The sequence below is a fragment of the Nicotiana tabacum genome, chromosome 11 (genome assembly GCF_000715075.1).
Source record: "Nicotiana tabacum cultivar K326 chromosome 11, ASM71507v2, whole genome shotgun sequence".
In the NCBI taxonomy this organism is placed as follows: Eukaryota; Viridiplantae; Streptophyta; class Magnoliopsida; order Solanales; family Solanaceae; genus Nicotiana; species Nicotiana tabacum.
The window spans coordinates 151,069,634-151,141,722 of NC_134090.1; the positions used below are offsets into that span (position 1 = coordinate 151,069,634).

General features: G+C 39.4%; 1 protein-coding gene and 1 pseudogene across 4 annotated transcripts; one reads left to right on the forward strand and one right to left on the reverse strand.

The window, feature by feature from the left end:
• The first annotated feature begins 23,043 nt into the window (after window positions 1-23,043).
• Window positions 23,044-27,024, forward strand: LOC107804608 (uncharacterized; annotated as a pseudogene).
• Window positions 27,025-29,189: 2,165 nt separating this feature from the next.
• LOC107804607 (uncharacterized) lies at window positions 29,190-33,707 on the reverse strand. 4 transcript variants are annotated; one of them, XM_075225572.1, is made up of 8 exons: window positions 33,568-33,685; window positions 33,364-33,437; window positions 32,716-32,763; window positions 32,448-32,581; window positions 32,125-32,242; window positions 31,526-31,977; window positions 31,081-31,378; window positions 29,190-30,586 (listed from the first exon to the last, which is right to left on the reverse strand). In XM_075225572.1, the coding sequence occupies exons 5-8, from the start codon at window positions 32,227-32,229 to the stop codon at window positions 29,420-29,422; spliced, it is 2,022 nt and encodes a 673-aa protein (XP_075081673.1). In that variant the 5' UTR covers window positions 32,230-32,242; window positions 32,448-32,581; window positions 32,716-32,763; window positions 33,364-33,437; window positions 33,568-33,685; the 3' UTR covers window positions 29,190-29,419. The 4 variants fall into 4 exon arrangements, with proteins under 4 accessions (XP_075081673.1, XP_016484015.2, XP_016484014.2 ...); XM_016628529.2 differs by lacking the exon at window positions 32,716-32,763 and having other exon boundaries at window positions 33,568-33,676; XM_016628528.2 differs by lacking the exons at window positions 32,448-32,581; window positions 32,716-32,763 and having other exon boundaries at window positions 33,568-33,707.
• Window positions 33,708-72,089: the final 38,382 nt, after the last annotated feature.

A 72,089-nucleotide genomic window follows, 5' to 3' on the forward strand; every position in this document is an offset into this window, starting at 1 on the left:
TCGAAGTTGAATCAGATTTGGGTCTGTTTGATTTAAACATTTTCGGTAAGTTTTCCTTTCTTTTGTGTTAGTTTTGATTAAGTGGTCAGCATGTTTCGTTGTGTTTGTTTGTTATTTTTTTGTTATTTTTCATTCGGATTTCTTCCATCTCTGTTAAAGGCCTTTTTATTTGGCCAATTGTCTTCTGTTTGTGTTCTGAATATACCCTGTGATATACGTGCTCATCAATTAGATTAGTCGTCAAACGAGTTTAATTCACATAAGTTCCCAGTGTTTGAACAAATTTGTCTGAGGTCATTCGGGACTCTATACGTGTTGTTTATATGAACGATTGATTGTTATGTGTTACGATTAATATAGTCGAGTCGATATATGTCGTCAATTAGTTTCAATCGTTAATGGTAACAACTTGATTCGTATTGCTTATTTCTGCTGTGATCGTATTTGAGTCCCATTAGGAACTGAATTGTATTGCTTGTTGATTTTGTTCAAATTGAATTAAAAGAACATCTAGGGAAAAGGTTATAATGGCAGATTCAGATTTTGGTTTTAAAACACAATGCCATTTGGTTTGGACCGTGGGCAACATGTGTATGGTTAGCTTTAAAGAATTAAAATAATTGGACAGCATGTGCTGTCAGATTATATTCCCACTGCCCATATTTTGGTTAAATAAACAAGTGATCAGTACACTTTAACAACCAAAAAGATAGAGGGGTTGTCAGGGATTTCATGGGAGTTTGGTTATTTAAAACAAGTGAGTGGAAAAACAACAGGGGGGGGGGCAATTGTGAGTTGTAAAACAGACTGTAAAGTGTTAATGTTAGGCTATAAAAGAGGGAGACCTTCGATTAGAAAAGGGAGTTCATTTTTTTGGATTCTTGAGAGATTCTGTGAGTAAGAAAACTGAAAAAGGAAAAACAGAAATAAATTTCAGAACATTATGGATGAGTATTGTCTAGAAGAAACTGTGTAAGAGTCCAGTTTGATCAGGTTGTCTTTGTGGTTTTGCTTTCCTGTCGTTTGCCAAGCTTTCTTGTGGTCATTGGATTTCTGTTGCTGTTACATTCAACATTCTGGGCTGTTATTTCCTACTCTGTTTTTCTGGGATTGTTTATATTTTTGCTCGACTCCTTGTTGAGCTTCATCATTGTTGGCTGGTTGTTGTTGCTGTGTTGTTGCTGTGAATCTGCTGTTGCTGTGTTTACTGCATACTGCCCAGCTGATCATCCCTTTCTTCTTTGTCCTCTATACCAGGTACACAACCAATGCACTGTCAAGAAATGTAATTGAAAAATGAGTATGAATGCAAAAATGAAGAATCTTGAAGGATGACTCTTGCACATAGATTGTTATATTAAATATTCATGTAATGTGTAATAGTTTTTACATTTTGTTCTGGGTACTAGAGACAGTCTTCATGCCTATAAATGTCAATGTATGGTAGTTGAATGCTAGAATGTGCATATAGGTTGATGATGAGAGTATGCCCAAGGCAGTAGGTGGTATCTCCTACTTAGTTCAATGGTATAGTATGAGCCTGTGATATAGTCCAAGCATGAAATCCGTATACTATAAATAGGTTCTTTCCTTTCTAATAAATTACCATGTATAAACCTTAAGATCATGTTTTAAGATAAAGAGCACAAATTCAGGGCCTCAACCTCATAAAGGTCGAGCCCAGGTCAAAACAGACCGGGCAGGTCCGCATCGGACAAGCAGTGGCCCAGGTCTGGCCTTTCACGCATGGGCTGGATTTGGGCCCATGATTATTTGTTCGGCTGATTGCACAGGCAGCCTCATTTCTGATTTTCAAGCTTTTCTGAATGTTGCTACGAACAATTCGCAAACATGTAATTAATTAGGACTATCTACTGCTTTCAATTGATAGAGACGAACACGACAAGAAACGTAGTTGCCATAGGATATCCTTTTAAAAATAAGAATGAGATGAGCCTCGCCGAATAAAAAATACAAATTGCGGGGCCCTCAGTAAATATTCGTTTTAAATTACTTAGAATTCAGGAGGGCCGCTTAGTGAATTTCGTGGCCTTCCCAAAATAATAACACGATAGTCTCTTTAGGCGCGTGTTTAATAATCTATTTTCTTAAACTTGGGCGTGCATTTCATGTGACCCAAATCCAAATCCCAAAACGTCAAATAAGATATGTTCCGGATTGTGGGTGCATTTCATGTGACGCAGTCCAAAGACATGTTTTAAGCGACGTTCACATTCCTAATAATAATAATCAATAAAGTGGTTAAAAGATAAAATTTGCACATGGTTCATAATTGTATTAAAAATCAGATAAACAAGCCGAATATAACAGTTGAGCGACCGTGCTAGAACCACGGAACTCGGGAATGCCTAACACCTTCTCCCGGGTTAACAGAATTCCTTATCCGGATTTCTGGTATGCAGACTGTAATATAGAGTCATTATTTTTCCTCGATTCGGGATTAAAATTGGTGACTTGGGACACCCTAAATCTCCCAAGTGGCGACTCTGAAATAAATAAACAAATCCCGTTTCGATTGTCCTTTAATTGGAAAAACTCCCCCTGCGCCTCACGGGCGCGGAAAAAGGAGGTGTGACAGCTCTGGCGACTCTGCTGGGGATTACGTAACCCAGAACCACTGGTTCAGGGTTAGAAATTCGAGCTTAGATAAATTGTTATATTTGGCTTTATCTGATTTTTACATGTTTTGAGCCTAATGTGCTAAATGTTGCTTTTACTGCTTTGATATTATGTGAACTGTATATAAATTGTGCCGAAACCTATACTTTCTGAGTCTTCTAAATCATGAAGAAGGGCATACTTCGTATGACTTCTTTTCTGTATAGTGTCAAATCCCAATTTAGAACGAGGTTCGGATAAGTTGCTAAGCCGGTGAAGCTTCTGTATTCCCGGTACGCTGCCCCCCTCGGCTCGAGCTGTCCGCTCGGGTAAGCCAGGTCTAGAACAAACACCCAGGTTCTGAACCTAGTATAACAAAGCCACATGCCGGATCCCTAGTAGGAACGTTTATTTGCATCATGTGCATTTGACTTAGGGGACTCAACACAGGGGTTGGGTCCGTCTAGGAATAGCAACCTGAAATAGAAAAGGCCATCCTGATGCATCCTACTCACTGCTTGTGCATTTATTTGCTTCAAACATGCATGATGACCGGTTTTGAATGTTGAGAAATTTTTACATAAAAAAAAAATAAAATAAAAATATATATATAGAAATAAATAAACCAGTTAGTTTATCGCCCTATATATATATATATATATATATAGAAATAAATAAACCAGTTAGTTTATCACCCGAACTACGTCGGTTTGATTCTCACCGGATGTGAGATACGTAGGCAACCCTCATCGGGTCCAACTCTTTTTCCATTTTTACCAAAAATGATATACCATAAAGCATATATGTATATATGTATACACATGTATATAAATAATTTTTTTTTGTTTTTGTCCAAAGATTTTTGGTTAGAGTCAAAATAAAGGGTTTTGTTTTCACCTAAAAGGTCACCCTAATAAATGTGCAGGATGAACACAGAGCAAAATGAACCATTCTCAGCCCTCAGCGAGGTCCCTCTACAACTCCACATGTGGTGGAATGACTTGGAAGCCGATAGCAAAGGGGTAATAGGAAGAATATTGGGAGGTTTTGTAAATTTGTTGGGTGTTGAGTCGAGGACAGATATTCTTGAAGCTCTAATACCATTTTGGGACCCCACCTGCAATGTATTCCGTTTTGTTGACTTTGAACTTTCACCGACACTTGAGGAAGTTGCCGGATATGCGGGACTGAATGAGAAGTTAAGAGGGCAATATTTGCTTTCGCCAAGGCCAGTGTCCCCGCATGCGTTTCTGGATCTACTAAGCATTAGTCGGAAGGTACAACATGACGATTTATCGAGAGGGTGTTGTGATCTCCATTTCTTGTATCAGCGGTACGGGACCCCGCAGGGTTTCGAGGAACCGAACCTTGGGCTAACTCACGGCGGGAACAGAAACAAATGGGAAGCAAGACGTACTTTGGCTTTTATCACCGCATTCTTGGGAGTCATGGTCTGCCCAAGGAAGGACAAAAAGATAGAGATAGGATCTGGTAGGGATGGCCGACGTGGCAATCAAAAGAACCAATAGTACTGTGGTTCCTTTGATTTTGTCCGAAATCTACCGGGCTCTAACTATATGCCGAGAAGGAGGTACGTTCTTCCAAGGTTGCAACCTGTTACTTCAGCTATGGATGCAGGAACACCTCCATCACCGAGTAGGATACATGAACCACGGGTTGACCGAGAGGAATTGTATCAGCGGATTCAAGAAGCGCATGACAGGCGCCAGATTTCCTGAAGGTGTCGAAGAATGGGTTACACGGTTAAGGTCAACAACATCTGACCAAATTGAATGGGCATTTGGTTGGTTGACTGATACTGAGGTTATCTACATGTCGGCTGAAGAATGTCATGTTCTCTTAATGGGGCTTCGCAGCATCCAGCCATATGCCCCTCATCGGGTATTACGACAACTGGGCAGGTTTCAAGTAGTCCCTAATGATGAAAATCTGAGCAAGCATGCCTTGGAATTAAGCCCGGGAGTCATATTCCCCGAGGGGAAGATTAGAAAACTGTGGCATGAATGTAGATTCTTGGAGCCCAAAACCATGGTACGAGAGCTAGCTAAAGGTGAGGTAGACCCAAAGTACGATGCTTGGTTCGAAAGAAGGTTTCAGACTCGGCAAAGACCTGCTAAAAGGGCCCACGTCCAACACTTCACCAATGATTCACAAGAGCAATGGGGATGGTTGAAAAGGGAGAAAGGTTACCGGGTCGAAATCGGGAAGCTAAAGCAACAAGTTGAAAGGCTTGTATTTGAGAACAATGTGCAAGTCGCCTCGGAGCAGGCTGAAAGAAACAAGTTAGCCCAAGAAAACCAAACCTTGAAGGCCCGCCTTCGCCAAGCCAGTAAGAGTAACGTTGACCAACAGAAGCGTCGCTCTGATGAAAGATTGATAGCAAGATTGAGAAATCAGGTCGGCCAAAGCCAAGAGGAATTAGAACAATCAAAAGCTTGCATAACAAGGATGAAGGTCAGATGGGCAAAGTACGCAATGGCCCGGAAGCAACGTTTGCAATAGGTCATAAGTGATTATGAAATGAGCGTCAGAATATTAAGGGAGACGAGCTCCACTCTACATGATCGGATCGTCAAACAAGCACGAGATGCCCAGGCCGACAGAAGACAGTGCTACGATGCAATGGCCTGTATGGAAAGACAAATGGAGTTGTTTCAGGATCGACTTGCCGATGATGCTCAGGCACTAGGGTTAAAGAACCAACAAATCAGGCAGTTGCTCAGTGAAAGAGATGACATCCGAGCAAGGATTGATGAAATAGGGCATTACATCTACATGAAATGCTTGGCATGTGAGCGAACACCTCAGAAGACCCTCCTTGTTTCCATCATGGGCTGCGTCCGCCGGATTATGAACGAGTTGAAGAGCCTGCAAAGAGACCTTACACCTAGAGCCGCGAAAAGGCCGAATGATGCCTCGCGGGCCCTTAAATTGGAGAATTAGTTTTGGTCAAGTCCTGTTTATTTGGCTTTGGTTGTTTTTCCATATGTTGTTTTCTTTTCATTAAACCAAGTTTAAAACCGTGGAGTCTGTACTTCTGCTATTTTTATTTTAAGTACTGTGTAATAGCAAATTTTGATAATAAAATTAAGTGACTCCAGAAGAATTACTGTGTGTCTTTGCTTTGAGGCAGAACTACGCCTGGTCTGATTCACGCGGGGACGTGATACGTAGGCAATCCCCATAAGATTCGACCGCTTTTAATAAATAAAGAAAAGAAAAATGTAAATAAAATAAAACGCGGGGTTTCGCAAAATACTTTAAAAAGAGACGAATGAACAAACCGGGATGACGCATGTGGTTTGAAGCAAAGCATGTAGAAATGGTTAACTGCCTAGGTGCATTGCATCCTCTATGTGTTATGATCAAATCTGTTAAGCTCTAACACTAACAAAGTTTGTTGTTGTCTGATATCAGACAGTTAGTTGTTAAAGAATTCTGGCAACACATTCATACCAAACCAGATCCAAAGGACCGGTAGCAACAAGCATGACTACTTCAGAGAATAGTAATGAGGAAGAGAGGCCGATGAGCCAGTTGCTAAAAGAGGCAATGGAAAAGATTGAAAGGATGGGACTAGAGATGCATGCAATGCAGCTAGCCTTGGCCAAAACACAAAAGAGCCCTGAGACACTGGGACACATGCCGAAATACCCTCACTCTGGCCCTTCCACAAGCCGCCCAAATCCCCTCTATCATCAGGAAAGAAGCCCTCATGATTCCCAAGCTCCACCACCCCATCAACCTCTCCCAACACCCAATATTCCCATTTTTGTGGGACCTACATCAGCCCCTTTGCAGAGAACGACCAGTGAGCCATTGTTTCAGGCTCATGATACGCAATACTATCCCCCTGAGCCTACATTCCATGCACCCGAGCCGCAAGCTTACAATCCCCATCTGGAAGTACCGACAGAGGTTGAGAAGCCGGTTAAGGCCCCTGAACAGGATGAAGTGTTAAGAAAGTTCAAAAGCCTGGAGCAATCCTTCAGGAACTTGCACGGGCTGGGCAATCAAGTCAGCGTGGCATACAAAGATCTGTGCCCTTTCCCAGATGTCCAACTCCCGGCTGGGTTCAAGATGCCCAAATTTGATTTATATGAAGGGCACGGTGATCCCATGGCACATTTGCGGGGATTCTGTAGCAAAATGAGAGGGGCAGGAGGCAAGGATGAGCTTTTGATAGCTTATTTCGGCCAAAGTCTGAGCGGATCTGCACTGGAATGGTATACCAGGCAGGATTTCAACAGGTGGTACACGTGGGATGACCTGGCGCAGGCTTTTGCAGGTCATTTCCAGTACAATCTAGAGATAGTCCCTGACCGTCTCACGTTATTGAGAACTGGGAAGAAACCCGGGGAAAGTTTTCGCGAGTTCGGGTTCCGCTGGAGAGAACAAGCAGCTAGGGTCGATCCTCCCATGAGAGAGGGAGAGATGGTAGACTACTTTTTGCAGACATTGGATCCAACCTACTTTGGTCACTTGGTGACAACGGTTGGAAAATCTTTCAACGAGGTGGTCAAAATAGGGGTCATGATAGAAGAAGGTTTGAGGTCGGACAAGATCTTGAACTATTCGGCGCTTAAGGCCACAACCCAGGCTATTCAAAGCGGCACGGGAGGTGCGCTGAGAAGAAAGAAAGAAGAGGTTGCCACGATCGAGGCAGGCAGTTGGTCCAGGGCTGGCAGGCCGCACTACAACCAACCCAGGCCTCACAGGTCAAATTACCCATACAACCCACCACAAAATTTCTATCCACCTCGAGAACCACATTGTTCCGTACACCAAGCCCAGGTATACACTCAGCCTCCGGTTCGTCCACAATGGCGCGCACTGGCTCCCCAGAACATATATGCGCCACCACAAACACCTACCCTCCGCCAAGGGCATATAGAAACCCTTCAGGGGCAGGCTTCTGGGGAAATCCAGATGCTAGGAATGACAGGTTGCGGAAGCAAAGAACCTTCACAGAGCTGGGAGAAACCTACACCGCCTTGTTCCACAAGCTGCGACAATTGGGTTTGGTTAGTCATGTCCAGACTCGGGAACCAAATCCCCCACCTTAGAATGTAGATCGATCAATCAGTTGTGAATACTGTTCAGGGATGCTCGGGCACGATACCGAGAAGTGCTGGAAGTTAAGGCATGCCATACAGGATCTTATTGACACCAATAAGATCGAGGTCCAGACACCGGAGGCCCCTAACATCAACCAAAACCCACTGCCAGCGCACCACGAAGCTCACATGATTGAGTTAGTGTGTGAGGGAGGAGAATTAAGAAAACCCTCACAAACAGTGATGATGATCCAAGCCGCCCCGAAAGAAGTCTTAACCAGTGGAGGAACAAATGTACAGTCGTAGGGAGAAGGCGTCAAGCCGGTAGTGATATTAGGGAAGAGCCCGTCCGTCATAGCAAGCAAACCCGAGCCAAGCAAGTTGGTAATACCAGGGATCCTGCCCACACCGGCAGTCATGTTGAAAGGGGTATGTAGAGAACGGGTGACCATAAAGCCGGTGGTCCAACTGCCGATGATTGACAGCAGGGCTGTGCCCTGGAAGTATGAAAAGGCAGTGGTGACGTACCAAGGAAAACCGGTGGAAGAAGTCAGTTGTGAAGCGCAAGGGCTGACTCGATCAGGTCGATGTTTTGCTCCGGTGGAGCTAAGAAAAACCAACCCAATGGCAACCAAGAAGCCAGTGTCCGAAGAAGAGGCTGAAGAATTCCTGAGGAAGATGAAAGTACATGACTATTCTGTAGTCGAACAGCTGAGAAAAACACCAGCCCAGATCTCACTGTTGTCGTTGCTGATCCATTCTGAGGAGCATCGTCGGGCCCTGTTAAAGATATTGAACGAGGCTCATGTACCCAGTGAGATTTCTGTAAACCACCTGGAAACCATTGCCAGCAAGATTTTCGAGGTGAACAGGGTAACATTCTCAGATGATGACCTGCCGGTGGAAGGTACGGAGCACAATAAAGCTCTATACCTGGCTGTCAAATGTGAAGACTCGGTGGTAACCCGAGTATTGGTGGATAACGGCTCAAGCGCCAATATTTGTCCATTATCCACCCTGGACCAGTTAAAGATTGACCGTGGAAGAATCCGGGAGAATAGCATCTGTGTCCGGGGGTTTGACGGAAACGGAACAGCCACTGTGGGTGACGTTGTACTTGAACTGACCATTGGCCCGGTCCTGTTTACCATGGAATTCCAGGTATTGGACGCCAAGGTATCTTACAACTTGCTGTTAGGACGACCCTGGATTCATGCAGCTAAAGCGGTGCCTTCCACCCTACATCAGACAGTGAAGTTCGAGTGGGAAAGACAAGAGGTCGTGTTACACGGCGAGGATACAACATGCACCATGAGCGGAACCATTGTGCCTTTCATAGAGACCACTGATGACAAGGGTCCCTGGGTCTACCAGATTCTCGATACAGGGTCAGCTAACAAAATTTCTGAAGGAGAAATCATCCCGCACCCTAGGGTAGCTGCCGCAACGGTCATGATGGTTTCAGAGATGCTGGGTAACGGATTTGTACCGGGAAAAGGCCTGGGAGTTGAACTTCAAGGGATAGTCCAACCTGTCTCCCTTCCTAAGAATCTGGAAACCTTCGGGTTGGGGTTCAAACCGACCGCAGCAGACAGGAAGGAGGCGCGAAGAATGAAGAAGAAGGTCTGGTTTCTGCCTAAACCAGTGCCACGCCTCTCAAGGTCTTTTGTTAAAGCAAGTGCCAAGGGGTCAGCGATCCCAAAGATTCGAGGACCTTTGATCGGTATAAATGAAGACCTGAATCAGAGTTTTGAGAGGCTATTTGCGGATGTCAGTATGGTGGAAGCTGGAGAAGGTTCCAGCAGAGCAGAGATACAATTTGTGGGGCCTAAGGCCAAGACCAACAATTGGACGGTTACTCCTCTTCCTGTCCGAGGGGAGTCTTGGTAGTAGGCTTTGATTAATGTTTTGTTTGTTTGTTTGTTTGATCGGATTATTCAAGGGTGTAATCCCAATTTTACTTTCGTTTTGTAAAAGTGTGAACCCTTTTTATCCTGCAAATTTAATAAAGTTCTTTTCTTTTGTCCCATTTTAATTTCTTGTTTTGTTCTTTTTTCTTTCTGAACAGTTCTCTTTTTACCGGTCCTAATGACATGGCATGCACAGCGGATCTTCGACCTAGTCTAATAAATCAATCTGAATCTGACTCAATGATGCAAGAGGTCGTTTGTGATAATGAATCCGAATGTGACGAAGGGGAAGCCTTCGAAGAAATAAACCGAGAACTGTGCCAATTTGAAGAGAAACCCAAGCCTAACTTGAATGACACTGAGGTTGTGAACCTAGGAGACGCTGATAACATCCAAGAGACCAAAATTAGCATCCACATTGAGCCGAATGTCAAAGCAGAATTGATCGAAACTCTCAGGGAATTCAAAGACGTTTTTGCATGGTCATATGATGATATGCCTGGATTAAGCACCAATTTAGTGGTTCACAAATTACCCACTGACCCGGCATACCCTCCGGTCAAGCAAAAACTAAGGAAACTTAAAACAGAAATGAGTGTAAAGATCAAAGAAGAAGTGATCAAGCAGTTGCAATCGAAGGTCATTCGGGTCACTCGGTATCCCGAGTGGTTGGCCAATGTGGTACCAGTCCCAAAAAAGGATGGAAAAATCAGGGTGTGCGTGGATTAACGCAACCTCAACAAAGCAAGTCCCAAGGACAATTTTCCGCTACCCAACATTCATATCTTAATCGACAATTGCGCAGGGCGCGAGATTGGATCCTTTGTGGATTGCTATGCAGGTTATCATCAGATCCTAATGGACGAAGAGGATGCTGAGAAGACAGCATTTATTACGCCATGGGGAACCTACTGCTATCGGGTAATGCCGTTCGGGTTAAAGAACGCCGGGGCAACGTACATGCGAGCAATGACTGCTGTGTTTCATGACATGATACACAAAGAAATAGAGGTATACGTCGATGATGTGATCATCAAATCTTGGCGTCAGGAGGACCATGTAGCAGACCTAAGGAGATTTTTCCAAAGACTCCGGAGGTATGATATCAAGCTTAACCCGGCCAAATGCGCATTCGGGGTTCCATCAGGAAAGTTGCTAGGATTCATCGTCAGTCGACGGGGGATTGAATTAGACCCATCCAAAATTGAATCCATCCGCGATTTGCCACCGCCAAGGAACAAAACAGAGGTAATGAGTTTGCTGGGTAGACTCAATTACATCAGCAGGTTCATCGCTCAACTCACAGCAACTTGTGAGCCCATATTTCGGCTGCTGAGAAAGGATGCTGCGGTAGGTTGGACAGCAGAGTGTCAGGAAGCTTTCGACCAAATCAAAGGGTATCTGTCTAATCCACCCATATTGGTCCCACCTAAGCCCGGGAAACCCCTAATTCTTTACCTGACGGTCTTGGAAAATTCATTTGGTTGTGTATTGGGGCAACATGACGACACAGGAAGGAAGGAGCAGGCCATCTACTATCTTAGCAAGAAATTCACAGTGCATGAGGTCAAGTACACTCAACTCGAGAAAACATGCTGCGCCCTGACTTGGGTAGCTCAGAAGTTGAAGCACTACCTGTCTTCATATACTACTTATCTCATATCCCGCTTGGACCCATTGAAGTACATCTTTCAGAAACCTATGCCCACGGGAAGGTTGGCAAAATGGCAAATTCTGCTCACAGAATTTGATATCATCTACGTAACGAGGACGGCCATGAAAGCCCAGGCACTGGCAGACCACTTGGCAGAGAATCCCGTTGATGAAAAATACGAGCCCTTAAGAACGTATTTTCCTGACGAAGAGGTGTTGCATACGAATGATTTGGAATTACCTGAGGATCCGGGTTGGAAGCTTTTCTTCGATGGAGCTACAAACGCAAAAGGGGTTGGAATAGGAGCAGTACTCATTTCTGAAACAGGACGGCATTATCTTGTTACGGCTCAACTACGCTTCTATTGCACCAACAATATGGCCGAGTATGAGGCTTGCATTCTGGGTCTGCGCCTGGCTGCCGACATGGATGTCCAGGACGTCTTGGTCTTGGGAGACTCGGACCTCTTGGTACATCAAATTCAGGGTGAATGGGAAACACGAGATCTAAAGCTCATACCATACCGACAATGCTTGCATGATCTGAGCAAGCAATTTCGATCGGTAAAGTTCAAACACATCCCAAGAGTTCACAATGAGGTTGCGGATGCCTTGGCCACCTTAGCCTCAATGCTGCACCACCCTGACAAAATGTATGTGGATCCTCTACACATCCAGGTCCGTGATCAGCACGCCTACTGCAATGCCATAGAAGAAGAAGCAGATGGCGAACCCTGGTTTCATGATATCAAGGAATACCTCAGAATGGGGATATATCCAGAACATGCCTCTAGAGACCAAAAAAGAGCCCTTCGGCGTTTGTCGAATGGTTTCTTCCTCAGTGGAGGAGTATTGTACAAAAGAACCCCGGATTTGGGATTGTTGAGATGCATAGATGCCAGTCAAGCAACGTCGGTTATGGCAGAGGTACATGCTGGAGTTTGTGGGCCACACATGAGCGGATATGTATTGGCAAGAAAGATCCTTCGAACATGGTGTTATTGGCTCACCATGGAACACGACTATATCACTTTTGTGAAGAAATGCCATCAGTGCCAGATACATGGAGATTTGATTCATTCTCCACCCACAGAGTTACATGCGATGTCAGCACCTTGGCCGTTTGTGGCATGGGGCATGGATGTCATTGGGCCCATCGAGCCAGCAGCGTCCAACGGTCATAGGTTCATCCTAGTGACCATTGATTACTTCACCAAATGGGTTGAGGTTAAAACCTTCAAATCGGTAACCAAGAAGGCAGTGGTGGACTTTCACAGATAACGGGGTGAATCTTAATAGCAGCCTGATGAAAGAGGTATGCCAACAATTCAAGATTACACACCGCAATTCCACCCCATATCGTCCCAAGGCGAATGGAGCAGTCGAAGCAGCCAATAAGAATATCAAGAAAATACTGCGAAAAATGGTGGAAGGGTCCAGACAATGGCACGAGAAATTACCCTTTGCCTTGTTAGGGTACCGCACTACCGTCCGGACTTCCATAGGCACAACTCCTTATTTGTTGGTGTATGGAACTGAGGCCGTGATACCAGCGGAGGTCGAGATTCCGTCCCTCCGAATTGTCGCTGAAGCCGGGATTGATGATGATGAATGGGTCAAAGCTCGATTGGAACAGTTGAGCCTGATAGATGAGAAAAGATTGGCAGCAGTGTGCCATGGTCAGCTGTACCAAAAGAGAATGGCAAGAGCGTATAATAAGAAGGTGCGCCCCAGGAAGTTTGAGGTAGGGCAGCAGGTGTTAAAGAAGATCCTCCCACATCAGGTCGAGGCAAAAGGCAAATTCGCCCCAAATTGGCAAGGGCCTTATATCGTGACCAGAGTATTGTCCAACGGTGCTTTGTGTTTGACAGATGTCGAAGGTAGATGTGTCGACATGGCTATCAATTCAGATGCAGTCAAGAGATATTATGCGTAATTTTTTTTAATTATGGCAATTTTTGGTTTATTTGTTTGTATTTGGCATTTGTTGAATAATGAGATGACGGAGGCAATTCTTTCTTCTATCCAAACACTTTTAACCTTTGCTTCCCCCTTTGAGCCTTAAGCAATTTTTTTCAATACCCCTCTTTTGGAATCACTAATGGGAAAGATATGAAAAAAGAAAAGAAAAGAAAAGAAAAAGACATGAAAAAATGAAAAGAAGGAAAAGAAAAAGGAAGAAGATAAAATCACAAATAACAAAATTGTGGGAACTACGTTTGACCTGATTCCTCAAAGAGGATACGTAGGCGCCTCACGGCTCGGTCATAGTATGCATCATAGCAAATATAGGATGCATAATGTACATAGTGTGCATAATAGGCACAACGTGCGTAACGCACATAGCGCAACATAAGTATAAATAATAAATTCCCCAAGCAAGAAAACTGGGGCAGAGGTTGTGTTTTTAAGTTCCAACAAAGGTTTGATTCCAAAAGTTGTAGCACATCACCCATCAAATTATCTTCAATTTTATAGCCTTTCTTTAACCCCACACCAAAACCAACATCAACGTCCAAAAGACCTCCCGATCAATGTTCAAAAGATGTTGAGTCAGGTAAATAAAGACCGAGAATAATACACCAATCCCCAGCAAAGAAGAGGATCGTAAGACTGGGAGTGAATTGATAGTCAAAGGAGTCTCCAGAAGAGAGGGTCGTATCTACAACGCCCCGATTCCTCGAAAGAAATAAAATGAGAGAGTCTCATCGGTGAAAACCTTCGCAGGCACCGAGAGGCGATGTAAGATGAGGGATATGAAATGAGAGAGTCTTATTGGTGAAAACCCTCACAGGCACCATAAGGCGCCGGGAGATGAGAGAAAAGAGAGAGTCTCATCAGTGAAAACCCCTCGAAGGGCACTATGAGGCGACAAGACAGATCAGCAAAAGCTACCACATTCGAAACGGAAGGAACACTCCTTTATCATCCCCAGCAAGTCAAACCATCGGGCAAATCAATTGATACAAATAGACTGGGTCGGGAATCTATGGTGCACGCCATGATCACAGGGACCAGTTGTGTCCTCCAGATAAGTTCTTTTGATTGTCTCGTCCCACAAAAAAGTATTGGTTCAGAAAGATTTTCTCCTTTCCATATCTTTTATTTCTTTTCCTAAAAGTGTCTTGAAAGGATTTTTCAAAGCTTTCTACCAGGAACCAAAGGGGAATTCATCCAATGCAGGATAATACAAACAGTCTTAAAGACCGGTCCCAGGCAATGCAGGGATTCGTGCTCGGAAATTTTGGAAGAAGTAAGCTCCAAAGGGAGTGGTTTCGGGAGTTAGAAGCAGACTCCCACATCATGTGTTTAAAAAGAAAGCAGAAAGGGGGATAAATTGAAAACCAATCCCCAGCAGGCTAGAGACCCCCAACAGGCAACTTTGCCCGCCAACCAATTATGGGGACAAAGAGCAAGAAAAGGGGAAGAGAGAAAAATCGTTCGACGGAGAGGCACCCTCTACCACCACGATTAAAACTGACTAAATCCTTTTGTTTGCTGCAGGAGAACAAAGGATTGGTAATGGCGGCAAGACGCAACGCCAGGGAAACCACCAAAAACCGGGGCAGAAAATTTTCTGCCGATTGTCGAAAGTTTTCTCGGAAGAACGGGGAAGCAATTTTAATACTTTTAAGTTCTAGGTCGCCCACCAGTATAATGCGGGAATACATTTAAGTTCTAGGTCGCCCACCAATATAATGCGGGAATACTTTTAAGTTCTAGGTCGCCCACCAGTATAATGCGGGAATACATTTAAGTTCTAGGTCGCCCACCAGTATAATGCGGGAATACTTTTTAAGTTCTAGGTCGCCCACCAGTATAATGCGGGAATACATTTAAGTTCTAGGTCGCCCACCAGTATAATGCGGGAATACTTTTAAGTTCTAGGTCGCCCACCAGTATAATGCGGGAATACTTTTAAGTTCTAGGTCGCCCACCAGTATAATGCGGGAATACTTTTAAGTTCTAGGTCGCCCACCAGTATAATGCGGGAATACTTTTAAGTTCTAGGTCGCCCACCAGTATAATGCGGGAATACATTTAAGTTCTAGGACGCCCACCAGTATAATGCGGGAATACATTTAAGTTCTAGGTCGCCCACCAGTATAATGCGGGAATACATTTAAGTTCTAGGTCGCCCACCAGTATAATGCAGGAATACTTTTAAGTTCTAGGTCGCCCACCAGTATAATGCGGGAATACTTTAAGTTCTAGGTCGCCCACCAGTATAATGCGGGAATACATTTAAGTTCTAGGTCGCCCACCAGTATAATGCGGGAATACATTTAAGTTCTAGGTCGCCCACCAGTATAATGCGGGAATACATTTAAGTTCTAGGTCGCCCACCAGTATAATGCGGGAATACATTTAAGTTCTAGGTCGCCCACCAGTATAATGCGGGAATACATTTAAGTTCTAGGTCGCCCACCAGTATAATGCGGGAATACTTTTAAGTTCTAGGTCGCCCACCAGTATAATGCGGGAATACATTTAAGTTCTAGGTCGCCCACCAGTATAATGCGGGAATACTTTTTAAGTTCTAGGTCGCCCACCAGTATAATGCGGGAATACATTTAAGTTCTAGGTCGCCCACCAGTATAATGCGGGAATACTTTTAAGTTCTAGGTCGCCCACCAGTATAATGCGAGAATACTTTTAAGTTCTAGGTCGCCCACCAGTATAATGCGGGAATACTTTTAAGTTCTAGGTCGCCCACCAGTATAATGCGGGAATACTTTTAAGTTCTAGGACGCCCACCAGTATAATGCGGGAATACTTTTTAAGTTCTAGGTCGCCCACCAGTATAATGCGGGAATACATTTAAGTTCTAGGTCGCCCACCAGTATAATGCGGGAATACTTTTAAGTTCTAGGTCGCCCACCAGTATAATGCGGGAATACTTTTAAGTTCTAGGTCGCCCACCAGTATAATGCGGGAATACTTTTAAGTTCTAGGTCGCCCACCAGTATAATGCGGGAATACATTTAAGTTCTAGGACACCCACCAGCATAATGCGTGAATACCCTTTAGCGCTAGATTGTGGAATCAGTCACCCCACCTGAAGACGGAAGGGTACAACAGAGATCCCCAAACGGGAAACAATGAAATCCCAGCACCAAGAAGCAGACAACTGCAGAGGCAAGCGCGCAATTCAAAAGGAAAAGGGAATGCGTCTCAAAAGAAGCAGTTTGAGAACGCTATGGCATGCCCAACATGACAATTCTGATGAAAAGCCATACCGCTGAAGAAACCATTGAAAGATTTAAGGAGGAAAGCCATGTTCCCAGCAAATCAAGCAAAGTGATGAGAACTGACATTCAGAAAAGGTGAAGGGTCAGCATCATCTCCAAGTTCACAAAATAAAGGCGTCAGAGGAAAGCGTTAGCCGACAAGAAAGCAAGACAACAAGAACAAGTGGGAAATAGATGAGATCTCATACTCTAGCTTAACTTCTTGTTTTTCCTTTTAGAGCAATGTAACAGGGAGATCGGTTGAGCAGTAGCATCCTACAGCAGCATGCAACAGCGCACAATAGCAGCAAGCAATACAGTCACACGGTAGTCCCAGCTACCAAAACTTCCCAAACTACATTGACCTGATTCCTGTTTCAGCCCAGGATATGTAGGAAACCTCTGAAGCAAAGGTTCGGTCAAATCTTTTTCAAAAAATGCTTCACACGGAGTATTCGGACGGGCAAAAATCGCTCGCTTATCTTTGCGCGAAAAACCTTCGTGTCTTCGTGCAAAGAGGGGCAGCTGTAAGCACGTGATTTTTGCCTCACGGACGATCGCTCCAAAAGAAAATAAAAATAGTGACAGATGGTTTCGCTGTACAATTTTTCGATCTTTCCGTAACATGTGTTGTTGGTCATTTGTGGGTCTGTCCATTTTGCATCTAGTCATTATCAAACAAAAATACAAAAATATGTGTCAGTAAAAGAAAATTCAAAAAAATAATATATATATGTGTGCGTCCTTCGTTCTAGGCTTTTAGTTAACTTACTTGAATATTTGGTGTTAATTGTGTTAAAATGTTCCATTGTTGTTTAGTTTTAATTTCATTATTTTATTGTCTATTATTTTATTTTTGAAAAATGAAACTAGAGAAAAAAAAAACAAAAAAAAAAGGGAAGATAATCGGTTGGGCCCAAGGAAATAAACCAAAAAATAGGCCCAAACCAATTCGATCAGGTCTAGTCCAAAACCGGCTGCCCAGGCACCTCCTGAAACGACGTCGTTTCAGGCAAATCAATCTGAGCCGTCCGTCCCAGCCGATCCAACGTTTCAGGACCTCTTTCAGCGACCCATGTTCAAACCCGACCCAAATAACCAATCCGATCCGACCCCTCACTTAAACCAAACGACCCCGTTTAACTACCAAACGACCCCGTCTCATGTCTCATCCTCAGATCCAAGCCGTTGAGATCATCTGATCCAACGGCTCAGATCCAATCAACCCCCCCATATATAAACTCAGCCCTGCACCCCACGCCCCCTATACCAACCCCACCCTTCATCGTCCCCAAACCCAAATCTAAAACCCCCCGAACCCTAGCAGCCGCCCCAGTATCCCTCGCCATTAAAGCCGGCGGCATGAACGCCGCTGACCGCCTCCTGAACACCCTAGGACCACCTCACTGTCCTGAACACGAATCCACTAACCACGAGCCTCGAATCACTTTCGTTCATCTCGAATCTTCATTTTGAAGATTTGAGTCGAACCCGGATCTATGCCAAACCATCCCATCTTCATACCAGACACTCCCCTGACCTTCTCGTGACCAAACCAAGCTTGGTTTGGTCCGAATCTACCCACAACTCCCTAAAAATCAGATCTGGAAATCCAGACTTTAGAACACATGCACCTGGGGAATCCGGCCGGTTTGGACATGGGTTTGAGGTCTAATAGACCTTAATCAAGGTGTTCTCATGTGAGAACACCCTGATTAAAGTTTGTTCGGCCTCAAAAGTTCGAAGTTGAATCAGATTTGGGTCTGTTTGATTTAAACATTTTCGGTAAGTTTTCCTTTCTTTTGTGTTAGTTTTGATTAAGTGGTCAGCATGTTTCGTTGTGTTTGTTTGTTATTTTTTTGTTATTTTTCATTCGGATTTCTTCCATCTCTGTTAAAGGCCTTTTTATTTGGCCAATTGTCTTCTGTTTGTGTTCTGAATATACCCTGTGATATACGTTCTCATCAATTAGATTAGTCGTCAAACGAGTTTAATTCACATAAGTTCCCAGTGTTTGAACAAATTTGTCTGAGGTCATTCGGGACTCTATACGTGTTGTTTATATGAACGATTGATTGTTATGTGTTACGATTAATATAGTCGAGTCGATATATGTCGTCAATTAGTTTCAATCGTTAATGGTAACAACTTGATTCGTATTGCTTATTTCTGCTGTGATCGTATTTGAGTCCCATTAGGAACTGAATTGTATTGCCTATTGATTTTGTTCAAATTGAATTAAAGAACATCTAGGGGAAAGGTTATAATGGCAGATTCAGATTTTGGTTTTAAAACACAATGCCATTTGGTTTGGACCGTGGGCAGCATGTGTATGGTTAGCTTTAAGGAATTAAAATAATTGGACAGCATGTGCTGTCAGATTATATTCCCACTGCCCATATTTTGGTTAAATAAACAAGTGATCAGTACACTTTAACAACCAAAAAGATAGAGGGGTTGTCAGGGATTTCATGGGAGTTTGGTTATTTAAAACAAGTGAGTGGAAAAACAACAGGGGGGGCAATTTTGAGTTGTAAAACAGACTGTAAAGTGTTAAGGTTAGGCTATAAAAGAGGAGACCTTCCATTAGAAAAGGGGTTCATTTTTTTGGAGTCTTGAGGGATTCTGTGAGTAAGAAAACTGAAAAAGGAAAAACAGAAATAAATTTCAGAACATTGTGGATGAGTATTGTCTAGAAGAAACTGTGTAAGAGTCCAGTTTGATCAGGTTGTCTTTGTGGTTTTGCTTTCCTGTCGTTTGCCAAGCTTTCTTGTGGTCATTGGATTTCTGTTGCTGTTACATTCAACATTCTGGGCTGTTATTTCCTACTCTGTTTTTCTGGGATTGTTTATATTTTTGCTCGACTCCTTGTTGAGCTTCATCATTGTTGGCTGGTTGTTGTTGCTGTGTTGTTGCTGTGAATCTGCTGTTGTTGTGTTTACTGCATACTGCCCAGCTGATCATCCCTTTCTTCTTTGTCCTCTATACCAGGTACACAACCAATGCACTGTCAAGAAATGTAATTGAAAAATGAGTATGAATGCAAAAATGAAGAATCTTGAAGGATGACTCTTGCACATAGATTGTTATATTAAATATTCATGTAATGTGTAATAGTTTTTACATTTTGTTCTGGGTACTAGAGACAGTCTTCATGCCTATAAATGTCAATGTATGGTAGTTGAATGCTAGAATGTGCATATAGGTTGATGATGAGAGTATGCCCAAGGCAGTATGTGGTATCTCCTACTTAAGTTCAATGATATAGTATGAGCCTGTGATATAGTCCAAGCATGAAATCCGTATACTGTAAATAGGTTCTTTCCTTTCTAATAAATTACCATGTATAAACCTTAAGATCATGTTTTAAGATAAAGAGCACAAATTCAGGGCCTCAACCTCATAAAGGTCGAGCCCAGGTCAAAACAGACCGGGCAGGTCCGCATCGGACAAGCAGTGGCCCAGGTCTGGCCTTTCACGCATGGGCTGGATTTGGGCCCATGATTATTTGTTCGGCTGATTGCACAGGCAGCCTCATTTCTGATTTTCAAGCTTTTCTGAATGTTGCTACGAACAATTCGCAAACATGTAATTAATTAGGACTATCTACTGCTTTCAATTGATAGAGACGAACACGACAAGAAACGTAGTTGCCATAGGATATCCTTTTAAAAATAAGAATGAGATGAGCCTCGCCGAATAAAAAATACAAATTGCGGGGCCCTCAGTAAATATTCGTTTTAAATTACTTAGAATTCAGGAGGGCCGCTTAGTGAATTTCGTGGCCTTCCCAAAATAATAACACGATAGTCTCTTTAGGCGCGTGTTTAATAATCTATTTTCTTAAACTTGGGCGTGCATTTCATGTGACCCAAATCCAAATCCCAAAACGTCAAATAAGATATGTTCCGGATTGTGGGTGCATTTCATGTGACGCAGTCCAAAGACATGTTTTAAGCGACGTTCACATTCCTAATAATAATAATCAATAAAGTGGTTAAAAGATAAAATTTGCACATGGTTCATAATTGTATTAAAAATCAGATAAACAAGCCGAATATAACAGTTGAGCGACCGTGCTAGAACCACGGAACTCGGGAATGCCTAACACCTTCTCCCGGGTTAACAGAATTCCTTATCCGGATTTCTGGTATGCAGACTGTAATATAGAGTCATTATTTTTCCTCGATTCGGGATTAAAATTGGTGACTTGGGACACCCTAAATCTCCCAAGTGGCGACTCTGAAATAAATAAACAAATCCCGTTTCGATTGTCCTTTAATTGGAAAAACTCCCCCTGCGCCTCACGGGCGCGCTACAACATATGTTTTGACCATAATCATATAATATGAATGACATATTTGTATATAAACTCTTCGAGAGCCTTCATTTATTATCCACAATTTAATATTTATCAGATACTACTGGTGTCATATGTCTTCTAGACAAACAGTTAGCTCTTCAGGAGTTGTTGATATATTTTGTACTATCAAATATTGCTCAGACACTTCTGGTATCATGAGAGAAATTCTTAATAAAATGAACATTATAAAGACATTATAAATTTATAAATATAAGAAATTAAAATTTTCAGTATTTTTACCACCAACTTTGTGATAAATATCTCCTTCAGGGAGAAACGCCATTAACATCTGAATATTTTATATCAAAGCGGCAACCACATAATCATTACATCCTTCAGGAAAAGATACATGAGTTGTTATTTCCTTCGGGGAACTCGATAACTAACCATAAAATATTAATGTGGTTGTAGTACAAAGCATTCTACAAGAATGCTTTTTGCCTTAGAATGATATTTAATAAAATTATTCAAGATATTTTACGTACAACGGGTACGTGCGGTAATGATCTTTATGCCACAAAAACAAAATTTATATCCTTTGTTATTCTACCTCTTCAGGAGGCGAGTTGTGGTATTTCTTCATTCACTTCAGGGAATGAAAATGTGCTTCAAAAATTACTTTGAATAGCTTATTATTTTGTTTAAGCACAGAAAGACACAGTTTCATAATATTTTCCTGCTTCAGGAGAAAATTTCAATTTTGTTACTTCTTCAGGAGCAAATTTAAAATACGAAATATTGAGTATATATTCCTTCAATCATATTACCTCTTCTGGAGGTGAATTGTAATATATTCACATAAAAAACATGTTCCTATTTACGCCCTTTATTAATATTGTCACATTTACTTCAGGAATGAGCTAATATTTATCAAAAGTTCTCATCCTTCAGGGAACAGAACATAATTATTTGAACGTGCATTAATCACACCAAATCGTGTGATGCCTTAGAAGCTCTTTTACGATAATGCTACTTCAGGAGCAAATCGAGGCATGCATGTACTATAGAGAATATTTCTCTAGTTTATATTCAATTGTAACCATAGAAAGCCTAAATTATCACTTCTGGTGATCATAGGCATATACCATTTCTGGTAGTTAACAAAATATAATTACAATGAGATATACGAAATATAACCACTTCTGGTGGTTGTATATTTCTTGCAAACTCTGCTGGAGTATAAGTGGATCTAACAATGTCATCCACTTTATAGTTTCCTATGCAATATTACTCTTCTGGAGTAAAATTAGAATCTTAATTCGAAAACGAGTAAGTGAAAAACGAAACATAAAGATATACAAATTATAGTGTTTTAAAATTCATAAAATGCTCCAGAATCTCGTCCAATGATTATGGCTCACTTTCTAGGTTCCTAAGTACCTTTTTTATTTTATTTTAATGGCAGCAACACACATAGCAAGTAAAACGCATATGTGTTTGCTAGACCCATCATATCAAGATGAATTCCAGCATCAAGCACCCAAGACACGTATCTTTTGCCCGATATATCCAATACTACAAATTCACGTTTAGAAAGATTTGATATTATTTACAAAAAGAAAGTTCGTACCTTTGATACTTTCAAAGTATTTGCTCGAGATGACAGAGTCTCGTGCTGATAACGTGTTATAAAATAAAGACTATAAAGTAAAGACAAGTATAGAGAGAAACTGATATATTATTCGAATTCAAACTCATGTACATAATGAACTGAAATCTCTTCTATTTATAGAAGAAAGGAAGCTGCTACGCAAGCTGCTACTACAAGCTGCTACTACAAGCTGCTGTGTAAGCTGCTATTACAAGTTGCTGTGTAAGCTGCTACGCAAGCTGCTGTGTAAGCTGCTACTATACCAGATATGGATAATCTTCTACCTAGGGTAATGTTTATCCATAACCAGGTACCGAAGTGATAAGCTTCTTCAGGAAGCTTATTTCCAATAGAGTACTAAATAGATAAAAATATTTACGGTGGAGTCCCATATAGATAAGCTTCTTCAGGAAGCTTATTTACAACTGAGTACTAAATGAACATCCATAATATAAAATATTTATAACAATATTAAAGTTTATTAATTATTTGATGGAGACCAAAAGTGCCCACTTTTGAAATATTTAGACGACCAAAGCTGCTTAAAAGTATATTTAAGCACCATTTTGAACATAACCTGAACCTAATGGACCATTTTGTCACTTTCTCTGTCTTTTATGTGACTTCAGAATTGCCGTTCTTTCGCCAAAGCTAGAGAATTTGTGCTCTTTCGAAACCCTGGCTACGCTTCTTTCACTTCGTTTCTAAAAGTTCATCAAGCTGTGCTTCGTCCTTGTAAGTTCTTCTGATACGTCTCCATATATTGTTGTTCTCTTGTCGCAATTATTGCTGTAATTTTTTTGGTGCGATTCATGTGAGCTACTCTGTGTTTGTGTTTCTATTTGTGCTTTTTTGGGTTGTATGTTTTTTTGATTGTATGTTCAAATCAAGTTTTGGGGATCTATTTTTGTTAGATTTCCCTTAGGTTAGTTAGATTCTACCTCCGTCCCATTTGTATTTGACTAGCATTAGAGTTTAAGAAGGAAAAAAAAAGACAGATTTTTGAAACTTGTGGTTTAAAACAAGTCATATGCATTTGTTTACTGTAAATCAGCTCATTAAGGGTAAAATGGAAACTTTTTAAGTTGACATATTTCTAAATATAGAAAGGTGATCTTTTTACGACAGACTAGGAAGGAAAGTGTGCCATAAAAAATGGGACGGAAGAAGTATTTATTAAAATTTTAGTGATTTTTCACACAGTATTTATGCTCCATGTCGAAAAGACTGGGTTCATCTGCATCCACCACTGATTGATCCTTCTCCCCCAAATAACCTCTCATCAGAAATCTCAAACAAGCTACTACCGACTACTACTACCGACTACTACTACGACTACTACTACTACTACTACTACTACTACTACTACTACTACTACTACTACTACTACTACTACTAGTACTAACAGTAGAAAAGAAGAGTGATATTAACTTTATAATTTCCAATTTTCCATGCCGAAACATGTTTTTACTAAACGAACTACATGAATACTAGATTACCTATTTATCTTGTGGTTTCATTTGAGTTTGTCTAGATTACATGAATAAGAGTGTTTGTCTTATAGTAGCCAAACAGATATATTCCTGATTAGGTTATCTATCAAGGTACGGGTTAATGGTTAGTTTGTTTGAGGTCATTGACGTCAATGAAGTTGGTCTTTCCTTTTGATTTTAAAGTGAAATTGCTCATTCCTTCGTAACTATAAAATCTAAGAAAACATTATGGGGAATGAAGTTTTAAAATATTTGTATAATATAGATGGATAATCTAACACATAAATACATAACTGCAGTTGTTTTGACAATTTAAAAGCATATCTATATGGATTCACTAAAACCAAATGTTTATAGGAGAATTTTGCCAGCCCCAAAAAAGAAAAAAGCAAGCTGACACTTAGCCTAATAGTGCATTTGCATGAATAGTGGAATCAACAGTAATTTTAAAAAATTATGGAACATTTCCCTTCATTATTAAACGTTTGCTAGCAATGAAAGTAGATGTGCGGGTATACAAGGATTGATAAAATTAAGAATGAGGATATTCCGGCCAAGGTAGGAGTGGCCCTGTGGATGACAAAATGCAGAAAGCGAGACTTAGAGCCCGTTTGGACATAAGAAAAATTTGCCTTTTTCTCGATTTTTTTTTTTTTTTCCGAAATCAGTGTTTGTTCATAAAATTTTCAATTTTCAGCTGAAAGATGCATATTGGAATTTTTCGAAAATTTGAAAAACTCCAAAAAAACTATTTTTCAAAATTTTCATTTGGATCACTCACAAAACTTCAAAAACAATCCAAAATTATATTCATGTCCAAACACAACTCTAATTTCAAATACCATTTTCACTTGAAATTTTTTTTCTCTTTTTTTTTTTGGAATTTTACAATTCTTATGTCTAAACGCGCACTTAGATGGTTTGGGCATGTGAAGAGGAGAAGTATAGATGCCCCGGTAAGGAAATGCGAGAGGTTGTCCTTGGCGAGTCTTAGGAGAGGTAGAGGTAGACCAAAAGCATTGGAGAGAGTTGATTAGGCAAGACATGGCTTTGCTTTAGCTGACCGTGGACATGAACCTTAATAGGAAAATGTGAAGGTCGAGGACATGACCCTTAATAGGAAGATGTAGGTTAGTAGGCAGTTGTCGGTGTTTCCAGACATTTCCAGTGTTATTAGTGGCAATCTTGTATTATAATATTGTGGATTTCTATGACTACATGTTGTTCCTTTCGCCTTGTTTTCTTTTATGTTGTTCTAATTATTGCTTGTTGCTACTGCTCTTTTCTCATTTTTCCTCGAGTCGAGGGTCTCCTGGAAACAACCTCTCTACATTCACTGTAGGGATAAGGTCTGCGTACTATTTACCCTCCCCAGACCCCACTTGTGGGAATATATTGGGTTTGTTGTTGTTGCTGGCAATCTTCATTGATTTAAAGTATAAATAGAACACCTTAATCATTGCTTCTTTTTGGACAAAATCATTGACTATTCTTGGAGAAAAACTTCTTCTCTATTAGCTTATTGGTTGGGGTGATGGTCTATCATGTATTGGCACCATATAAAGGTTATGAGAGTCTTTTTGTTATAAAAGTCAATTATCATTTAAGCGAGGTATGGTGTTTGGGATATGAGTTGTTGGAGTGATTTACTCATATAAGCGCAAAAACTAAAGTTATAGGATGGAATCTTAGGTTGGTTTTTGTATTTTGAATTACGGTGGCTTTAAGTGGATATAAATGTAACCTGATAATGCAATATCGCAGTAATAAAGCATATTGGCTGTTGTCTGAAGCTAAGGCATATTGACTGTGAAACTAAGGTGTATTGATTGTATTGATATATCTTAATTCCAGACTTGATGCTGCCTCGTTAAATTTGCAAGAGCAATGAATGCCCTCGGGGCAGCATGTAGTTCATCTTTCTTTCAATATTTTGATCCACTTGATAGAAGAATTTTTTATTATATAAGCTATTTACCTCAGTGAATCATTGACAATATGCAGAATATGAGAAAATAAGAGAAAGTGATCAGTTATTGGAAGTTCCTTAGGTGGCAAACACCATCTAAATAGTATTTCAAGAAGTACAATCAAATACGTTAGCGATGGGTGGTAACAAGCAAAGGCGTAAAACCCATCATCACTCTCATCGAGGAGAATCTAGCCGCACCCGTCAACCTATTGATTCTCTCAGGGCTGAAGAGTCTTTACCCGCAGAACTCGTGGAAGAAGAGGAACCAACAGGTCCAAGAGTTCAGCTGGCTATGTGGGATTTTGGTCAGTGCGATGCTAAAAGGTGCACTGGACGGAAGCTTGCAAGATTTGGTATGTTGAAAGAGCTGCGAGTTGGTACTGGATTTGGTGGCGTTTGTTTAAGTCCCACTGGATCACAGTGTATCTCAAGAGAAGATAGTAGTTTAATTGATCGAAGGGGGTTAGCTGTAGTAGATTGCTCATGGGCTCGCTTGGATGATGTACCTTTCACAAAATTGCGCTGTGCTGCTCCACGTCTTTTACCATGGTTGGTAGCAGCAAATCCAGTAAACTATGGTCGTCCGTGTGAGCTGTCTTGTGTCGAGGCTTTAGCAGCAGGTTTAATTATATGCGGTGAGGAGGAAACTGGAAATCTACTGCTCAGCAAGTTCAAATGGGGTCATGCATTCTTGTCCCTCAATAAAGAACTTTTGAAGGCATACTCAGAATGTAAGACGAGCGCTGACATTGTTTCAACTCAGAATGAGTGGCTTTCCTCGCAAACCTCAAATATTCCACAAGCTCTAAAAACAGAGGATTCTGGATCCCATAGTGAAGGTGAATATTCTTCTAATGATTCTGACGATGGACTTCCTCCTCTAGAAAAGAACATGAATCATCTTCACGTGAACAGCGATGAAGAGAGTGAATAGCACCCTTTCTTTGTTTTCATTTGTAAAATGGAAAATATAGGTAGTAGTTGCAATAAGAAAAAAGAGAATGTTCGCTGAATTAGCATAGCAGAATCCTCTTTTCTGCTTAATGTTAGAATGTGGAGAGTATTTTTCCCAAGATATCTTTGTTTTAACACAAGACACCTTAGTCTAGTTATATGTGATCATCCTTACAAAAGTAGCACTAGTTACATGATTCCTAGTTTTACCAGTTGTCAAATTCGGACAAGTTCCTGAAATATTTGCTTGTATTGTACTATCAGGATTTGGTATATTTGAAGAAAACTACACGACAAGTGAGGCTTGCTTACCTTCACCCACAACCGTTAGGTCTTGGGTTCTAGTTATGCAGGAGGGGAAGTGTGGAAGTACTATAAATCCTCCTAAATTGGGAGGGGGAAAGAAAAGAAGAAGAAGAAGAAGAAAACTATACTCTTTTGGTGTCATTGGTTTTAAGGGTATGATATCTATAGAGGACAGACAGAAAGTGATATATTGGAACTAAAACAAATCAGAGAAGGATTGGTCTATAAATGCTGGAATATATGACAATGATTAAAGAGCACAAGTATTGGTATCAAGCCAATGATTAAAGAGCACATGCTATATATACTCCAAAAAGAACAAAGAAATAAGGTTTAAAGTCTAATCTACATAAAGTCAAAAGCAAAAAATTTAATGAAATGATCTTGTTGTTCTCAGAGAGCTATTTGGAACTAGAAGTGTTTGGACCACTTTGACCAACTCCTGTTGATTTAACCTCTGGGGTTTTCACCTTAAACCTCTCAAGCCTTAACTGAGATTCATCAATTCCTCTATTTTCTTGATCTTTGTTAGGACTCATCTGAGCTTCATTTTCTTGATCTTTATTTGGAAATATATTCTTGAAGAAGTCTCCACTTTTCAAGCAGAGGTCTTTGAAGAACTCTAGAATCATATTCAATCTAAGATCCAGTAAATGAATCAATAAAAGATTGACAAAAGGGAATTTTTGGATTAAAGACTAACAAAAGTTTTGGGAAGATGGGATTAGGCTTTGACAAATATTATGTTTTGATAAGTGAAGGGATTAGAACTGAGTTGGAATGTTTTATGTGATAATTGTTTATGTAGTTGTGTAGCTTTCTTGGTCATAAACTGGCAAAGATATTTCTAAGAAAAATCCTTTTAAAGACACTTAATTTGACTTGGTCATTTCATGAAGCAACTCATGATGGCTGGCTTTTTGCATTGTTGAATCTTCTTTGTTTTCTTTTCAAGGAAAAGGTTGAAGTTTACCACAGAAATATTTGATTTGTTTTTTTTTTTTACTGTTTACCTTTTGGTTCTATTTCGACTTTTGAAAGGTGAAAGAGTAAGAAGCTCTTACATCGTTGATATTTTCTCATATTTGCCCATCCTTCTAATAGTTGCCTGACTTGACTTTGACATTTGCCAAGGAGGAGCCACGTAGACAAACAAAAAGCAGTCCAGTGCACAAAATATCCTACAACGCAGGGTCAAAAAAAGACCGTATCTGTAAAGTAGACAAACAAAAGATTCAAATTTATTTCGTTACTACCAAATTAGTGTGTATATATATCCTTTGCAATAATTTGAAGCATGCGCTTTGAATAAGAAAAAAAAAGTCTCACTGAGTCTCATTCGTGATCCGTATTTTAGTATTTTTGTGAGTAAAATCATTTCCAATTCTATACATTATGTTTTAGGACGTAACATTATTTCTGTTTCCTCCCCCTTGAAGGAATGTTCAGGATCTCCACGAAATCATTAAATAGTTTTAAGTTATATACACAATCGGTATAAAAGAAAATTACTCTAGTAAAAAAACCCTCTTACTTTGGATTCTCCGTAAAAAAAATAAGAAAATTACAGTCTAATTTGAACAAGTGGGACTATAATCTTGCTAATCTTATCGCTTACCGTTAGGATCATCAATTAGATGGTGTAATTAACATAAATAATCTTCTCATCAGCAGCCTTTTTTCACTTTGACCATCTTTGTGGGCGTTTGGACATAAGAATTGTGAAATTTCTGAAAAAAGGTATTTTTTAAAAAATGAAAATAGTATTTGAAAATTAGAGTTGTGTTTGGACATGAATACAATTTTGGGTCGTTTTTGAATTTTTGTGCGTGATTTGAAGTGAATTTTGATTTTTTTTTTGGAGTTTTCAAATTATCGAAAAACTTCGAAATTTATCAAGTGAAAATTGAAAATTTTATCGCCAAACACTAATTTCGAAAAAAAGCAAAAAAAATGAAATTCTTTTTATGGCCAAACGGGCCCTTGAATAACATAAACAATCCAGTCAAGCAACCATGATAGTCTAATTGCTGACAAATTTTATTGATTCCATCTACAAACACATTTAAATACAACAACCACCTCAAATATCATAGGTACATAGCCAAACCTCTCATTCATAATAGATGAAGAAATAGATAGAGAGAGACTATAAAGAAAAAGAACTAGCGACATAGATACATAGCCAAACCTCTCATTCTAACCCTAAACCAATATTACATGAAATGCAGTGCTTTGAGCAATACCAGCTACCTATACAGGTTTGGTCTCAGATGAGTATCATAATGTGAGACATGAAATGATGGGGTTGTACCTGTCTCATTCCTAGGAAGTGATCTTAGGTACATTTCTTCACCTGATAATAATTTTGGCACTACAATGGGGCTGAATGTGGTCGGTGAGGATTCATGTAGTGGACTCCAACTTGGGGATTGAGACGTAGTAGTTGTTGTACTGAGGCAAAAAGGATAGGTGGGGTACACTGATTTACTAGAAAACGGAAGACCAAAACTCGAGGGAGAATTAAGATAGTCGAATCTAGTGGAATATGGTAGACTTTTGGGTAAGGTGTTTTCCAAGACAGGCCTTTGTGAAGATACTCCAGAACCGACATCTGTGATAGGTCGGGTGGAATGAGAAGAAAACCTATTTCCTGTAATAGCATTTGATCCAGGCTCCATGTAAGGGGTTGTAGAGAATTTATCAGAGCCATTTTCAAGAGAATAATTTGCTGAACTGAACCTTGAAAACAAACCCGAGTAGCTGGCAGTTGCAGTTGCTTCAGGTTGAAAATCTGTTGGTAGTCTGAAAAGGCCAGGGCACCCAGGTGGAATATCTAATCTGTCCTCAGTTCTAGTTGTAGGAATAGAATGTCCTACAGTTTCCGCAGAAGATTTGTAGTCATTGATCTGTTGGCTGAGTGAAAACTTAGCTTGTTCAAGTGCCCCCAGGATAGAACCTATATTATTTGAAGCGTTCTGAGAAACCAAGGCTTTTTCATAAGCTCCTTCAAAAGCTTGTCCTGCTTGCGAACTGCTACCTTCAGAAGATGGAATAGTATTTTCCAAGGGGTGCATAGGGGGGCCATTCGCAGACATAGACTGATGGTGACTATAAGCAGGTATCGGGCCATGATTTTCTGGACAACTCCCATTAGACTTTGAGAATGCAAATTCTGATGCTGACTCTGAGGTAAAAACTTTGCTGCAATTCTGATCCTTCCGTCGTCCAGTATCGATATGTGGAGTGGATGGAACATTGTCTGTAACTCCGTTCATGGAGCGAATATCTGCTTCCTGGAATTGGTTTGCATGATTTTGCAAATTTATCATTTCAGCTGAGTATGATTGCTCAAATGCCTTCATGTCATCTCTTTCTTCAGTCACGTCCGAGTAATTCCCAGGGTCACATGAATCCTGAGTAGTTTATGAAAGACAACTGAAATGAATTGTCTAACAGATCTATGCATTATCTTCACCAGCAAATGATCTATGAAGGTGTGTACTGGACTAAAGCAAAAGCAGCGAAACGCATCAAGAGCAAAAATAGAAGCAAAATTAACAGTACAAGTTAAGAAATATATGACACACCAACCAACTACACCTCAATCTCAAACTAGTCGAGGTGGCTATATGAATCTTCTGTTTTCCGTTTAGAGGATCATCATGGTTTGACAAACTTAACTCTAAAAACCAGAATCTAGCACTAGACTAAAATCCAATTAGGAAGAGAATTAGATGATATGAAAAATAGCTATTACGTGAATAAATTATCAGGAGTTCCGTCATTGTTTGACGGCTATGCTCTTGTGTATATTAGTCTAACAATGACCTCGGACATCAGTTTCTATGCACAGGTTGGTCAACAGATGAACAGTATAAATTACCTGAGCAAAAATTCATAAATATACCTGCGCATAGCTGTTATTCTCTCTGTACTTTTCTTCCCATTCTCTTTGGGCTTTTTCCTCAGCTTCATATTGCCCTATAAGTTGTGCCTTATGTTGTAGAGCTCTTTCCATGTTTTCATCATTCTCATCTGCTTTCCTTTGATTTTCTGACATCTCTGAAGCATGAAAGTGAAGTTGATTTTTCGCATCATTATCGCCAGCACTGTCCATTAAGGATTGAGTCCCATTGTTAGCAGAAGAAGGAAGAATCTCGGAGGGACATCCACCAGAAGTATTTTGTAATTCATCAGTGGCTGATCTGGTCCACAAAAGAAATGACGTTAAAAAGGGAACGATGATAAAGAGGAACTCTAATTGCACCGGTGGATATGCATATGATGCTCGTAAAATATGTATCAGGAATTTACCTAGCATAATCATAACTCAAACTTATTAAAGAACTTACCTGGTGTTACTGCGCCTTATCCGTCGGCATGATTTTCCAGAACGTCTTGGCGAAGAAGATCCAGTTGATGCAAAACTACTAGACCTCCTCCAGGCAGAATCACTGTATTTCTTCCTGTCGAAAGACTGCAAAGAATGATTATTACCACTTTTCCACGACAAACTTCTACCAGTTGATGGAGAAGATACAATCTCGGAGCTTGAGAATGTATCTGCATCATTTTCTTTCTCTTTCACATTTGATGAAGTTGGCTTTCGCTCGTCTCTATTGTCAGCGGACTCAGCACATTTAGAATCAGAGAATATCGCTTCCTGATCAGAGCCTGAATCAAACTCCTCCGAAGCATCAGATCTTCCATTGTTCTCTAAGATGGAAAGAACAGCTGCAGTGGCCTTCTCGGCTTTCTTTCTTTGTAGTGACACAATCTTTAGCTGCTCTTCCAGTTCCAACACCTATAACACATTAATTAAAAAGCATTCACCTTTTCCACTCCAATTGCAGAAAATCTTTGATAAAATAGACTAAGCTCGTGGTGGGCTGAGGAAGGAAGAAAAGATTCAAAATTTTGGTGCTTGTACGTTTATAAGCTAAAGACTAACCCTCTCTGATAGTTCTTCAGCTCTCTGCCTTGCTGTTTGTGAGACAGACCTTTCAGCCAATAATCGTGCACGGAGAAATTCAATTGTCATACTAGAATCTTCCATGCCAAGGATTTTCCTGATTAAGAAAATTATAAAATATTAAGTTCCATTTGAAAATAACATCCAACTCACTGAGGTAAAAAATGGAATAAAATCATCCCACTGCCTATGAACTTGATAAATCCTTAGGAACTGAACATGCAAGAGGATGCTTCAGAAAAAATCTTAACTCGCAAAGTACTAAATTTTCAATATACAAGCAGTGACTGAGATTTATATACCTTGAAATGTCGATATCCCACTCCCTCGCCCTCCCGAGTGGAAACTCCCTCTACTTGTCTATCTTCTTTATCGAAGGAGAGTGAGCATATTAGTACTTCATCTAATAGATAGCCTTATACTTGAGTGATGTTCCCTAGTGAACAATAGAGATGGAACTCAATTTCTCTGCTCTATTAATCAATAAGTAAAATCTAAAGAGGTTGAATTCTTAGTTGAATCTTTCAACTGAGTCTATCATCACTACCCAAGATTTTCACCTTTCTTTACCTAGAATTGACTTTGTGAGTCGAGGGTCTATCAGAAATAGCTCTCTACCTTCAAGCAAAGGAAAATACAAAATTTAAATTCTATGGGTTCAAAACCAATAATATTTTTAAAGTTAGCGTTCATATACTATATGTTGTAATTTTAGTAATTTTTTACACATAAATTTATACTACACACAGAAAGTACCAAAGGGATGGATCCGCCCCTGCCTTCAAGGTTGGGGTAAGGTCTGCGACTCTGCGTACACACTACCCTCTTCAGACCCCATTTGTGGGATTACACTGGACCCAAGAGAAACTAAGAAGTATAACAACCACATCTCTGATCTCGGGTGCTAGTGGGAGGTAGCAAGTACCGGGGTGAAATAGTTGAGGTACACGCAAGCTGGCGCGGACACTACTTTCATAGAAAAAAAGGAAAAATTTCCCACTCCCCATCTCCATCTTAATGAAAGAAGACATTTTTACTTCATCTGCTTACTTTTGTTCCACTAACAGTAAAGAAACAATTTTTACTGGGTTTCTGCAGTAAGAGGTGTTTTAAAGCAATCAAAGTTAAACCCCAGAAACGAAATAATCCTAAATCTAACAATTTCATAATTCTACAGTCACATAAAGAAATATCTGTAAAGTATAGCAAGATTAGTACCTCTGATCTTGATCTTCTTTCCCATGACTTGTCATCTTGTAAAAGAAGCTCAGAGTTCAGCTCCTAAAATGGCACTGCCAATTATTTAAATACCCCCAATAAAAGAATCAAAGAACCCAGTCAAGTTAGAAAAAAGTTGAAAAGAATGATGAGAGTTGACATAGTAAGACAAATAATTGAATAAAGATTTGAAATTTTCTTCACCTTGAAATTGAAGGTGACTTAAGTTTGAGATCCTAAAAAGGGAAAGGGAATAGTAGTAGTTGAATTCATGGTTTAGTTTAAGGTGGACTTATTCAGTTTATGAGTTTCTGGGAAGGGGTAGCTTTGGAAATGAAGAAAGCAAGTTGTATATTACAATTCGTGTCCGATAGAGACCAGACCAAGGTTTCCTTTTTACTTTTTTCTGTCCTTGTTTAACCTACTTTTTACACAGTTAACTCTTAACTGTAATAAATACGTGAGTTTTTGAGATACAACTGACTTGAACCTTTACTCCCGGTTACTTTGATTGTTTTTTGTTTTTTCCCTTAGTAATTCACAATATTTAATTTTTTCAGATATCAAAAATAAATTATTTTTTTTAAAAGTTATCTTTAAAATAAAGAGTTAAGAAGTATTTATTGTATTTCCAATGAAAAAATTAATGTTAATATGGTCAATTTCATTATTAACTAATACTAAAAGGTGAATTTCGATGGCTTGAGCTCTACAGGCACACGTTAAGCAAGGCAGCTAACGTACGCTTAAGACGATGGCTAGGCGGAGATCTCAACCAATTGCACCACGTACAATATCGGAAGAGGACGACGGAGGACGACGGAGGACGACTGGTAACACCGGAAACAGGAGTGCCACAACTGATAGGTCAAATGCAACTAGATCATTGGATGACTAGAATGGGAAGTGCTCCAACGGCCATACAAGCTTCGAAATGCAACAACGATGAGAAGCCAGTGGAGGTAGATCTTAACAATGCAGCGAGGAAGTTGAATTTCTCAGTAAATCGAGCAGATCCAACTCAAATGAAACCGACCTTAGCTGATGTGGTCAAAGGAAACAAAGCTTTACATCAGGGAATGAAATTGGACTATTATGCACCAGTAATAAAGGAAAGGACGAAGATCGTGAGGTTGAATAGAGCGGAAGTTGCAGAGCAAACACAAAAATGTAAGGAGACGGTTATTGGGTATGTATTGGATGGAAATCCTTCTTTCAAAGAGATGTTAAAGTTTGTGTAATGGAGTGTGGAATTTCATTAAGACACCTCAAGTGTTTTTGCATGATAATGGCTATTTCATATTTAGATTTAATTATGAGGATGATAAGAATAACCTCATTCAACAAGGGCCTTATACATTCCATAATCGACCTTTGATTCTGAAGCAATGGGAGCCGAATTTTCAGATGAATAAGGAATTGACTAGAAAAATACCTATTTGGATGATTTTCCAAGGGTTGCCTATACAATACTGGACTCAGGAAAATTTGGGGAGAATAGCCAGCTATCTAGGGAAACCTATATGCTCAGATAGACTGACAGCTGAAGGGGTGAGGATATCCTATGCACGCATACTGGTGGAGATGGATGTCTCACAAGAACTTCCAGATGATATGCTAATTGAAAAAAAAGAAGAAGAAGGATAGTATAGAGTGCAAACACTGGAGTATGAATGGAAGCCTGTATTCTGTGAAAAATGCTGCCAAATAAGTACTCATGAAGAGAATTGTGAGAAAGCAGTGAAGAAGAAGACCAGTGAGGTACAACAAGCAGGAAATAGAAAAAACAAATAGGCAGAAACTAGATCAAAAAACAGTGGAGGGAAAAAACTATTACTGAACAAGTAATAGAGAAGAAGGGACAAAGTAATGTACAAGAGGAAAACCAGCCGAGTGAGAAACAAGAAATGCAAAAAGAGCAGAATATGATAACAACACTAAGACAAAGGGGAACCTAAGCAGGAAATGGATATGCAGACATTTAAGACAGCCAGAGGGAAACAGAAGATGAAGGATAAGACCAATTCACAGCAAAGGGGAGCATTACTGGAGAAAGAAATTATCAACATGCTGAACAAAAATAGGTACAGTCCATTGGTGATACAAGATGATAACAATACTAAAAGAAGGATTGAAGGGATTAGCCTCAATGAGAAAAATCCTCCATGATCCTTAGCTCATGGAATATAAGAGGGCTTAACAAGCCCTTTAAGCAAAAAGAACTCAAGGCCTTTTTGCTTAACCAAAAAATTGCTTTACTAGGTTGCCTTGAGACAAGAATAAAACCTAGAAGTGGAATGAAAATCAAAAAGAAGTTTAACAAGGAATGGAAGATATACTCAGATGAAGCTGTGGCAAACAATGGAAGGATTTAGATATTCTGAAAAGACAGTTTGGTGTAGGTCCAAATAATTGGGAATACATCTCAATTAGTGTATTGTAAGGTAAAAGACAAGGGATCAAGCTTCTCAAGCTATGTTACATTTGTATATAGGATGAACAAACTGAATGAAAGAAAGAATTTATGGGAGCAGCTAAGGCAGATTAGTAAAAGTATACAAGAGGCTTGGCTGGTTATTGGAGATTTCAATAATGTGTTGTTTGTTAATGATAGGCTCAATGGGAAACCAGTACATCAGGGAGAAATAACAGATTTTCAAAAATGTATAAATGATATTGGGCTGGGGCAATTGAACATGAAAGGGTATGAATGGTCATGGTGCAATAAAAGAGATGCTAAGGATAGAATTTACAGTAATATAGACTAGGCATTTGGAAATGCTTCTTGGCTAACTCATTATAGTAGTCTAGAAGCAATTTTTGAATTGCCAGGTGTCTCGGATCATTCCCCCATCATTATAAATACTGAGGTAATGAGAAATAATTTACCTAAACCATTCAGATTATATACTGTGCTTCTAAGCAGAAGAAGTTTGAGGAAGCTGTTCAAGAGATATGGAGGCAAAAAGTTGAAGGGTGTACTATGTTCTCAGTATGGAAGAAGTTGCACAATATAAAGGAGAGAACAAAGACAATGAATAAAGAACTGAACTCACTGGAGAAGACAATAGGAAAGACTAGAGACCAATTGAAAAGAGTCCAAGGAGAAATGAATAAAGATCCATTCAACAATTCGTTAATAGACACAAAAAAGAAGCTGCTGATACAAATTAAAAAGCGGGAAGGTATAAATGAACAAGTACTAAGGCAGAGATATACAGCAATATGGATTCAGGCAGGAGATCAAAATTTAAAGTTCTTTCATGCTCACTTGAAGGCCAGACGATCAAGAAATAGGATATCAATAATATTTGATGAGCAAAGGAATAAGATGACAGATACTGCTAAGATAGAACAAGAATTTAGAGGATTCTTTCAGTCTCTATTGGGTACATCAGCTAGAGAACTGCCTTGTATTGATATAGAAGTTGCAAGATATGGGCCATGTCTTAGCAAAGAGCAACAACAACTTCTTAGTGTCAGAGTAATAGAGGAGGAAATTGATGAAGCAGTGAGAGAATTACCAGATGAGAAGGCACAAGGAATTGATGGATTCACTACCGAATTTTTCAAAACCTATTGGAGTGTAATTGGAGATGAAACCAGGAAGGTAATTACAGAATTCTTCATGAGAGATAAAATGTTGAAGAGTATAAACTGTACTACTGTGACCTTAGTGCCAAAGATTACAAGACCAAAATTTGTCAAAGAATTTAGACCACTAGCATGTTGTACGACCCTCTACAAGATAATAACAAAGATCATCACAACTAGATTGAAGCTGGTAGTAGATTCTATTGTGGGGCCTACTCAGTCTGCATTTATAGAGGGAAGAACATTTTGGACAATGTAATTATAGCACATGAATTGGTGAAAGGTTACAATCAAAAAGGGGTGTCTCCTAGGTGTTGTATTAAAGTTGATATAAGGAAAGCATATGACTCAGTAGAATGGCCTTTTTTGAAAATGATTCTGATGGAATTTGGACTGCCTGTGGGATTTGTAAATCTGATAATGGAGTGTGTGACGACAGTCAGCTACTCTTTGCTGTTAAATGGGGGTTTAACAGAAAATTTCCAAGCCAAAAAGGGACTAAGACAAGGAGACCCTATGTCTCCTTACTTGTTTGTACTGGTGATGGAATACCTAAATAGATCCTTGAAGAAGCTGAATCAAAATCCAGATTTCAACCATCACCCAAAATGTTCTAAAAATAATATAACACATATTTGTTTTGCAGATGATTTGATCCTTTGTAGTAGAGCAGACAGGATTTCAATTCAGCTAATGCTAGGGAGGTTCAATCATTTCTCTGAGGTGTCAGGATTGAAGCAAATATGGATAAAAGTGCTCTATATATAGCTGGAGTCTCAAGGAGTTTACAGACCAGATACTAGAGGAGATGCAGTTCACATTGGGAGAGCTTCCATTCAAGTATCTAGATGTGCCACTATCTTCAAGAAAACTGTCTACACAACAATGGATGCCTCCGGTTGAGAAGATAATAGCAAGAATAAAATGCTGGATAGCTAAGTTTTTGTCATATAGTGGAAGGCTACAGCTGCTAAAGAGTGTAGTTTTTGAGATGCAAACATATTGGGCACATGTGTTTCTACTTCCTAAGAAGATCATCAAGCTGATAGTTGCAGTCTGTAGAACTTTCTTGTGGACTGGAAGTACTGATCATTCTAGGAGATCATTGGTTGTCTGGGACACTATATGCAGACCAAGATCAGCAGGATGGTTAAATATATTAGATCTCTATTACTGGAATAAGGCTGTCCTATGCAAGTTATTATGGGTGTCACGACCCAAACCCCGCTCCGGTCATGATGGCTCCTCTCGTGAAGACAAGGCCAACCAACAAAGCCATATCGTCTTTTCAAAAATAGTTAAACATTAATAAATAGTTTAAATATGATTTAATGATATAATTAACGGAAGCACAACCCAACACAGCCCTAACCGGAGTGTCACAAGTCATGAGCATCTACTATGGTATAAATACAACTGAAAGCTTGGAGTGTACAAATACAGACTAATGAAATGAGGAGAGAGAAAAGCAGTGTTGCGAACGCCGACAGCTACCTTGCTAAACCCTGATGACTCTGCCTCCGATCAGCCAAAACATACCTGAATCTGTATAGAAGGTGCAATGAGTAATGTGAGTACTCCGACTCAGTGAGTAATAATAATAAATAAAGACTGAAGGCAAGAAATCGCGCAAAAACACAAGGTATTCCATACTGAAGTAGTAAAATCACTTTAAACAGTAAAGCAGTGAGAAACCAAGTGAAAATCCCTTTTTTCCCCAACAGATAAAGCAAGTAGTTTACAAGTGAGTAACGAAATCGATAGAAACGTAAACAGCCCCTCGGGCAAAACATGTACAACAAACCGCCCCTCGGGCATATCAATAGAACCAGCCCCTCGGGCTTAATATCAGAACAGTGCTAGCCCTCGGGCTCAATATCAGAATAGTAACAGCCCCTCGGGCTCACTCTCAGAATAGTATCAGCCCTTCGGGCTACCTCACAATCACTCATATCAGCCCCTCGGGCATAGTATCAATCACTCAGAACAATAGGTACCCGCGCTCACTATGGGTGTGCAGACTCCGGAGGGCCCCCTTACGGCCCAAGCGCTATATCAAGCCACCTCGTGGCATCATCACTCAACATATCCTCACATCACTCAAGCCACCACGTGGCATATAAAGTATCTCAGGCCCTCGGCCTCATATCACTCGGCCTCACATCACTCAAGCCACCACGTGGCATATAAAATATCTCAAGCCCTTGGCCTCATATCACTCGGCATATCCTCACATATGGTCCTCGGCCTCACTCAGTCCGGAAATCATCATAAGCCCCTCGGGCATTTGTAAAACAGTAGTTCTCAGCCCAAAATACCATTTAGAAATATCATTTGAGTTTTCAAATCTGCATAAAAGCGGTTGAGTTTGTAAAACAATAATTATAAACAGGACTGAGTTTAAATATAAGTCAAAACTGTGAGGAAATAGTAATAAAAATTCCCGAAGGATTCAAATAATTGGCACGAAGGCCAAGTATGGCAATCAGCCCAAATCATGATGATAACAAATAAGTTTCAATCAAATATGCGTAAAATCATCAATCGGGATGGACCAAGTCACAATCTCCGGTAGTAAAAGACCCCCCGCTCATCATCCAGCGCGTGTCTCACCTCAATATAGCACTACGATGTGCAAATCCGGGGTTTCAAACCCTCAGGACATCATTTACAATCATTACTCACCTCGAACCGGCTAATCCTCTAGCTCGCGATGCCTTTGTCTCTCAAATCGACCTCCAAATGCCTCGAATCTAGCCACAATAATTCGATTCAGTTAATAAAAATTATAGGAATTAATTCAATATGAAATTCTACATTTTCCATTAAAAATCTGAAATTGCACTCAAAATTCGCCCGTGGGGCCCACATCTCGGAATATGAACCCCCATCCAACCATGAGTCCAACCAAACAAACTTACCAAAATCCGACATCGGATTGGCTTTCAAATCTTAAAAATTCATCTTTATGGAATTTTAGAAAATTCCTCCATTTTTCTTTAAATATCAATAACCTAATGCCAAAAATGAAGATTTATTCATGAAATATAATCACAAGGGATTCAAGAACACTTACCCCAAGAATTCCCGTGATTTCTCGCTCAAAATTGCCTAAAACCCGAGCTTGATAGTAAAAAAAATGACCAAAAACAGGACTGTTGAACTTAAAACTGTCCAGAATTTCAGGGGTACTGTTCATACATTTTTTTACTGTTCACGTGTACTGTTCACGTGGTATTCACGTGTACTATACATGGTTACATTCACGCAGGTGCTGTCACTGTTCACACGTGCAAAAAATGCAGAAACTGCCCAGAAAATTGCAGCAGCTTTTCTTTTCACTAAAAAGGCTCTAACTCCATCATACGAACTCGGAATTCGACGATTCTTGTTCCTATGAGTCACAAATAATAATACGAACATAGCCCTTTAGTCGAAACCCAATTCGGAGCTCATTTGCTCAGTTCAATACCCATTTCGCTCGTTAAGCAATTAACTCATGTTTCGTGTCAAAAACTCAATCGCGACCTGATGAAATTAGACCAAACTTTCCAGATCAGTCCTATAATTCATTATCAAAATTCTGGAAGTCTCGAAATCAAATTTCAATTTCTAGAACTAAAAATGGACCTTTGAATCATTACATGCTTATGGTCAAAACGGCAAAATCTTCCAAAAACTCTTCCAAAACATATCCGAGTCTCATGGGACCCCGACCAAACATGCCAGCACACCCCATAACATAATTCAAACATGTTCCAACCTTCAGAACGCTCAAAACAACATCAAAACATCAAATCACCCTCGGATTCAAGCCTAAGAATTCCAAAACTTCCGAAATCCAAATTCTATCAAAAAGTCGACCAAACGACATCCAAATGACCTGAAATTTTGCACACACATCACAAATGACATAACGAAGCTACAACAACTCTCAGAATTCCATTCCGACCCTAGGATCAAAATCTCACCTATCAACCGGAATTCGCCAAAATATTAACTTTGCCAATTCAAGCCAAATCCTTCCACGAACTTCCAAAATGCATTCCGATCGCGCTCCTAAGTCATAAATCACCCAACGAAGCTATACAAATCATAAAATTTCCGATTCGAGCTCATATACAAATAAGTCAACTCTTAGTCAAACCTTTCAAATTCAAAGCTTTCAACTGAGACTGTTCCTTCAAATTCATTCTGATTTTTCCTGAAAACCAAAACCAACGATCTACATCAGTCATAATACGTTATACGGGGCAAGTCATGCCCGAGAACTGGCGATCAAAGTGCAAAAGTTCAAAACAACCAGTCGGGTCGTTACATCCTCCCCCACTTAAACACACGTTCGTCCTCGAACATACCCAGAGCTGTTATAAAAGCCCACCAATCGCTGAATAACCTTACCATGCATTTAGCCGGGGGTTATCCCATGTCACCCTATCTCATATAGGTCCGATAACACCGTTTAACTAAAATTACACAATCCAATCTAGCCCATAAACCATAGAACCACATTTTCACTTCTGAAACCATCAATACGATCAAAACCTCACACCTATACTTTGAATAGACCCGAACTAGCTGTAGTAACCCATGCCTGCAACCTCGGGAGCAATCCCATGATATACCATATAACTCTAACGCTCGCAACAATAAATTCTATTCACAACAGCTGCCCATAACAACCAAATACCGATAGAAAACCTCTTATTAGCTAAAGTCTCATTCCAACACTTTCATATACTGCCAACAATAAATGAAACACGCAATAAACCACAAGCATTTCTTAGATCAACCATTCATGAAGCCATTTCTCCTCTGGCAATTACCATAGCAATTTTTTTGAACCGAACCTCGATTTTTACCCATCAAACATGGTGAAATCGAATCCGTTTATTTTCATTAATGATCCCAACGATCTCCTCTGACCCAACACACTACCCTGGTGACATGTCACACCAATAGAGGCCTAATCCACATCTAGCATAATACGCGCACCAATAAACAACGGTCCGAACATACTCAAATCATGAAAATGACTCAAATGAAAGAGTTGTACCTCAAGCTCACCAGTACCACCATAACACAGGGCTGATAACCCGTCTCACATCATAGAATAGGACACACGAATCTAACCTGCAAGGTCATATCTCCACATAGCTTCACTATAATGCGCGATCCTATCCAAACAGTGCTCCACATGGGACACCTCAAGTCACTATGCTCGAAATTGACAACCACGCACAATTTGACGTCTGGAACCAAAGCAAATCATTACACCAATGGTGAAACAAGTAACATATACCACGCAAACCCGATAGGACGTAACCGATACACCATTCACCGAGCAATACCCGATTACTCTTCCCGCTCGATTTCCACTATGAACCCCATTAGAACCGCACCATATGTGCCCATAACCAATAGATAATAATGTCTCGCAACACAGAAAGGCAACTCATAGATCTCCCTAGATCACTAATAAGCTCAATAACGGTCGAATCAACCTATCCCTCAACAATACAATTCGGGGCCAACCAAGCCGACTCGAGCTAGAACACGCATCCACATTAGCCTGCCAATGAACTCCTTACCAAGGAAGCCTAAAGTTTCTCCTTCAACTACCATAACTCCTACCGGAGCCATACGATACGGTGCCCGACATCACATAAATACCGAAATCCACAACCTCGCCCGACGATATGCCCGGCCATAACAAATGCTTCCGGAAAGTCCCTCAACACCGGAACTGAATCAATGGTAGAAACCTCTTCACTAACATCCATCACGAAGGCCCAATTAAGAAAAACAATCCTTCCCAGCCGTCCGCTGGGTCTATGAAATATAAACCACTCCACTAGAACATAACGCGACACACATCGCCACTCAACCTTTGGCATTTCCAACCTAGCCCATAATGCAATAGTCCAGAATAACCCAACACTAAGACGATCAGTCTAAATCCCCAACATCACATCCAAAACCTAACATACAAAGCAAAGAAAGATCCGCTCGGGCCTCCAAATCTCGGTAGTCACTAAACAGTGCTGATACACACGATCTACAATCACAACATAGCCTGAATATGAGAACTTCCATCTCTACGTCCATACGACACATGAATCATTATATCCTATCCCAATTTCGCCGTACGAATATATGCCACACCTATAATACCCAATCATTCCACTATAGATACTCTAAAATTTCCGTGTGCCACCAAGCAAACCTGAATATCACCAGTCGATCTAAAAAGAAGGTGCTGCAATACTACCAAAGTGCTATCAACTTAATAACATTGCCCTTTTACTAAAACATAGACTCTCGTCAAATCATTTCCAATTAGTAGTACCATTTCCTTAATCATCTGAGGCTACCCGTTGCCTAAGAGTTTTATGAACTTCCTTTCAGAACTGAACTGTAACTCATCTAGCGAAGAACTTCCATTGATCCCATCTAGAAGAAAAATCATTACGTATCCTATGCTTCTCACACTCGGAGAAATTGCACCTCTCCAACCATGGTAGAAATCAATAAGAACTCTCCCAATTCCATTTGCACAAATTCAACTGCCAGGACTGAATCCTTCTAACTAGACCAAGCTAAGCAAGCCATCAAAACCCAAGAGCATTGTTGCAAAATAGCTGTAGGAACTCATTACCTCTAACACACACAAGGAATTAATCATATCCTTACCATACCGATTTGGTCTACTATCAAGATACCCCATCTATCTAAATTCCTTCTGATTCATCTTCAACTTGATATTCCTTCTTGCTGTAGCACCACAATTTCCTCAACCTAGGCTTATCACACGAAACCCAAGCATAAAGCTACACCGTCTAAGGCTCCTAAGCCGCTGAATACTCTTTAAGTGTTCCCCAAAGCCATTACCTTCACCTTCCCGATATTGATATATAGAATCCCATAATTAATATAGAAAATACCACAAATCTTGCCATCTTCGACTGAAAACTCAGTTTCTATCCATAAGTACAACTTAGAAGCCTCCAATTATTGCATGTAGAGTTTTGAACATAATAGGACCATTCTCTAGAGTCATCCACACTGCTCAAACCGTAGTTATATTGATTAAATGAACCGAACAACCTGTGCTTCATTAGCACTCCGACACTACAGAATGTGACCTCATTCCAATATAACCAAGCAACTTCCTACTCTATGCACCGAGCATTCGTTACCAACCACAACTCAAGTCTTTCCCCGATTCGCGTACACCCATAAAACATAACATAGCCTTTATTAAAATTTCCTTTACTCGAGCCATAACTGATTCACAAATGCGCCTCGAACTGGGACCATTAGAGCACATAACCGTGCAATCAACTATTCAATAGCGGACTGCCCCACTTGGCTCAAAGCCATAGGTCAAACACGCACCATAACTCATAACACATACGCTTTATTACTTCCATAATACCATAGTGAGATTAACTCAATCCTTCATAAGCTCATGGAACATAGACCATCTGGTACTTCATATCTTATACAAATCTCGTATTTACTCTCATAACAATTAAACCCACTCTCTTAAGTGACCCAAATTAAATTCACATATATATTTCACTTGTAAATGGGATCTTCTAACAAACAACATAAAGATCACACAACTCCAGAACACTTTGTAGGAGATAACCCACCTGCTTCGCCTTAACTAACATTTATGTATACCTTCCACCATCATAAACTGTATGCAGTCACTTAGTCTTCCTGAGTCTTACCGCAACATGATTTTTTTTAATTCACTCACAACTGGGAAGCATGAAAAGATTCTTCACACGCCTATAACTCGGGGCTATACCTCGAATCAAGATGGAATTCAAGCACCTAATAGTTCTTCTATCCTCCAGCAGACCCTTCTTGTCGTTTCCAAATCATATAAATACATCTCACAAAACTAACATACTCATCACATAGTTACTCAACCGTCACTTCCACTAATAGGGACAATACCGAACATATAAGTTCAAAACACTTGCTCACACAATCAACACCTCGGTGCTCAAGCCATAGGCAAATATCCGTCCTCAAGTCCTTTAGAGTAGCCCAACATCAACTTACAGAGATCACACATCGCCCCTCGATCGGGAAATCACAAACCATCAAGGCACATCTGATACTGAGCGCTCATGCACGCATACGAACACGTGGAAGGAATTCAAAAAGTTACATTTCAAGCTGAATCAAAGGATGCACAATAAGAATTCAAGAATGTGATGTTTTCCTAAAGGTTCTGCAGCCTCTCGAGGATAAATACAGACGTCTCCGTACCGATCCGCGAGACTCTACTAAACCTGCTCATGACTCGTGATACCTATGTAACCTAGGCTCTGATACCAACTTGTCACGACCCAAACCCTGCTCCGATCATGATGGCGCCTCTCGTGAAGACAAGGCCAGCCAACAAACCTATATCGCCTTTTCAAAAAAAGTTAAACATTAATAAACAGTTTAAATATGATTTAATGATATAATTAACGGAAGCACAACCCGATATAGCCCTAACCGGGGTGTCACAAGTCACGAGCATCTACTAGGGTATAAATACCACTGAACGCCTGGAGTGTACAAATATTGACTAATGAAATGAGAAGAGAGAAAAGCAGTGCTGCGAACGCCGGTAGCTACCTTGCTAAACCCTGATGACTCTGCCTTCGATCAGCCAAAACATACCTGAATCTGCACAGAAGGTGCAGGGAGTAATGTGAGTACTCCGACTCAGTGAGTAACAATAATAAATAAAGACTGAAGGCAAGAAATCACACAAAAGCACAAGGTATTCCATACTGAAGCAGTAAAATCACTTTAAACAGTAAAGCAGTGAGAAATCAAGTGAAAATCACGGAATATGACAAAAGTCACGGAATATGAACCCCTATCCAACCACAAGTCCAACCAAACAAATTTTACCAAAATCCGACATCGGATTGGCTTTCAAATCTTAAAAATTTATCTTTATGGAATTTTAGAAAATTCCTCCATTTTTCTTCAAATATCAATAATCTAACGCCAAAAATGAAGATTTATTCATGAAATATAATCACAAAAAGAACACTTACCCCAAGAAGTCCCGTAATTTCTCGCTCAAAATTGCCCAAAACTCGAGCTTGGCAGTCAAAAAAATGACCAAAAACCGGACTACTGGACTTAAAACTGTCCAGAATTTTGGGGGTACTGTTCATATGTTTTTTACTATTCACGTGTACTGTTCACGTGTACTATACATGGGTACTGTTCACGCAGGTGCGGTCACTGTTCACACGTGCGAAAAATGCAGAAACTACCCAGAAAATTGCAGCAGCTTTTCTTTTCACTAAAAAGGCTCTAACTCCATCATACGAACTCGGAATTCGATGATTCTTGTTCCTATGAGTCACAAATAATAATACGAACATAGCCCTTCAGTCAAAACTCAATTCAGAGCTCATTTGCTCAGTTCAATACCCATTTCGCTCGTTAAACAATTAACTCATGTTTCGTGTCAAAAACCCAATCGCGACTTGATGAAATTAGACCAAACTTTCCAGATCAGTCCTATAATTCATTATCAAAATTCCGGAAGTCTCGAAATTAAATTTCGATCTCTAGAACTAAAAATGGACTTTTGGATCATTACATGCTTATTCTCAAAACGGCAAAATCTTCCAAAAACTCTTCCAAAACATATCCGAGCCTTATGGGACCCCGACCAAACATGCCAACACACCCCATAACATAATTCAAACTTGTTCCAACCTTCAGAACGCTCAAAACAACATCAAAACATCAAATCACCCTCGGATTCAAGCCTAAGAATTCCAAAACTTCCGAAATCCGAATTCGATCAAAAAGTCGACCAAACGACGTCCAAATGACCTGAAATTTTGCACACACATCACAAATGACATAACGAAGCTACAACAACTCTCAGAATTCCATTCCGACCCTAGGATCAAAATCTCACCTATCAACCAGAATTCGCCAAAATATTAACTTTGCCAATTCAAGCCAAATCCTTCCACGAACTTCCAAAATGTATTCCGATCGCGCTCCTAAGTCATAAATCACCCAACGAAGCTATACAAATCATAAAATTTCCGATTCGAGCTCATATACAAATAAGTCAACTCTTAGTCAAACCTTTCAAATTCAAAGCTTTCAACTGAGACTGTTCCTTCAAATTCATTCTGATTTTTCCTGAAAACCAAAACCAACGATCTGCATCAGTCATAATACATTATACGGGGCAAGTCATGCCCGAGAACTGGCGATCAAAGTGCAAAAGTTCAAAACGACCGGTCGGGTCGTTACAATGGGCCATAACTGAGAGGAAGGAGACCTTGTGGATTTAATGGATTCACAGTTTCTACATTAAAGATAGGAATATCTGAAATATGGGTACTCTAAAGCAAGCAAGCTAGATAATCAAGAAGATTTTTGATGCAAGAGAGTGGTTCATGCAGAATTGTCCAAATGACACACTGAATTCTTATTGTAAGGGAGGTAAGTTCTGTATCAAAAAATTGTACAAGGCTTCAAGACCTCAGTACCAGAAGTGTAACTGGAAGATATTAGTGACCACCTCAAAAGCAATTCCAAGACATCAATTCATTCTTTGGTTGGCACTACATAAAAGATTAGCTACTATTTAAAGACTATAAAAATGGGGTATAATAGTTAACAAAGATTGTGTACTATGCAGCTGGAGCACTGAGGAAACATTTGAACATTTATTGTTCGACTCTAGAAATATGTGGAATGCAATGTTGAACTGGACAGAAACATAACATCAGATAGGAAGCTGGGATGAGGAAATAGAATGGATAACAAAGGTGGTGGTGAATAGAATAAAGGGTGAAATACTAGTGTTTCTATTTACAACAGTGGTATATCAGATATGGAAGGAAAGGAATAATAGAAGATTTCAAGAAATTGAGACAACATATAACAAAAGGATAAAAGAGATTGTCCTAATGTTGCATATTCGAGGACAACAAGTAGATAAATGGAGAAAAAAGTTAGAAAAACTGATTAGTTATCCTAGCTAGATAGAAATAGTAGCTGGGTATTGATAACAGAATGTTAGTTTGATATTTTTTTTCTCAATAGATGACAAAAGGATGTATATGAACTAGCTCAAGAGTCCAAAAGAGCTAGGGGATTGTAAATATTCTACTTGGTTAAATAAAGTTTTTGATTTTAACCAAAAAAAGAAGAAGGTGAATTTCTTAATATTGTATTGGGAAAAATTAAGTTTATATATGGAATTCATTATAAGATGACATGTCATGACACGTGGACCAGTCAAAGAAGAATAAGTGATAAAAAATAATCAAAGAAGGCACGAGCTTCAACAGCACAGACAGATATTCAGAGAAAAAGCAAGGAAGATAGGTACTTGAACCTCTTTATGATGGAAGAGAATGAATCTGATAGTAAATATGGTATAGATATGTATTATTGGACATTAAATATGGAAAACATTAAGGAATATGTATTGAATGAAATATGATTGCTGATTGTAACGTTACATTAAATGTCATTAAATGCCATTCATAGACAATAATGGCTCAATTATGGTAGAAACGAAACATATTACCTAGAAATAGCTATAAAAGGAGAAGAATGATCATTTGTAAGGATACGAAATATCATGAGAATATACTGAGTTACTTTGTTTTCTTCTGTTCATCTTATTATTAAAAAAATCAATTTTTATTTTTTGATTATCAGTAACCCGAATTCTTTTAAAATAAAGCTTTTACCGAAATTCCTATTTTTGGTTAAACAAATTGGTTCTGTTACCGGGAATCTGATAATCGTTTACTTTCTTAATCTATTCTTTCATCAAAAAACTTACCATGTCGAATAACAACGACAACAACCAACAAGATCCTCAACATCAAGAGAATGATGCGGGTGATAGGACACCACTTCCCTCACCGCGTGATTCATAACGTCAGTCACGAGAAGGAACTCCAGATGGCTCTGAAACAAATAATGGGATTGCAAATCAAAACGGATTTGAGGCAAATCAAAATGCTGGAGTTGCAAACGAACAAGCACTCGATGATGCCTTAAAAAATCTCATTGCTCAACAAGTTAGCAATGCTCTCCGAGCTTTTACCAGCCAATTGCTAATTACACCACCAACACTTACTCCAAATCAGAATACTTTGGAAAACCCACGTTCTAGGCTCGTTAACTCAGGCACTGGTGGAACTCCAAGCGAATATCTCAATGGTGAACCATACAACATAGTTAATTCTAATTTACAAAATTTAGTTCTAACCTTGCAGAAGCAGCTCAAGGAGCAAAGCGATTGCATAGAGCAAATACCTGGAGTACCGCCTATAATCAAAGGAATAGACATGGATAAGTACTCATAACAACCATGGAAGCCTAGTGCTGCTCTGGTGCCGATCCCGAAGAAGTTCAAAATGCCTGATATTCCAAAGTATGATGGCATAACCGATCCACGAGACCACGTGACTGCATTCACAACCGGTGTAAAAGGCAACGATTTAACCAAACAAGAAATTGAATCAGTGTTGGTAAAAAAATTTAGTGAAACACTCACCAAGGGAGCATTAACATGGTATTCCCTTTTACCCGAAAATTCTATAAATTCTTTTGCTGAGCTTGCAGATTCTTTTATGAAAGCGCATTCGGGAGCTCAAAAAATTGAAAAAAGAATGGAAGATATTTTCAAAATCAAGCAAGGAGATTCAGAGCTGCTTAGAGAGTTCGTGGATAGGTTCCAGCATGAAAGAATGACGTTACCACATGTACCTGATAACTGGGCGGCTATGGCCTTTGCCAGTAATTTGAATGAGAAAATCTCAGAAGCCATGAGACGAATCAAGGAAAGTCTGCGTGAATTTCTAGCAACAACCTGGAATGATGTTTACAACAGATACAACACGAAGCTGAGGATAGAAGAAGACACTAACTCCCAATCTCAGAAAGAGGGAAAGGTAAGTTCGAGACGTTCAGAAACCGAAAAAAGGTCCGGTAAAAATAGATACGAACCATATATGGGCCCAGCAGGAAAAGACTCACGATCAAAGCATGATAATTCAAGGTACGATCACAGATCGAGAAATAGAGAGTCAGGTTCACCATCAAGGTTTGGAAACGATCGAAACACACAAGAAATTTGAGAAGATGATAGAAACTTGAAGGCAAGATTTGGCGGTTATAATTTTAATGTCAGCACTTCAGAGTTAGTAGTGGTATTAAGAGGCATGTGAGATAAGGTACGGTGACCAAAAGAAATGAGATCAAATCCAAACAGGTTCAATCCTGATCACTGGTGCGAATTTCACAACGATCATAGTCATAAAATGATAGATTGTAGATTATTACAAGGTGAAGTTGGCCATCTATTAAAGCAATGGTATCTCACCGAATTATTTAGTGAGAAAGGTAAGCAAGCATACATGAAGAACAGACAGGAGCCCCCTAAACCTCCTTCTCCAAAAAGGACCGTCAATGTTATAAGCGGGGGTGAGGAAATCAATGGCGTGATGTATACCGTAGCTAATAAGGTCTATAAAGTTACAATCACCCACGGGAAGCAGATCCGACATGTGTTGGAGGAAGAAAGTATTACATTTGATGATGCAGATGTGGATGGCGTGTTAACTCCACATAACGATGCACTGGTAATATCTCTACTTGTACATGATACTAATGTGAAATGAGTTTTGATTGATCCAGGTAGTTCCGTGAACATTATTCTGTTAAGAGTACTAAATGAAATACAAGGAGAAAATAAACTAGTACCAAAGGCGCATACTTTGTCTGGATTCGACAATTCAAGCGTTGTGACGAAAGGGGAGGTAACACTTACTACATTCACGGAAGGGGTTGTTAAAGATACAAAATTTCAGGTGGTAGAGATGGAAATTACTTACAATATGATTCTCGGGAGACTGTGGATCCACGACATGGATGCCATTCCGTCTACCTTACATCAAGTTATTAAATTTCCATCACCATAGGGAATACGTCAAATCCATGAGGATCAACAAACATCTAGGAGCATCAACTCCGTAGCAAATTGAAATATGAGAAACGAAGAAAAATAGCAGTTACAGAATCTAGTTGAGGATACCACAACCCAAGCCTCAACTGAACAAGGGAGAACATATGTGGACTCAAGGCCCGATTCCATTCAAGAACCAGAAGAGAATGAAAATATCAAAACAACGATTGAAGAACCGGAGGCTATACAGTTATTTATACAATGTCCTGAAAGGAAAGTCTATGTTGGGCTAACCTAAGCCACAATATGAAAGGTAAGTTTATTAAATTTTTGAAAACTAACATGGATTGTTTTGCCTGGTCCCACTCTGATATGACAGGAATACCACCGGAAGTAATGACTCACAAGTTAAATGAAGACCCATCATATCCACCCATCAAACAAAAGAAGAGAAAGTAGGGGACTTTCAAAAATCAGGTGATTCAAGATGAGGTTCAAAAACTATTATAACTTGGGTCTATCCGCGAGGTAAAGTATCCTAATTGGTTAGCCAATACTGTTGTAGTACCAAAAAAGAATGGCAAATGGCGAGTTTGTGTAGATTACACAGACCTTAATAAAGCTTGTCTTAAAGATTCTTTTCCATTACCACATATAGATCAACTGATTGATGCTACTGTAGGGCATGAGTTGTTAAGCTTTTTAGATGCATATTCAGGGTACAACCAGATCAAAATGGATCCCCTAGATGAAGAAAAAACTTCATTTATAACAGATAGGGGAACTTACTGTTATAAAGTAATGCCCTTTGGTCTCAAAAACACTGGTGCAACCTATCAAAGATTGGTAACTAAAATGTTCCAAGAACATTTAGGGAAAACTATGGAGGTCTACATAGATGATATGCTCGTTAAAACTCAACATTCAGGGGATCATATATTACACTTGTTTGATACATTTCAGATCTTACGAAATTTCAAAATGAAGTTAAATCCCGAGAAATGTGCATTCGCCATTTCGTCAGGTAAGTTTTTGGGTTTTCTTGTTTCTAACCGTTGTATTGAAGTAAATCCCGTGCAGATTAAAGCCATTGAAGAAATTCCTGACATACTTACAAGTAAAAAATAAGTGCAGAGATTGACAGGAAGAAAAAATAAGTGCAGCCTTGAGGAGATTTATTTCCAAGTCATCAGAAAAATATTTTAAATTCTTTTTAGCTCTTAAAAAGCAATATCGGTTCGAATGGACTGAGGAGTGTCAACAAGCACTCAAAAACTTGAAGCCATACCTGTCGAATCCACCGTTGCTCGCAAAACCGTAGGTTGGGAAAAGATTACTTATTTATCTAGCTATGTCAGAAGTAGCGGTGAGTGCTATTTTAGTTCGTAAAGACCAAGTTAAACAGTCTTCGATTTATTATGTTAGCAAATTATTGTTGGATGCGGAGACGCGGTATCCTCAACTAGAAAAGCTTGCACTCGCATTAATCATGTCATCTAGAAAACTAAGGCCTTATTTTCAATGCCACCCTATTTCCGTAGTAACTGCTTATCCATTGCGCAATATATTACACAAGCATGAGTTGTCAGGTAGGTTAGCTAAATGGACTATAGAATTAAGTGAATATGACATCACATACCAGCCCAGAACCGCTATAAAATCTCAGGTGTTAGCAAATTTTTTGGATGATTTCAGCCAAGGAATGCAATTAGAAGCAGAAAAAGAATTACAGGTGTTCAACGGGTCTAATCCAGGAATTTGGACCTTATTTACTGATGGCTTATCTAATGTGAAAGGAGCAGGCTTAGGAATTGTTTTGGTACCACCTACGGGTGAAACCATTCGACAAGCCATAATATGTCATTCTATAACTAACAATGAAGCAGAATATGAAGCTGTGATTGCAAGTTTAGAACTGGCACGTGAACTCGGCATTAATCAGATTATAATCAAAAGTGATTTGCAACTTGTAGTTAACCAAATGCTAGGGACTTATACAGCCAGGGAGGCACGAATGCAGCAGTACTTAGAGAAGGTATGGGATTTAATTAGGCAATTTCAAACCTGGAAAGTCACGCAGGTACCAAGAGATAAAAATATTGAGGCAGATGCCCTAGCCACTCTCGCATCTGCAGCAGATGTGGCAAGCAATGAAAATGCCTCCGTAAAATGAGGCATTTTACGCAAGATTGTTTCATTCAGTACTCGATCCATACAAAAATGAGGTAATTTCAATAACTTAACCTGGGATTGGAGGAACAAGATTGTTGCTTTTTTGCAGTATGGTACCATCCCTGAAGACAAGAAAAAATCTCATGCACTTCGAAAAAAGGCTGCTCGATATTGTTTTAAGCAAGGCAATCTTTTTCGAAAAATGTTCGGAGGTCCCTTAGCAAGATGCCTCGGGCCTTCTCAAACATAATATGTAATGAGAGAGATACACGAGGGGCATTGTGGAAATCACGCACGAGGGAGATCACTGGTAAGAACCATGATTAGAGCAGGTTATTATTGGCCTAAAATGAAAGAGGAAGCGGAGAATTTCGTGGTTAAATGTGATAAATGCCATAGATACGGTAATAACATGCAAGAGTTGCTACATCCTGTCATCGCACCGTGGCCTTTTATGAAATGGGGGATGGATATCGTGGGTCCACTACCACAAGCAAAATAATGGGTAAAATTCTTGCTTGTACTCACTGACTACTTCACTAAATGGGTAAAAACAAGAGCATTTAAGCAGGTGTGAGAAAAAGAAGTCAGAGATTTTATTTGGAGAAATATCATATGTCGATTTGGGGTACCAAAGGAAATCGTGTGTGATAATGGGCCGCAATTCATAGGCGCACAAATCATAGAATTTTTTCAAAGTTGGCAGATCAAGAGGATTAAATCCACACCTTATCATCCGGTAGGTAATGGACAAGTAGAATCAACAAATAAAGTCATTGTCAACAATTTGAAGAAAAGATTGGAAGAATCTAAATGTAATTGACCAGAGTTGTTACCTGGTGTTTTATAGGCATACCGCACAACAACAAAAATAAGCACGGGCAAAACACCGTTCTTATTGGTATATGGAGCTGAAGCTTTAATTCCAGTTAAAATAGGGGAGCCAAGCACGAGGTACATGCAAGCGTTAGAAGAATCCAGTGAAGAAGAAATGCGCATAAACCTTGATTTACTTGAAGGAAAAAGGGAAGCTGCACTAATAAGAATGACAGCACAAAAGCAAGTCATGGAACGATACTACAATCGACGAGCATGACTAAGATACTTCAAGATTGGGGACTTCGTACTCAAGAAAGTTTTTCAATCCACGAAGGCGGCCAATGCGGGTAAATTAAGTCCAACCTGGGAAGGGCCCTACAAGGTTTATGGTATTGCGAAGAAAAGAGCATACGAGCTGGAAACAATGGATGACAAGATATTACCTTGACATTGGAATGCTGTTCACCTAAAGAGATACTATTTCTAAAGAGTACCCACGGTCAGGTATCCTCATTTTACAATTCTGTTTTTGAATTGTTAAAATTTTACTAACGATTTTAGATGATAGACAAAAAGCTAGCTCGTACTAAATGATGAATCACGACCTGCAAGGCACGTGGAATAAATTAAAATTTCCGGTCTAGGGTTACACCTATTCTGATAGAAATTGATACGGGTTAAGCAGTCTTCATCTATAATCGTATCTCCGAGTCCCGTGTGTTTTATTCCTTTATAGGAAGAGGACCAAACAAGAAGAGTAACCAAGTGCTCGAGACGTCATACTTCAAAGCTCAAACACTTGGGAGACTATATAATATAAATAGACATATGTATAAAGAAGGCAAAGAAAATTGGAAAATAATCAAAGTTCAAGTCTGAAAAGTTTACTCATTGAATGAGTCAAGTACATAGCAAAGGCCAGTGAAAGTTCAAGAAAGTCATGAGCTAAGGCCAAAACAAAACCTTATCATAGTTAGGTTAAAGGCAATGTACTGAAACGGGTTATAAATAAAAACCTTGTGTTTTTGAAATTTTTTGAAATCTGTTGTAAGGAAAACAGTTACGAAAAAGTTATAGAAGTTATTTAAATACATGTAAATTATTATTTAAAACTTGTCAAAGTTCAAATAAAAACTTGTCAAAGTTATTTCAAGAAACATGTGTATTCCTATTTCTTTTGTCGTATATTAACACCATTATGAAGTTGAGACATCTTCTTCATTAAGTGTCGTCTATAAAGGGCCCTTTTTTTTTATAAAATTCATGATTGATTTAAGCATTTATGGAGTTAAAAAAGCATTTTGCAAAATAAAAAAGTGCAAACTATTGTATAAGTCCTTCAAATATAAAGGCAAGAATAAGCAAAACATAAGTTCAAAAGTAACTACAAAACTTCTTAATATTAAAAAGTTTAGACTAAGTATGAACTTAGTCGTAAACCAATAGTTACTTATACAAAATGCCCCGAAAAAGGTCTGGGGACTTAATGTTTTCAAAAACCTCAAAAAGTACCAAGGGATGTAACCATATTCCACTAAAGAAAAAGAGAGTCACACTTCATTAACTTGTCACTGAGGAGTTGGAGAAAGAACCAAAGCAGGGTCAGCGGCAGCAACAGGCTCAACTTGACTTGAAGGAATTGGAATACCCATATCATCTTCAACATTTTCAGAAGCTTCAGCCACGGGAGAAGGAAAATTTTGGCTCTGCTGAGTCTTTTCAATAGTCTCTTGATTTTGGCTAACTCAGCTTCCAAGTTAAAATTCTCCTGGATAGCTTCCAAAAGGGTACATGGCGAGTATTCAAAATCACCCAACTCACTTCAATTGCAGTTTTGTCTTCAAGAATCTCGTAATCTCTTTCCTAGTCAACAATTTCATTTTTAAGTTCCTCATTCTCAACCAAGGCAGAATCATAAGAAGTTTGAAGAGAAGCATGTGAACTTTCCAAGGAACGAACTTTATCAGAAGATTCCCGGAGGTCTTCTTGAGTTTGGGTCAGAGTCTGCACGAGTTCATCGGCATACACTTCTTTCTCACTTAAGAGAGCCTTTAACTCTTTGATCTCTTCACTGGCCTTGGAAAGATGCTCGGAAAAAGAGGTTTTGAGAAGATTCTTGTCCTTACCAGCTTGATTTGAGGAAGCTTTTTAAACCTCCAACTCTGAAGATAAATGTAACGACCCAAACCGTCGTTTCCTGTATTTTCGTCCCGTATTCCCCGTTGAATGCTTATTCATGTTTCAATATGTGTACTTGGTGAATTTGAGTCAATTCGGATCGAGTTTGGTATGAAATGGGACAATTAGTCTCTTTAAGGAAGAATTAGTTTGGAAAAGTCAACTGGACATTGACTTGTGAGTTAGAGGGATCAGAATTTATTTTCGATGATTCAGTTAGTTTCGGGGGATGATTTAAGGCTTAGGAGAGCAACTGGAAGTAATTTTGGAGGTTCGGTGTAGAAGTTAGCCTATTTTGGCGAAGTTAGGATTTTGGCGAAATCTGGTTGGTAGGTGAGATTTTGATCCGGTGGTCGGAATGGGATTCCGAGAGTTGTTGTAGCTTCTTGTGCGCAAAATTTCAGTTGATTCGGAGGTGATTTGGTCGGGTTTTTGATCAAATGCGTATTTTGGAAGTTTTGGAAGAACTTAGCATGAATTCGATGTAACTTGATGGTTTTGATGTTGTTGAGGTGTTTTAATGATTGGAATAAGTTTCAATAATATTTTAAGATATGTTCGTTCTTTTGGTTGAGGTCCCGGGGACATCGGGATAATTTCGGATGGCTAACGGGAACTTTTGAAGTTGGAAATTTCATAAAAGACGAAAGTTGTAAATGATTGCGCATAAGGCCTCACTTTGAACGATAATATCTCTCGTTATATAAGGAGTTGTGTGAGCTAGAACCTATCAAATTAATTCTCTTTGAGTCTAGTTTCCAACGCAACAAACCGTTCATCATTTGGAAGTGTATACAGGAAGTTATGACCATTTCACTGGTCAGGTGGCAGAGCGCGCGAAGTCGCGCGTTTCGCACGTCTAAGGCAGAATGCTCAGCAAAAACGCGCGAACAGCACGCGAACTCGCGCGACTGGAGGGTTTTTAAGTACTCTAAAGACCGGAAATGAGAGGAATTGAGTCATTTCTCAAGCTTAGGGCTTCCTCTACATCCCAACTCGACCAAGGCACCAATTGCACTCCTAAGTCAAGCTTTTAAGTGTGTTTCATGGTGATTTCACTTCACAATCACTAGTTACAATATGATTTTGATTGGATTTCATAGGATTTCTTCAAAATCTCAAGAACACCCAAAAGTTGACCTTCAAGATTTGGTCTACAAGAGGTAATCCTACACCTTAGACTTACACATATGGGGTTAATATGGAATTATGAGTATGAATCATGTATTACAACTTATGGTATGTTGATTGGAGGCCATAAATTCCCAATTTAAATACATGAACATGGTAGGAATTTAAAGGTGTTTAATTGATGAAATTTTGTTGGTTGGGTATGAATGGATGGTCATACATGTGTAGTTGGAAGTTATAAATTGGTTAGGAATGATGGTGAGATGAATTGTTGGTTAATGGTAATAGTTGGAAGAACCAATACTATAGTTATGAGGTGTAAATATCTATGCCTACAAGGTGTTTGATAATATGCCTAAATGGCATAAGTTATGGAATTTAGTACTAATATTGGCCCTATTGAATGACGTATTGTAGATTGAAGTTTACCTAAGAGTAGTGGATCATTGTAGTACCATTAAGGGGCAAGTCCCATATATGTATGGTTACAACCCCGTCTTTTAGAAATCGAACTTCATCGATGTTTGTGTGATTTTTTTGGCAGATTCGTCGTACGAGGAGGCCAACCGGAGAGGCAAGGGCATAGCGAGCTAGAGGTGAGTAATGATTTTAAATGATGCACTGAGGGTTTGAAACTTTGGATTGCACAACATACTGCTATATTGAGATGAGACACGCTTTGTATGACGAGCGCGAGGTCATTTACTATTGGGGATTGTGACTTGGTCCATCCCAGTTGATATTTTTACCACGTAATTGATAAAGATTTATTGTTTTTCACTATGATTAGGGCTTATTGCCATATTTGGGCTTCATGCCAATTATCTGAAATCTTTTGTGAATTTACATCACTATTTTCCTCACGAATTGAAATATTATTTGAACTCAGTCCAATTGAATTATATTATTTTGTGAACTCAGCTACATTTATACTCAACTCGAGATTTAATGATATTTATAATGCTGTTGAGCTAAGCACTATTGTTTTAATGATACCCAAGAGGCTTATGATTATTTTCTGGACTGATTGAGGTCGAGGGCAATACGTGAGGATATGTTGAGTGATGTGAGGAGGCTTTCAGGCATCGAGTGTTATATGAGGAGGCTTTCAGGCCTCGAGTGTTATATGAGGAGGCTTTCAGGCCTCTAGTGTTATATGAGGAGGCTTTCAGGCCTCGTGTGTGATGTGTGAAGGCTTTCAGGGCTATTGATATGGCGCTTGGGCTGTAGGAGCCCCTCCGGAGTCTGTACATACCCCCAGTGAGCGCAGGGTACCCAGGTGAGTTGGGAGTGGGCCCGAGAGGCCGTTGCTTGTGTGTGGTGAGTTGGGAGTGAGCCCGAGGGGCTGATGTTGTGTGCTGGTGAGTTGGGAGTGAGTCCGAGGGGCTGATGTTGTGTGCTGGTGAGTTGGGAGTGAGCCCGAGGGGCTGATACTATACTGAGATTTACATATTGAGCCCGAGGGGCAAGCTTTTGATTTATCCTTACTGTGAAAATTATTTGTCTTTACTGTTTTAAAAGAAGAATTATCTGATACTCACTATTTTACTGAATAACTGATTTTACTGCTTGGGATAGTGCTATATTGTGCCGTTGTGAGATTTCATATTTTCAGTCGTTATTTATTTTTATTACTCACTGGGTCGGAGTACTCACATTACTCCCTGCACCATGTGTGCAGATACAGGCAGAGCTGAGTTCTCTCCTGAGCGTTGATCCTTCCAGACCAGGCGGTGACCAGGAGTAATGAGGTAGCTGTTGACGTCCAAAGCCCCGTTTTCTCCCTTATCTTTGTTATTTATGATAATTTCAGACTTTGTAAAATATTAGCAAACTCTGTAGTAGCTCATGACTTGTGTCACCCCGATTTCGGGCTGATTCGGGACGGTTTTCCTTGTTCTATCACGTTTATTTCGCATTTAAGATTATATTGCTCATGATTTAGACTTATTCCTACTAAGTAATTATAAAGAGATGTATTGTTTTGTTGATTGGCTGGCCTTGTCCTCACGAGAGGCGCCATCACGACCGGGTTGGGATTTTGGGTCGTGACAAGTTTGTATCAGAGCCTAGGTTGCTGAGGTCTCACAAGTCATGAGTAGGTTTAGTAGAGTCTCGCGGATCAGTACGGAGACGTCTGTATTTATCCTCGAGAGGCTGCAGAACCTTTAGGAAAAATTTCATATTCTTGAAACTCTTATCGTGCGTCCTTGATTCAGCTTGAAAAGTAACTCTTGAAATTCCTTCCACGTGTTCGTATGCGCGTATGAGCGCTCAGTATCAGATGTGCATCAACGGCTTGTGATTCCCCGATCGAGGGGCGAGATGTGATCTCTATGAGTTGATGTTGGGCCGGTCTGGAGGACTTGAGGTCGGTTCTTTGCCTATGGCTTGAGCACCGAGGTGTTGATTGTGTTAGCAAGTGTTTTGAACTTATATGTTCGGTATTTCCCCTATTGGTTTGAATGACGGCTGGATAGCTACGTGATGAGTATGTCAGTACTGTGAGATATATCTATATGACTCAGAAGTGGCGAGGAAGGTCTACTGGATGATAGATGAACTATTGAGTGTATGATTTCCATTGTGATAGGATGTGTAGTCCCAAGTTATGGGTGCGTGAAGAATCTTTTTATGTCTCCTATTTGGAGTGAAGTAAATTTCATGTTACAGTATGAGTTTAGACTTAGGAAGATTAAGTGATTGTGTAATGTGTATGGCAGTGGAAGGTATACAAAAAATATTAACTAAAGGTAAAGCTAGTGGGTAATTGGCTTATGAGGGGAATCTATTTGTCATACTAGTTAGATAAGTCTGGGAGCTGAGATCGCTTCTGTAAATGTATTATGACGAAATCATTGAGTCAAGGAGACCACCTTGAGGGTCGAAAACATTAAAGAAAGAATATGTTCTTACTCGGTTGAATAGCCCAATAATGGAGGATTGAAAGGTATTTTCTATGTGTTATGATTCAAATAGGTGCAACGGATGTCCATGTATCAATTTTGATAATATAATACATGTAGTATTGAGATTAATATTGTTGATATACATTGTGATGCTTGTCAAGTTGTGGACATGTTGTTAGGATGGTTTTGGTGATTATCTGGCAGGAGGATATGCCCAATTACAAAGGAGACTCTGCCAAAATTTTTGAAAAATATAGGACTTAGTAAAAATTTGGTTGCCTAGAGAGTGGGCTTAACTGTTGTGTGAGTAAATGCAAGAATTGCAGAAGAGTTAAAATTCTAGATGATTTGTGTTTCCACAAGCTTATGAAGGAGTGAGTTTAATCTCACCATGGTATTATGACAGCAATAGACTAGCCAAGTTGGGGAGCTTGCTATTGGTTAGCGGATTGTACGGTAAGGTACTATGTTAGTTCCGATTTGATACATGCTGGTGAATCAGTTCGGGTTGTGGAAATTAGGCCGAGAATGGCACGAGTGAAGGAAAAGTTTTGACAAGATGTCATGAGCTCGGATGAGTAGGAGATAAGTTTCGATGTTTACGGTAAGTTGGAATTGTCTTCAGCGTCACCTAAGATCGGTGTTTTGTAAAAAGTGTTTTGCGTCCCGGTTAATGACTCTTGATCGCTCTTCAGCGTTAGTGCGATCGATGGTTTGGAGGTACGCTCCAGATATTGTTGTGGTAGGTTGTGGGAGTGTGTCCCACGGGAAGATTATATAAGTGTGGTATGTGATCACTTGATTGATTAAAGATGTAAACCAAGTATGAAGTTTGTGATGGTGTCGTTAAATTAAAGATTCATGCCTGGAGGGCACTTGGCATATTGGGTTGTGAACTGGGGAGGATTACCCCGATTGTGATGGTTGTTCTTGTGTGTTATGAGAAAAATGGGAGTTATTATGGACCTTTGAAAGGTTATCAGACTAGTTCAGTGTGATCAGAATCGGCTTGAAGTCGATGGATAGATTTAATATGAATAATGGCTCTATATCAGGCCAAATGTGTGCATTTTAGTAAAGCGGTCCTCATGGAGGAGTAGTTAGGTTGATGTTTCATTGTCAGATATTTCGCGTAGTGATACATTGCGCCGTGTGAGTTGTGAGACGACTTGAGAAATTGCTATGTGTTGAGAATCTGTGTAGGAATGACGTTATATGAGCATCTTGGCTCTTGAAATTCAGATTGTACATCGCACCTCAGTTGTGCTTGAGTTTTGTAGCTTATAATGCTATATGTCCCTCAGAGATATTATTATGCACTTAGCATGCTTACGACCGATACTCGGTATTTTGTTGTAATGAGCAAATTTGGCTCGATGTGCATCTCCTTATGTGAGATCTATGTGTGGATCGGGTGGCACGCCGCCATGGGTATATTATTTTAATCGGGTTGCACGCCGCAACAATGTGATGTTGAGTATAGTTTTCTATATGCTATTTTGTATGCCTTGCTTCCTGTTTTCTAAGGAAAGTCTGTATTAGTGTGTGAGATTGGTAATTCCTTCCAGAGTTTGTTTTCCTTTTGTACCGCGTTCGAATTGGTAGCTTATTGGCATATTGAGGCATCATATGCAACTTTTGATTATGTCTGGGGTGGCTTATTGCCTGAGCAGTTCGTACCGGGTAAGACGAGATAATTGAATTTGAGATTAGTGCAATTTGAGTATATGAAGTAAATTAAGGAGCTAAGACCATGATTTTGCTCAAAATAAGGTGATAGTTCTTGCCAGGAGTATAGAACCAACGAATCGTTGTCTCGACAGTGGTCATGAATTTATGCATACCTCATCCGTCATGTCAATATTGTAAGAGTTAGAACAATACCTATGTACATCATGCAAAACATGAGATGTGTAGCGATTTTCTTCTAGGTGAAAAAAAAATCTTCAGATGATTAGGGCGAATGATCTTCGGATGATTGGGGAAATAGTATTGCTAATTGAAAGTGACTTGACGAGAGTATATGTCTCATAAAAAGGTAATGTTATTAAACTAATGATATTTCGGTAATATTGCGACATGTTCTTGTTGGGTCCGCTGATGGTACTGATGAGCTTGAGGTACGACTCTTTCGTTTGAGTCATTTTTCATGACTTGAGTATGTTCAGGCCGTTTCTCTTATTGGTGCGCGTAGTATGAAAGTTGTGGCTTAGGCCTGTATTGAGGTGTCATATCACCAGAGTGGTGGGTTGGATTCGAGGTGATCATTGGGGTCATTGATGAATACGAACGGATTTGATTTCAGCATATTTGATGGGTAAATATCGAGGTTCGGTTTTAAAAAAAATATCGAGGTTCGGTTTTAAAAAAAAAATTGTTACTATAATTGCTAGAGGAGAAATGGCCTCATGAATGGTTGATCTGAGCAATGGTTATGATTTATTGCGTGTTTCAATTATCATTGGCAGTATATGATAGTGTTGGAATGAGACATTGGCTAATAAAAGATTTCTATCGTTATTTGGTTGTTATTGCTGCATTTGTTTGAGTTATTGGTATATCATACAATTGCACCTAAGGTTGCAGGCATGGTCTATTATAGCTGGTTCAAACTTATTCTGAATGTAGGTGTGAGGTTCTGATCTTGTGTATGATTCCGAAAAGGTGAAATGTGGCTCTATGATTTATGGGCTAGACTAGATTGTGTGATCTTAGTTACAACGCGTTATCGGACCCATGTGAGATAGGGTGACGTGGGATCATCTCCGGGTTTATGCTTGATAAGGTCATTCAGCTTTTGGTTGGCTTCTAGGACAACTCTGGGTATGCTCGAGGACGAGCATTTGTTTTAGTTGGGGAGAATGTAATGACCCGAACCGTCGTTTCCTATATTTTCGTCCCGTATTCCCCATTAAATGCTTATTCATGTTTCAATATGTGTACTTGGTGAATTCGAGTCAATTCGGATCGAGTTTGGTATGAAATGGGACAATTAGTCTCTTTAAGGAAGAATTAGTTTGGAAAAGTCAACCAGACGTTGACTTGTGAGTTAGAGGGCTCAGAATTTATTTTCGATGATTCGGTTAGTTTTGGGGGATGATTTAAGGCTTAGGAGAGCAACCGGAAGTAATTTTGGAGGTTCGGTGTAGAAGTTAGCCTATTTTGGCGAAGTTAGGATTTTGGCGAAATCTGGTTGGTAGGTGTGATTTTGATCTGGTGGTTGGAATGGGATTCCGAGAGTTGTTGTAGATTCTTGTGCGCAAAAATTCAGTTGATTCGGAGGTGATTTGGTCGGGTTTTTGATCAAATACGTATTTTGGAAGTTTTCGAAGAACTTAGGCATGAATTCGATGTAACTTGATGGTTTTGATGTTGTTGAGGTGTTTTGATGATTGGAATAAGTTTCAATAATGTTTTAAGATATGTTCGTGCTTTTGGTTGAGGTCCCGGGGACCTCGGGATGATTTCGGATGGCTAACGGGAACTTTTGAAGTTGGAAATTTCATAATAGACGAAAGTTGTAAATGAGTGCGCACAAGGCCTCACTTTGAATGATAATATCTCTCGTTATATAAGGAGTTGTGTGAGCTAGAACCTATCAAATTAAATCTCTTTGAGTCTACTTTCTAACGCAACAAACCGTTCGTCATTTGGAAGTGTATACAGGAAGTTATGACCATTTCACTGGTCAGGTGTCAGAGCGCGCGAAGTATCGCGCGAGTCGCGCGTTTCGCGTGTCTGAGGCAGAATGCTCAGCAAAAACGCGCGAACAGCGCGCGAACTCGCTCGACTAGAGGGGTTTTAAGTACTCTAAAGACCGGAAATGAGAGGAATTGAGTCATTTCTCAAGCTTAGGGCTTCCTCTACATCCCAACTCGACCAAGGCACCAATTGCACTCCTAAGTCAAGCTTTTAAGTGTGTTTTCATGGTGATTTCACTTCACAATCACTAGTTACAATATGATTTTGATTGGATTTCATAGGATTTCTTCAAAATCTCAAGAACACCCCAAAGTTTACTTTCAAGATTTGGTCTACAAGAGGTAGTCCTACACCTTAGACTTACACATATGGGGTTAATATGGAATTATGAGTATGAATCATGTATTACAACTTATGGTATGTTGATTGGAGGCCATAAATTCCCAATTTAAATACATGAACATGGTAGGAATTTAAAGGTGTTTAATTGATGGAATTTTGTTGGTTGGGTATGAATGGATGGTCATACATGTGTAGTTGGAAGTTATAAATTGGTTAGGAATGATGGTGAGATGAATTGTTTGGTTAATGGTAATAGTTGGAAGAACCAATACTATAGTTATGAGATGTAAATATCTATGCCTACAAGGTGTTTGATAATATGCCTAAATGGCATAAGTTATGGAATTTAGTACTAATATTGGCCCTATTGAATGACGTATTGTAGATTGAAGTTTACCTAAGAGTAGTGGATCATTGTAGTACCATTAAGGGGCAAGTCCCATATATGTATGGTTACAACCCCGTCTTTTAGAAATCGAACTTCATCGATGTTTGTGTGATATTTTTTGGCAGATTCGTCGTACGAGGAGGCCAACCGGAGTAGACATTGGACCGTCTTGAGGTGAGTAATGATTTTAAATGATGCACTGAGGGTTTGAAACCCCGGATTGCACAACATACTGCTATGTTGAGATGAGACACACGTTGTATGACGAGCGCGGGGTCATTTACTATTGGGGATTGTGACTTGGTCCATCCCAGTTGATATTTTTACCGCGTAATTGATAAAGATTTATTGTTTTTCACTATGATTGAGGCTTATTGCCATATTTGGGCTTCGTGCCAATTATCTGAAATCTTTTGTGAATTTACATTACTATTTTCCTCACGAATTGAAATATTATTTGAACTCAGTCCAATCGAATTATATTATTTTGTGAACTTAGCTACATTTATACTCAACTCGAGATTTAATGATATTTATAATGCTGTTGAGCTGAGCACTATTGTTTTACTGATGCCCAAGAGGCTTATGATTATTTTCTGGACTGATTGAGGCCGAGGGCCATACGTGAAGATATGTTGAGTGATGTGAGGAGGCTTTCAGGCCTCGAGTGTTATATGAGGAGGCTTTCAGGCCTCGAGTGTTATATGAGGAGGCTTTCAGGCCTCGAGTGTTATATTAGGAGGCTTTCAGGCCTCGTGTGTGATGTATGAAGGTTTTCAGGCCTATTGATATGGCGTTTGGGCTGTAGGAGCCCCTCCGGAGTCTGTACACACCCCCAGTGAGTGCAGGGTACCCAGGTGAGTTGGTAGTGGGCCCGAGAGGCCGTTGCTTTTGTGTGGTGAGTTGGGAGTGAGCCCGATGGGCTGATGTTGTGTGCTGGTGAGTTGGGAGTGAGCCCGAGGGGCTGATGTTGTGTGCTGGTGAGTTGGGAGTGAGCCCGAGGGGTTGATGCTATACTGAGATTTACATATTGAGCCCGAGGGGAAAGCTTTTGATTTATCCTTTCTGTGGAAATTATTTGTCTTTACTGTTTTAACAGAAGAATTATCTGATACTTACTATTTTACTGTATAACTGATTTTACTGCTTGGGATAGCGCTATATTGTGCCGTTATGAGATTTCATGTTTTCAGTCGTTATTTATTTTTATTACTCACTGGGTCGGAGTACTCACATTACTCCTTGCACCATGTGTGCAGATACAGGCAGAGCTGAGTTCGCTCCTGAGCGCTGATCCTTCCAGACCAGGCGGTGACCAGGAGTAACGAGGTAGCTGTTGACGTCCGCAACCCCATTTTTTTCCTTATCTTTGTTATTTATGATAATTCCCGACTTTGTAAAATATTAGTAAACTCTGTAGTAGCTCATGACTTGTGACACCCCGATTTCGGGCTGAGTTAGGAGGGTTTTCCTTGTTCTATCACGTTTATTTCACATTTAAGATTATATTGCCCATGATTTAGACTTATTCCTGCTAAGTAATTATAAAGAGATGTATTGTTTTGTTGATTAGCTGGCCTTGTCCTCACGAGAGGCGCCATCACGACCGGGTTGGGATTTTGGGTTGTGACATTAAAACCCTTACCTGTTGCTCTAAGGTACATTTGCTTTCTCCTAATATCTCCAGGTAGATTTGAAGACTTTCATACTGTACCTTCCAATTGTCCGCTTCCACTTGGTAATCGTGCATTAATTTCTCTGAGAGTGAAACCCTCTTTATCATCTCCGTACCAATTAGATTAATCTAAAAAAAAAAGAAAGAGGAAAGAAAAAGTGAGAACCCTAAAAATAGAAAAAAAGGCAAAGAAAAGTTTGAAAAAGGTTACCTTTAAAGAAGATTGTACTATATCGTTCATCAAGGTCAAAGAACTGTGTCTATCAAGCTTAACTCTCTCAACTGGACCAATCAAAGGTTTCAACCATACGTCAGCTCGACCTGATTTCCTCAAAAGGTTACTCTCAGCAGGAACTTCGATGGTAACTTACCTCATAGCTTCACCTCTGCTCGAGGAACCAACCTCAGTGTATTGGACAATTGAAGGAGGAACTGTAGAAGGAGTAAAAACAACCTGGGGAGTCGAAACAACCTGGGGAGGAGCAGCAACGGTAACAGTCATGACTGGCAAAGAGGGTATCAAAGGAACGGGTGTAGAAAAAAAAGCAAGGGGTGCTTCATCAGAAATTGGCCCTAAACTTTTACTACCAACCCGCAGGCAAAAAGCTATTCAATAGAATCATGAGCAGCAGCGGGAGTATCATCATCAAAAATCACCAACGAGGCTTCAACAGGCTCAGTGGAAGGAATAGAATGAGGGGAAATGCTTCATCATCAAAAATAATTCTTTTTTCTAGCCCTTGGCCTTTTTATCAGAGAACCCCCGTCTTGTTCTTCTTCCTCCCCAGAGTCTTGGTCGACAGTAGCCTTCCTTTTTGATGAAGAACCCAAAATTATATCTTAGGCCCTATCTAAAGAAATTCTAGAAGTTGCGACGACCTCAACACTTACTCCTCGAATGGGAAATCTTGACAAAAAGAAGGATCAAATAATTTTTGAAGAAAACAATAAGTAAGGTAGGAAAAGAGAAAAACAACTCTTACCGTGAGTTTTCACTTTCCAGCCAAATCAATGAGAGAGATTTTTCCAAGACCTACCGTCCATCAGAGTGGTACGTAATAACTTTTCTACCCAACCACGGAAATTGGGAATCTCATCAATAATTCCCATGGTTGCTAAAAAGAAAAGGAAGGAAATTAAAATGGTGATCATCAGAATTAAAAAAAAGGTACGAGAAAGTTATAAAAAAAAACTCACGTGCAAAATTTCACTTCTCAGAAAAGGGAACATTTCCTTCTCCTACTAAACCAACAGTGGGGGAAACAACAAATCTGGCGTACCAGCCACGATCTTTATCATCTTCTGGGTTGACCAGAACCCTTTTACTTCTTGCTACTAAAGTAAAGATTCCTTGGCAAAAGAGCTTGGGAGAATAGAGGTGGATGAAATGAGAGAAAGTAAAAGGTATGCCAACCATATTGGTCAAGTGCCTCAAACAGAAAACAACCCTCCACACCATAGGGCCAATTTGTCCTAAGCAAACGTCGAAAAAACGACAGAATTCAAGTATAACAGGGTCAACAACAGGCTTAAAACCCAACATGAAAGGGTAAGTGTAAACAAAAGAAAACCCAGTTAAGTAAGAGGTGATTATTTGATTCACATTAGGGATTATAATGGGAAAGTCATGACTTCAATGACAATCTCTACGAACTATTGAAATCAGACCTTTAGTGATTTGAGTCGGGTAGATATCAACACGATCTAATGAAGACAGTTGATTTCTAAGGGATTCTCTATCATTATAAAAAAATAGTTCCGCATGAACTATTTCATCCACTAAAGGTTCACGAAGAGGTTTAGTGGGTTCTTTACCTCTAGATGAAGACCTTTGAGAAAGAGAACCTCTAGTTCTAGATGGAGGAGTAGAACTCGATGAAGGAACAGAGGGAACTCGTGATGAAGAAGACCCTAAGCTACAAAGCCTTCCTCCTCTCCTACTTCTAATAGGAGCAAGAGAAAGGTTGTCAGCAATGGGAACTCTCCGAGGGTTAGGGTTTGAAGAAGACATAGTAGTACGAGGAAGAAGAAATTTTGAATTGAATATTCTGAACTTTTGTGAAAAGGACAAAGGTAAAAAGTTATATTTATAATTAGAAGCAACCTTCAAAGGAAAAGGCACAATGATGGAAACGTCATGATGAGAATTGTCATTTCGTAATTGGTGAAGCCGTAAAAAAGCCTCAAAAGGTGCTGAAAGGTTGCAGAGCCAACCAGGAAATGCCACGTGTCATAGACATTAAATGGAAGAGACAGATGAAGAATCAGTTCCAGAGAAGAATTAATGGCGGAAAATATTCTCGCTTTAATGAGGTCCACTTTCCAAATATTCTATTGATGAATAAATGGCAAGTGGGGGGACTATCTGTATTGGGAAAAATTAAGTTTATATACAGAATTCATTATAAGATAACACGTCATGACACGTGGACCAGTCAAAGAAGAATAGGTGATGAAAAATAATCAAAGAAGACACGAGCTTCAACATGCACGAGCTTCAATAGGCACGGGCAGATGTTCAGAGAAAAAGCAAGGAAGATAGGTACTTGAACCTCTTTATGATGGAAGGGAATGAATCTGATAGTAAATAATGTATAGATACGTATTATTGGACATTAAATGCGGAAAACATTAAGGAATCTGTATTGAATCAAATATGATTGCTCATTGTAACGTTACATTAAATGTCATTAAAAGACATTCATAGACAATAATGACTCAATTATGGTAGAAACAAAACGTATTACCTAGAAATAGCTATAAAAGGAGAAGACTGATCATTTGTAAGGATACGAAATATCATCAGAATATACTGAGTTACTTTGCTTTCTTCTGTTCATCTTATTATTAAAAAAATTACTTTCCTTTATTCATTTTATTTTTTGATTATCAGTAACCCGAGTTCTTCTAAAATAAAGCTTTGACCGAAATTCCTATTTTTGGTTAAACAAATTTGTGTACAAACAGCTAAAAAATCAATTAATTGAACCGGAAGAAGTACATTTCTACGATGCTTCAATACTAACATATTAGTAATTGAATCATTTTTATTTTGTCCGTTTACAAATATTATCGAAACGCGCAAACATATTAAGGATAAATTGAGCAATTTTTCCATTCATTTGACTTTTGTCTAATAATATATTAGTCCCTTTAGGAAAAGAAAAATCATTTTCGTTCATGATTCGATGGAGCTCCAACTTAGAAGATAATTTTGCAGCATAATAAAAATTTGATGAATAAATTTTTAGATTTTTTTCACAAATTTTTTAATTATAGAATCTGTTGAGTCCCAGATTGGTGGGATTTGAATTCCTTCTTATAGCTAGGTTTTGAGTTGAGCTACATCAAAGGTCCATTTATCATGATATTAGATTTATAGCCTGTTTGGCTAAGCTTCTTTTGAGGCAAAAACACTTTTTTTTTGGTCAAAAGTATTTTTTTTCTAAAATTAAGGTGTTTGGCCAAGCTTTTGAAAGAAAAAAAAAGTGCTTTTAGGGAGAAGCAGAACAAAGTAGCTTCTCTCCAAAAGTATTTTTTTGAAAAGCACTTTTGAGAAAAATACACTTAGAAGCAGTTTTTTAAAGCTTGGCCAAACACTAATTGCTGCTCAGAAGTGCTTTTCAAATTAATTAGCCAAACACAAACTGCTTCTCACCAAAAGTACTTTTGAGAAAAAGCACTTCTCAAAATAAGCTGATTTTTACAGCTTGGCCAAACGGACTATTAGATTCATTCGAATTTATTATTATCAATGTTAGGCCTTTATTTATGGTATCCGCGCTCCAGTATGCGGATCTGGGCGTGAAGAGATGTTGAGTTACATGAATAATTTGGACCTATTCCGATCAAGAAAGAAACAAAATGATATAGATGCAAATCAACGAAAAAATATCCAATTAAACATTTGCTAGGTGGTTACAGAGGCATATTACTGATATACCAAAATATATTATAGCAAGTTTGGTCAAGCTTCTAATATTATCTTATTTTGAAAGTTTTTTTTCGAAAGTGTTTATCAAAAAAGTGCTTTTCTTAAAAGTGATTTTAAAAGAATACTTTTAGTGAAAAACAGTTTGTATTTGGCTAATCAATTAAAAATTATTTTTGAACAATAATTAATATTTGACCAAGGTTCTAAAATCAGTTTTTGAAAAGTATTCTTTTTAAAAGTGTTTTTTACAAAAGGAGCGTGAGGGCCCTCTTCAATATTTTTCAGTTGGTCCTTATCAGCCTGCTGCGTGAGAAACACGACGTTTAGGAGTGTGAGGGCCCTCTTCCCAATGCCTAACAGTCCAAAATGATGTCTATTTAAGTGAGTTCTTATTTATTCATTGTAAAATACATTATCCCTCTATTATATAGAATTTGATGCTCCATTCCTTCATTTTTCTAAAATCTAAAGCTTTATTTAATTTTTTTTCCAGACTGTGAAAATGATGCAAAGTCATGTATTTTGTCATTGTGAAGTTGAAGCTAAAATTTTCATCAATTGAAAGCTAACAAATCCAGGAAGAAGGTTTTATGGGTGCTCAAATTATGGTCGACACAATTCTTGTAATTGTTTAGGTGGTTTGACCCACCTTTCCAGATCACTGTAAATTTCAGGGCTGTTATCAAGAATGAGAGAGATAGAGAGAGAGATCGACTACAACATAGGAAGAGGGTGAAGATCATTGTAATTTTAGTTATTGTATTAGCACTAATCATTGTAATTTCCTTGTTAGTCTAGTTAGCACTAATCAGTGTCTTCATAACCCTATGCACAATGATAATGACAAAATGTGTGATGCAATTTTGTGGAATGAAAAGAAATGTTTTGACATAAACAAGCAAACATATATAAACAACGAAGTTCGATCAGCCTTCTTGATTGACAAAATTAGCTACTGAAAGTTATCTAGTAGCATAAACAGTTTAAACATTGTGCCAAAATAAAATCCATAGTTAAACATCCATAGTTAACCTACAAATAAGCTCTGCAACTAACAGACTTAAGCTATCACAAAAACAAACATTCAGCAGATCATTATGATTGAGATTGATTGATGTTTTGCTGAGATTGACTCAAGTTTGGACATGGAGACTGGCTTGGCTAAGATGAGGAATGGACTTGAGGATGACTAAGGCTTGCTTCAGTTTGTCTTCTCCTCAACTGTTGTTGAAATTGTCTTTGTGTTATAGCATTTCTTCCTTGCCACCTTAGTCCGGGTGCACTGTATCGAAGATCAATATTGGTCTGCCCAACATCCACTATTTTTGTAGGAGAAAAAAATACTCTATCTCTTGATCCACACTGCATAGGAAGTCAAATTAGCACCTAAACTACTAATATTCAAATAAAAATCCAAATCAAAATCACATAACCTTTCTATCATTGTTCCTAAATCACTAAACAAAATACCAAATCCAGTAGTTCTCGGTATTCCTCGAAGTCCAGTAGTTATTGGCCTTCCTCTAACACTAGATAGAATATTCTCAGAAGTCCTTGATCTCATGCTTCCAGTATCCTCATATAAGATAAAGTACTATCTAATAATTTAAAAATCATGGTCCTAATACAGCTTAACCAAAGTAAAAAATAAATACCTATAGATGCACTTGCAACAACTGATGGTTGAGTATTTCTAATAGCAGCAGTTCCAGAACCACTTGCAACCTAAGATGGTAGAGTATTTCTGGTCCAAGCAGTTCTAGAATCACTTGCAGCAGCTGATGGTTGAGTTATTCTTTGAGCAGTTTGAGATGGTTGAGTAGCATTAGCATTTCTGGTACCTGCGGTTCTAGATTCTTGTCCTTTATGAAATTTCCAAAAAATAAAATGAGCTA

Bases quoted from the DNA above. Each gene is read 5' to 3' on its own strand.
- LOC107804607 (XM_016628528.2), bottom strand. From the start codon at position 33,398: ATGACAAGTCATGGGAAAGAAGATCAAGATCAGAG. The intron at 32,243-33,363 runs GTACTAATCTTG...TTTCTTAATCAG, and splicing joins AAAGAAGATCAAGATCAGAG to GAAAATCCTTGGCATGGAAG. The intron at 30,587-31,080 runs GTATATTTATGA...TAAACTACTCAG, and splicing joins AGAATAACAGCTATGCGCAG to GATTCATGTGACCCTGGGAA.